Genomic DNA, 68,967 nt, shown 5'->3' with positions numbered 1-68,967 from the left:
CCAGAGCTGCCTCCCAACTAAACTGGACACCGATCCTTGGAGGGGAGACCTGCAGTCGGTACTGGGCGCCTGGGCCTGGCCTTGCAGGGTGCTGCTCCGGGCCACTCTCTTCCCCCAGTGGCCCCAGCCTGAAAACTGCCTCAGGACTGCCCCTGGCCTGGTGGCGCAACAGCCCTGCGTCCGGACGGCCCTTCCCCGGACACCCTCTGAAGTGGCCTCTAAACCTGCCCTCCCGCTGGTCCTCGCCACTCAGTCCTGTGGACCACCCTGGAACTGGAGCCCAGCCAGGCCCCTCTACCGGCCGCTCATTCTGCACTGTAGGTCCCTGGCTTGGGCCCCCCGGCCTCCTGGTTTCAGGGTCCCGACACCCCTGTTCTCTGTGAGCCACTCCTCTGGTGTCAGCGCTGACCTCAGTGGAGGCCCCCAGCCCAGGGGGCCACTGGACCCACAGCAGCACATGTGCTGTGCCCCAGGGCTCCCCACAGAGTGGGTTATCGGTGGGGGTTGGCCATACTTGGCGCATCTACGCCGGGTTCCCACTTTCCAGACCCTCTGCCACCGCCAGCCGCACCAAATCTCACACCCCCACCACGCCGGGCCTGGGCAATTTCACGGCCCCTCAGGTCCTCCCTCTGTGTCGCAGAAGGCTCCCCAATCCATAACCGTCCACCGGCCAGCCTTACGCCTGACCCTCCTCTCGCCCTGTGAGTCCAGTCCTGTGCGCGCTCCCCGGCGCTTCTAGAACACACGGCCTCATGCGGGCAGCTGTCCCGAGGTGAGGGTCTTCATCCCCAGCCCACCCAGCACACTAGGGGGGAGGGGTGGCCGCACCTTAACCCTGAGACAGGCCGAGTGGCCAGGAGGGGCGAGGGAGACGCCGGGCAGCTGGGCAGACGGACAGCAGGGCTGGGGTTCAGGCTGGGGATGGGACCGGAAATGCACACATGGGACAATGCCACACGGCTGGGCTTCAAATATTTATAAAATCTGTTTGATTTTATTTTTCAATTTTAAACAAAGTATTGACCGAACAAACCCCGCCAGGATGCCGAGGGGCTGGGCACTGCAGGGGAGAAAGCAACTCCCCCCACCCCACCCCCATCCTCAGCCACCGGGAGGCCCTCTCCGCTGGGCCCTCGGGCGGGGCCTCTCCACAGCGGTCTCCACCCCTCTCCCCATCCTGGGCCACCGAGCGCTCGCCCCCCCACCCCGGGGCAGGACCCCTCCTCGGTCGCCGCCGGCCTGTCCCCGCCCAGGAGCAGTTCGGCACATGGCCACGACTGGACCCCCACGCCGGTGCCGCCCCCCACCCTGCAGGCAGGGCCACGGGCCGTGGAGGCTGGGCGCGCCCCTCAGGGGGTCAAGGCAGCAGCGGGCTGGTCTTCAGACCTGAGGGCAGCCTGTGTCCCTGCTGGCTGGACCTGGCGGCCTGGCCTGTGTCCGCAGCAGCGAGCGCCCGCACCGCCCTGAAGGGATGGACGGGACACCGGGCACCCCCGAAGCCGGCCGGGGTCTCCGGGCACCGTGCTCAGCCCTGCCCCTCGAGGGGCTCTGTTCAGGCCGGAACGCCACCTCGGGGTATCCTCGGAACCCCTTTCTCCAACGGTCGGTAAAGTCCTGGAGACGGTGACTCTGGAGCACAGACCCCGGCCCCGCGGCAGCCGCCAGGAGTGGCCGGCGCAGGCACGCTGGGCGGCAGGGCACGGCGGCTCCAGGGGGAGCCAAGAACCGCCTGGCCGGGCTGCGGCGCGGGGTGGCCCAGGCGGCGCGGGGAGCCCGGCGCTGCTGGACTCGCTCTCAAGGGCAGGCCGAGGACGGCGGATGGCGGGAAGGAAGCGCTTTCTCCTCCCGGGGGACAGAGCCCCAGGCCCAGAGCCCCGGGAATCCGGCTGCGCAGTCGTGAGCAGGCCAGACGCGGCCTCCCCGCATCCCCAGGCAGGGACGCTGGCAGGAAAGGGCGGCTCGGCAACGGCCCCGGGCTGGGCTCAAACCCCGAGGGACTGGCAGCTGCCTCCTCTGGTGGTGTCTGGGGCTGCGCTGCCTTTGCTGGATGCCTGTGCCGGCCCCGCCAGGGCGGAGGCCTCGGGAGGACGCGCCCGGCAGCCCTGCGGCCCGCATGCTGCTGAGCGGAACCGGCGCGGCTGCCGGGGGCCCAGAGGGCGCAGGACCCTTCTCGCAAGGGTCAGCGGCAGCTCCGGAGCGGAGCCCCAGCGTCCCACGCTTGCTGGCGCGCGGGCGGGAAGCAGCGCGGCTGGCTCTGGGCCCGACACCGCCTCAGGACAGGCGGCGCGTAGGAGGGCGAGACGCCGGAGCCGCCCTGGCCGGAGCAGGGGGCCCGAAGCAGAGACGGGAGTGCGGGGCTGGACGGACCCAAGGCCTGCCCCCTGCGCCCCAACTACACACCTCAGGCCGGAGCCTGCCCCACTCCGGCACGGAGCTCACGAGTAGAAGGGCACCTGCGTCCTCCAGAAGCTTCGGGACCGCGCCCCCTGGCCGGCAGGTGTGCTGGGGGACGCCGCTGCGGAGGGGCTCCCCTTTCAGTGCTTGTGATGGGCACAGGTGACTGGCAGGACCGGGCCACCCAGGCAAGCACGGCAGGTGGCGCCCAGGGACCCCCCACGCGCTCTCTGTGGGACCACAGAGCCCTGACCTACCTGTCCCACCCGCGACCGAGGGTCCAGTAACCAAAGCGCGACCTCAGTCCCCGCCGAGCGTGGCGGCCGGCGGCCTCCCTGGCTCGCCCACAGGCCAGACCCGAGCAGGAGGCCAGGCGGGTCCTCTGGAGGAGGGAGGTGCCACATCGCGGAAGGCGCCGTGGGAGTCCTCCCAAGTCTTCCAGCCCCTTCGCCGCTGCCCCGCTCTGACGCCTGAGACGTTCCTTTCTTGCCAGCTGGCACGTCAGGCCTGCCAGGGAAGCTTCTGGGGGACGCTGGGAAGAGAATGGAGTCTCTTCTCGTCCCACTGCCTCCCTCCTCCTTGTTCTCACGTGAGGCTGCGGGCAGGCCAGAGCCTGACCTCCACCGGGTCTCGATGGCACCAGTGGGCGGCTTCCCAGGCTGGGTCTGCAGGTTTCTTGGCTGCTTCTCGTGAGCTCAGCGTCTCCACGGGCACCTCCCAGCCTTCCCAGGCCCCCAGAGCCCCAGCAAGCTGCCCAGCGCCCGCAGCATCCCCGCCACCAGCTCAGCTCCAGCCCGGCCGCAGGGACTTGTCTGCCTGCCTCAGCTGCTCTGCCGCGGAACCTTCAGACCGTGTGACAGCAAGTGTGGCCTCAGGGGCTCCGTGGCCCCCTGCAGCCAGTGACTGGAATGGAGGGGAGTGCTGACTTAAAAGGAGACACCCCCAACTTGGCCGCAGCCTCCGCATCTGCTACTCCAGCGGTGATCACGTCCTCGCCGCCTCAGCGGTGACACCTGCCTAAGGACAGGCTGAGTTTCAGGGGACGCGGTTCCTGGGCAGTCCTGGAAAAGGCTTCCCCTCGGCAGCACTGAGATGCACATGGGGTTCACATCACCCCCAAACCATCCTGACATCCAGGCCACCAGTCAATGCCAGGAAACCCTTACGGATCCCAAAAAATCCTGGGGAGCAATAAAATTAGGCCAAAGTGGGCGAGTGTCCAGCCCCTTCTCTAATTCTGTTCCGTCCACCCCAGAGGCGAGAGGGCCCGGGCGAGGCCTGCGTTTCCGCACGCAGCAGCACATCAGGAGGCGGGCAGTCCCCTGGAGCCGCGTGGAGGCAAAGCCCGGCGTCTCGGGAGGCCAAGGACTCGCTGAGGGGCAGGTCGCCCCCAGAAGCCAGAGACGCAGCCCAGGGCCCAGGGCACGCGGCCCACCCCGGCTGGGGCTGCTGCTGGGGAGCACACACCTGGGCGGGGGCAGCCTCGGGAAAGGCCAGGCCCAACCGCACCAACTCCTGCTCAGCGCGGCCCCCAGAACTCTGGTGCCGGGGGCAGGCCAGCAGGACAGGGCCAGCCGAACCCGGCCACTGTAACAGGGACCCCGCTCCCGGGGGGTGTCCCGCCTCTCAACAAGGGAGGCTGGAAGCAAGCTCTCTGCGGCTGCTCGGGCCGCCCGCCCTGTCCCTCGCCTGTGGAACGGGGCGCGAGCAGGCGGGAGTCGGGCTCCCTGCGGCGGGTCGGGAGCCATGGGGGGGCCTCCCTGCGGCTTTGCTGCTCGGCTTCACCTCGGCCTCAGTCAACGGCCGCGGTCGTCGAGGGGCCGTCGAGGGGCTCCGCGGCGGCGATGGTGACCCCTGGCGCGCCCGAGTCCCCGCGGCGGGGGTGGACGCCTGTGCCCGGGCACCGCCGTGGACGGCGGGGCGGCCCCGAGAGCGCGGACGCCCGCGGGTGGCGCCCAGGCATCGCGGAGCCAGGCGGGCGCCCCGGCGGCCTCGGGCCGGGCTCTCCCCGCAGGAGGGCGGGCGGGGCGGGAGGCGGCCGGGCCCGGGGCCGGGTCCCGAGGGCGCCGCCCCACGCCGGCTCCCTGGGGCCGGGCAGCGCCGACCTCGACCGCCGCCTTCTGGGCCGGGCCCGGCGCGCGGCCTCCGGGCGCCCGGCCACCCCCCGAGGGGCCCGAGGGCGGCCGGGTCCGCGCGGAGCCCCCGCCCCGAGCACGACCCCGGAAGCCCCGCCCCCGCCCCGTCACGCGCCGGGACGCCCCGCCCCCGCCCCTGGGCCCTGATTGGCCCCGCCCCGTCGTGACGTCCAGCCCAGGAGGAGCGTCGGTAAAGGCCGTTTCCGCGAGGGGCGGGGCTCCGCGCTCTCTTAAAGGAGCCGCGCCCAGCTGTCCGCGCAGGGCTGAGGTGCAGGGGGCCGGGCGGCCCCTCGCGTTAGATGTCGCACCTTCCCGGGCACCCGGTCTCCTCCGAGCGTCCGCCCCGCGGGCCCGCGCTGCCCGCGCCCAGGCGCCTGCCGGCCGGCCCCGAGCACGCCCGCCGCATGCAGACGCCGCCCGCCCGCGCCCGCGCCGCCCCGGGGCCGCCCCGCCGCGCCTCCCTCGGGCCGCGCCGGCTCGCGCGCTGGGGAGCGGGGCTGAGCTGCTCCCCGCGGGCGCGGCGGCCCCACCCCAGGCCCGGGCCGCGGGGCGCTGGGAAGCCGAGCCCCGGAGGTGCCCCGGGAGGTGCCCCGGGAGGTGCGGGGCTGAGCGCGCGTCGGGCCCGGCGTGGTATGAAGCGGACACGTGGCCTCGGGGTCCCCTTCGGGGTCCCCTCGGGCTCCCCGCGGCCGCGGCTCCGCCGGCTCTCGAGGCCCCGGGGTTCCGGGTGCGCGGATCGGGCAGGGCGCGTTCGAGACCTGCCCCCCCGCCTCCCGCGCAGATGCGCCTCGGGACCCCGCAAGCCCGCGGGCGGCCGCCGAGTGGGGGGGCGGGGGGCCCCGCGGCCAGGCCGCCCGTTGTGTGCCGGGGCCGCCCCGTCACGGCTGCATGAGCTAAAAACCATCTTTTTAGGAAAAACGGCAGCAGCAGCGCCTGGTCTCGCGGCTGCCCGGCCGCCCCGACGACGCTGCCGCCCCCCGCCCCCCCCTCCCGGCCGCGCTGCCGGCCTCGGTCCCGCCGCCAGCAGCCCCGGGCCTCGCGGACAGCGGGACGAGGCCCGCCGCCCCTGGTCCCGCGGGCTCGCGGGCTCGATCGGCGATGCTGACCCCCGGGCCCCGCGCACCCCGGGGTAACTCCCTCCGCACCCCGCACCCCGCCCCCCGCAGCGCGGCCCCTGCCCCCGCGACCGCGCCCGCCGGGCTTCTCCTCGCGACCCTTCGGCGGAGGCCGCTCTCCTCGGGGCCTCTCGGCAAACCTGGCCCTCGGGGCAGCGCCTCCTGCCCGCGGTGTCTGCGCCGGGCCCTTCGCGGCCGCCCCTCCCCTGATAAACTGCTCTTTACATATTAAAAAAAAAAAGCAGGCGCAGAGGCAGTGCCGTCAGGGGAGCCCCTGCCCTCTGGGGCCACCCCCTGCGCCGGGACCAGCCCCCTCAGGGCCGGGTCCTCACGGCCACCCATGGGGTGTCCCCCGGCCTGGAGAAGGCGCTCCGCCGCCGGCGTGTGGCACGGAACCCATCCAAGCCAGGCGTTGAGCTTCACCTTCAAACCGGCTGGGCAGCTCCCCTGGGCACACGGGCGGCCCGCCCCGGCCAGTGGCACCTCGTGAGTCCGGGCCACCCTGGCTCCTGACCCGGTCCCCGCGTCTCCTGGAGCCCGAGCCTCTTCCTACCCCAGGCTCCCGGCGTCCCGGGACGAGGCTGCCCAGCCCAGGGCTGACCGCGGGCCCTGCGGGTGGGGGAGCCCCGGCCAACCCAGGGAGGGCGGGACCCTGCCGCCCGCCGCGCGGCAATAAAGCAGTCGGAGGCTCTCACTCCCGTCTCTCCTTTCCTCTCTTTCCCAGGGGCTTCCCAGCTGGACCCATTCACCACCTTCCCGTCTGGCGCCATGCTGGGGGGGGGGCGGGGGGGCGGGGCGGGTGGTCAGGGCGAGGCTGAAGGAGTCTGCGGAGCGGACAGACACGCGCGCCGATGCTCTCCAGAGAAGGGCTCCGCGGGCCCCCGACTCCTGGGCCCCCTGAAGTCCACCCTCCCGCACAGTCACAGGCCCGGGGCCGGGAAGCCAGGGTCTTGCCCACAGTCTCGCCCCGCCCCGCCCTATGGCGCGATGGGGGCCGCCAGGCTCGCAGTCCTGGGCTTCAGACACTTTCGGGTGCCTCCCAGGACCGCCGGGCCCCTCAGGGTGACGTGAAGGCCCGGGCCACACACATCCTTCTCGCAGAATCTTCAGCCACGCCGCAGAGGGCCGGCGCCTCTCCCGGGAACATGCGCGCATCGGCTCCGGGCAGGCCGCCGGCCCGGGACAGCCCACGGACGCGGGCATTCGGGGCGGGCAGGACGCGTTCAGGCAGGGACAGCACCGCGGCAGGGGTCCGCCCCGCTCGGGACAGCTCGGAGCCCGCTCGGAGCCCGACGGCCGGGCCCTCGCCGAGGCCCAAAGGCCACCCAGCAGGCCTGCGCATCCCCTGCCCCTGCCCGCCAGCCTCACGCCTTTGTGCCCAGAGCCCCGCGGCAGCGGTGGGCAGCAGGAGCGCCTCGGGGACGGCGCTCACAACGCCCACTCGGACCCCACGAGTCACGGCACTCGGCGCGGCGGAGGGAGCGGGAAGCGGGAAGCCGAGGCCAGGCTCAAGGCAGCCAGGCCCCCACGGTACTCCCGGCCCCGGTCACCACCACACTCACCCGCGCCCGTCGGTCACTGCGCTCACACCAGGGGGCCCGCTGGGGGAGGGGAGCCTGTGGAGCAGGGAAGGGGGACACCTGCAGCCCCCACCAGGCTAGGGGCGCCAGGCCCAGAGTGGGGTGGGGCCTCGCAGAGCAGGCCACACGCACTTCCTGGGCGGGCCTCTCGGGGCCGGGGTGCCAGGGCCACCACCACAGAGACTCAGCGCAGGGGTGAGCCCGGCTGCTCCCCCGCCTCAGCCTCCCCCGGCTAGCCCAGAGGCGCCTGTCCTTGCACAAACGAGCCACTGCTGGGGGCCGGCCCACTGGGGACTTGAGAGACCAGCCAACTTGAGAGAGATGCTGGGCACGACAGGGCACGAGAAAAACATGGCCCTCCACTGTCCCCTTCACCACCCGGAAGGGGCTGACCCTGGACAGGCCGGACAGCACTCAGCCAACACGCTCTTCTCGCCGCCAGGGAGGCCTCGGCGCCCAAGGCCTGTGCGGGGGGCCAGCACACTCCCTCCCTGCCTCTGCGTGCACCCAAGGTCATGCTGACCCCGAGGCACCACCACCACCTCCTGCACACCCTAGAGGAGGGACAGGAGTGGCGAGGACAGTGGAGAGCCAGAGGGACGGCTCTGCAGGAAGCACTTCCACAGCCGTGCTCCGCTGCGCCCCAGCGCCCGCGGGAAGGGCAGGGCCAGAAGCCGCCCTCCGGAGGAGCTGCAGCCACGCTGCCCCACGGCCCCCCGCCGCCCCCCGGAGCCAACAGGGACACGGGCCAGAGCGCGCTGTCTGCACAGCTCCTCCCTGCTCAGACCTGCGGGCACCCTGTCTTTGAAGGGCCAACTCAGGGAAGAAGAAAACTTAAAACGATGGCACTTAAGAGCCTGACAACAGAAATGTTTACCCGTGCAAACTGCTTCTTGTCTTTTTACAAAATTACCTGTTTAGCAACTTACCAAATATCAAAACAGAGTATCAAAAACCAGGCTTCCTGCCTCAAATCCTTCCCAACGAAGCGGGTGCAGCAAATAAATATATAAATAACACAAGTAACGCGGAAAGGCACAGCCGCGTGTGACCCTGGTGCACAGCTGCACTCGGAGCGGGGGCAGGACCGGCCCAGCCCGCCCGAGCAGCCAGGGCCGAGACCCTGCAGGCGCCTTGGGGGGCCCGTCGGGCTCCAGGGCTGGGCTCCCCGCCCTCCGGTGGACGTGAGGCGGGTGGCCGAGCGGCCTCGGGGTCACTACATCTCCTTGTTTCATGGACTTGGGCACCCCAGGGCCTAGAAACAAGTCTATAAAGTGCTCCGTGGAAACCCCGCTCCTCCCCCGCCCTGTCCCTGCCGACACGGGAAGAAGGGAGCTGGGGAAAGCGCTGCTCAAAGCAGGAAGAATGAGCATCTCGGGCAGCTCCTGTTTCACATTTGGTTTGACGGCTGTGACGTTCCAAACCAGAGGCCACATCCCAAGGGTCTGGGATTCAGGGAAAACCAGCCAAGGCTGGCTTGGAAAAAGAGAAGCTGGGCCCAGGGGGAGAGGGCAGCGCCCCAGAAACCGGCTGGCGCATCCACAGCCACTCCAGCAGCCCTGCAGATGCCGCTTCCTGGCGCGCAGCCCCGGTCCCAGCCCGATCCCGGGGAGCCGCCCCCGTCCCACACAAGCACACGGAGGTCGCAGCACAGCCCCGGACCACAGGCGCGCCGGCTATATCCTCACGGCTCGCACGAGGCGGCTAGCAGGCCACCCGCTGGCCACAGAGCCCTGGCTGCCGACACACCAGGCGCTCAGGAGCCGACAGGCCCGCTCATTAGCTCAAGGGCCACAAGCTAATTCCTCCTATTACAGAAACTCTAAACAGGAATCCGGAAGCTGCCTGTCCCCAAGCTCCCTGAGGTTGGAATCACCACAAGCCGCGGTCCTGGAAGGCTGGCCAGACCCAAGCGCCAGCCCACACCTGCAGGCCAGCCCACGGAGTGGGGGCCAGCCCGCGGCCGAGGACGCCGGGGTCACGAGCAGCCATCCCGCTCCCAGACCACCACTCCGGGCAGGTCAGGGACAGCCTGCGCCCTCATGTCCACCCCTGCTAGGACCGACCACCAGGACATCAGGCCCCAAAAAAGTGAGATCAATCAACCAACTGCCCGCCGGCCAGCAGGTCCCCGCGCCCAGCACCAGCCCTGGCGTGGGCAGGCGTGGAAGACGGTGCCATAGGCACATCCCTCTCAGAAGTGGCAGTGATACTGCGGAAGGTCCTGGGCCGCAGCGGGCACTTGCTGGCTAAGGCGGGCGGGCCTCCAGGTCAGTGTCCAGAAGGCCCCAGCAGAGGGCAGAGACGCACAGACCTGTCGGCCGGTGCAGGCACAGCTGGGTGTAGAGTGGGCTGGAGCTCTGCACACACCAACGTGGCGCAAACACAGGCAGTCCCCGGGCCGGGAGCCAGCCTTGCACGAAGGGGCGCCCGAGACCATCACACCAGGGAGCTCGGCGCCAGGCAGGAACAGCAGACAGACCGGCAAGTTCGGGAGCCGCGCTTCCGTGTTGTGTCCTCCCCAGGACGCCCGTCCACGTCGTCGTCAGAGGATTTAATCGAACAACAGAACTCGACGTAAATGCCAGCAGGAGCCGAGTTCTGGGGTGGGCTGGGCGTCCTGCCCGCTGGGGTGAGGCCCCGGCTCGGCGCCCACGGCACACCCCAGACCTGCTTCTACCACAGGCAGCCGTGCAAATCCCAACAGAGGCGGGGGAGGGAGAACGACAGGCAGCGACAGGCGGTGACGGTCGGGAGCCAGGCGCCTCTGCCCCCAGGCACGGGTCCCGCGCAGCACGCGCACGACGTCCTCCCAGGGCAGACACGTGCTCCCGGCTACTCGAACAGCAGAAACCGCTTCACGGAGTCCGGCAGCGGCAGCGTGGGGATGAGGCGGAGCCGGCACTTGCCCAGGGCCCTTCTCACGGCCACGCGGCACAGACTCAGCAAGGTCCGGGGGGCACCTGGAGCAGCGGGAGAGAGGAGAGATGCGAGAGGGGTCCACTCCTTGGACTCCGCGGGGAGGCTGTGAGCTAAGCAGGAGCGGCTGGCGGGGGAGACCCGGCTACTGCCCATCCGCAGGAGGGGACGTGCGTCACCCGGGGCTCCTCGCCCAGGGCCGAGTCCCGGGCAGAGAACTCGGCCGCACTGAAGGCCCGGCGGGGAGCCATGGGCGCTGACCTGCTGTCAGCAGCTGCCCCGGGCAGCCCAGCGCCCGGCGGGCTGAGCAGTGCGCGAGGAGGCCGGCCTGGCGGGGCTCTGCTGGTGCCTCCGGGAGCGCGGCCCCGGGGCCGTCACTGCGCTCTTGGGAAACTCAGTAAGAGAAACACAAAGAACCAGAAAGTTCTGTGAGAGGCAAGGGCTTGGAGAGGAGGTGTGGACTCAGGCTCTGAGGCCCGGCAGGAGGGGTCCTGCGCCTGCAGAGGGTCCTGGAATCACAACAACCTGGCCTTGGGGTGTGAACTCGTGAGGAAAATCTTCCTTCAGGAGCCCCAAACACGGACTTGAGTCTCACGAAAGTCAGGGAGCGCACACCCACAGAACAGAACTGGGCGGGACAGAAGAGAGGAAGGCGAGGGCCCGGGTGAGGAGGCCGAAAAACAGCAAGAGGGTAAAGAAAATGCACTGCAGGAACCTGGCGAACACGCGCGCTTACAGATCTCCTGCGTCAACTCTCAGCGTGGAGGAATTTAAAGGGTGACCTGCAAGAGCATTCTGGGAAATTCTTATTCCTAATGACGACGACCGAACCCTTGGCGGAAGAGGTTTTGTTTTTCAACTGCTACAACGCGGATCACTCAGTTGCCCCAAACAGGCAGCAAGTCCGAGAGGGACCGTCCACTTACTTCTGGCCTCTTTGAAGACCTGCAGCGCCTCAGGGTCCACCTTCCTTCTGCCTCTCGACTCGGGGCCCAAGGACTCCCACTTCACCAGGTTCAGGTTGGCTCCAAACTCTACCAGCAGGCTCACGAAGGCCACTTCGCAGCCGTGACGCAGGACGGCATCCAGGACGCAGGCCGGGGAGCCCCTGTAGAAGCCCTGCGTGTTGACAGGGCCGTTGCAGTTGAAGTCGGGGTTCGCCCCAGCCTGCAGGAGCAGCTTGAAACACTGGAGGTTGTGGTAGGCCGCGCTGATGTACAAGGGGCAGACCACCAAGGAGGTGAGCCGCCGGGAGAAGGGGGGCCGGACGTCCGGGGTGAGGTGGTGGTTGACATCGACGTCAGCCCCGTACCTGCCGAGGAGACACGGGGAGAGTCAAAGCCTGCAAAGACGCACTCCGGCCCACACAGCAGCCTGCGCTCGGGGCGCGCGGGGAGCCCTGAGACAACAGCGGCCACAGGCCTCGGGGGCTCCAGCGAGGTGAGACAGCAGCTGAGACCGCCCTCCACGCACACAAACCTGGAAGAGAATTCTCTCAGGCCTTGGACAGCCCGCCCTCCCCAGAGCTATTTCAGATATTTCAGGGCAAAAGAAAAGGCAGGAAAACCTGCAAACTCACCTTGTGAATTATCAAAACAGTAACTGCAAACCCGATCTGGCGACGGCCACACCAAGAAGAAACGCTACCAACTACTTTCACGCGTGAGTACCCACTTAATGACCCGGGCCACAAAGTCAGGGAAGAGAACCCAAAAGCACTTATGAAAACAACATGCCACGACTCGCGGGGGTGATTCCAAGAACACCAGTGCCAGCGCCGGGACTCTTAGCGCCATCCATCACGCCCGCAGAACCGAGGGGAGCATCGCGATTATTCCTCGGGCGCAAGAAGGCAGGGGGCGAAACTCAGCGCTCACCTGCTTAAGCTACCAGAACAGGAAGGGGTGTGAGGTCCTCGACGTAGGGAAACGATTCCCTCCACCCCCAAAGCCAGCGTCGTACCTACCGGGAAGACAGCCGCAGCTTCCTGCCAACAGCAGGCCAAGACCCATGCCCCGATTTTCAGGCCCACAATGTTTAAAGGCTTTGCAAGTAAAAGCATTAGCACAACTGGCCAGAAGAAGTCACAGGCTGACTAGGACTGGAGGGGCGAGGCAGACGGTCCCCTGGAGGATGCCATCCATCCAGAAAGTCCTACCTGATGAACGAAACTGTAATAAGCAGTGAGAGAACCTCTTACAGCAGCAAAACCCACCGTCTTCACAGGAGCATACAGAAGGAAACAGACTCAAAGATAAAATCGAAAAGAGCGCTGTGGTAGCGCAGTTTAGGTAAGACATCTCGGGCCTCCCTGGTGGCGCAGCGGGTTGAGCGCTGTGAAGCTGTCCGCAGCCTCTGCAGCGCGGGTTCGATTTTCTGGGAGCTCCCCACATGGCGCACAGACCTCTCCTGTCTCGCCCGCTGCTCCCCTCAGCAGTGTATTTCATCAGTCTGCCTGTTCTGCTCCCCGCTCTGGCTCTGGTGAACCCTCCCGTGCCTCTGACCTGTACCCCAGTTCTTGTATGAATAAATAAATCTTTGCGCGGTCGGGCAAGAGCGCAGCAGGGAGCAAGGGACCCGAGGCCGAGGAGGAGAGGGCTGCGCCAGAGGCCCCCCCAGACCTCCCCAGGCCCCCCATCCAGCCAGGAAGCCGGGACAGGCAGGGGCTGGCCAGGCTAGCAGCTGCCCGTGGGGGGGGGGGGCACGGCCCCTCGCAGCACCCGGGCAGGGGAACCACCCCACCGCCCAGCACCCAGGCCCCGCTCCCAGTCACCCACCCGCAGATGCAGGGGCGCCGCCTTCTCCGGGATGACGAGGGACACGCTGAGGCCCACCAAGCAGAAAGCAGCGTTTCAGCTCCCACCCGCGCCGAGCGGGCTTTCCAGCCGTGACTTCCCTCCTCGCTCCCGGGACTGTGTCCCCAGACGTTTGTGATTCTGGGCGAGAGGACAATCAGCATTGGCCGAGAGTGGGAAGAGGCCCCACAGCCCTCCTGAAGTACGCTGGACGGCAGCCAGTTCCCTGTAATCCCGAGCAGTGTCCACCGTCCCCGCTGCTCGTCAGGCCACGGTCAGGAGCCACCCGACAGCGCCGCAAATCACGCTGGCTTTGCACCAACAGAAACACCCCTCCTTGCTTTTTAAAAAGCGAGGTGCTACCAGGAATTCCGGGGTGACAGCAGAGGCGACTCACAGAGGGACAGCGAGCCGCACAGACGAGCGCAGGAGGAGGGCGGGCCGGGACGTGATGCTCTGTTCGGCGACGGAGCCCCAGCAGCCCCTTCCCAGATCAGGCCGCAGAGCACCGGGCTGGAGCACAGACAACCCGTCCACAGCCCAGGTGCCCGCGCGCTCCAGCTGCCCGCGAGGCAAGGGCCATGTCCCGCGGCGGCGCTGCTCCGTGGAGCCTGCAGCCGTGACCTGAGCTGCCGGACACGCCCGGGGGCTTTCTGGAAAGGGATGGAATTTCATCCGTGGTCCAACTCGCAAGCATGTCCGACCCAGCGGCTCCCGTTCTCCGGGTCTCAAGACGCGGGGAGGAGGTGGCCAGAGGATCAGCTGCAGCCCTTAGCCAGCAGGGGAGGCGCACGGCCGCCTCGGCACCCGCGGTCTGCTCCACGGCAGTTTCACCACCGCTTCACACACAAAACCTCCTGCCGGAACAAACGCCTTCCCCGCGCTCACGCGAAAGCAGCTCTGTGCCGGGTGAAGGGAAGGTCTGGCCCTCGCGGCTCACTCCGCCCCCACCGACACACTCGCCCGCAGCCTGGCGCACCGGAGCTCCGGAGCTCGGCCTAGGCCTCCCCAACGCTGCGAACAGGCTCCCGGAAGTGCACTCGACCAGAAGGCGGCGCCTCCAGAGTGAAGGGAAGCACCCCTGCGAGGAAGGGGCCTCGGGAAACTAAAAGGCGACGTGGAGCCACAGAAACCGTGATAACGGCGTCCGGCGGCGCAAGCGGGAGCAGACGGCGCCACACGCGGCAGAGCACAGCCCGCGGGCGGGCCACGGAGAGGACAGCTGAGACCCAGGGGCGCAACAGAGGCCGGCGACAGCCAGCATGGCGCGTGTTTCCAAGAGAAGACAGGCTCCAGAGCAGCCGTGGAAGCAGCACACGAGGAAGACTCAGCCCTAAAATAAAGCCCAGGCCACAAGGGCCGGGGCCACAGCCCGGCTCGAGCTCGGTTAGCACAGGCCGGGGAAGCCGAGTCCAGGCCGTGAGGGGCGCAAGAGGCCCCGAGCGTGGGGGGCAGCTAGAGGCCAAGAAGAGAGGGGGCCCTGGGGCCACAGTACGTGGGCCTCCCCCTTCTCCCGTGCAAATACAGCGCCCCGTCGGGTGCTCCGGTTCAGGCACCGCCACAGGGCAGCTCGACAGCAGAGGGTGGCCTGGGGGAAAATCAGAGTCCCCGGGAAAGAACACAGGGTCCGGGTTACCCATGCACGACGACTGGACGTTCTGAGCATTTTATCACAACGTTCCCCTCCACGGCGCTCAGGACAACGGGGAGCTCAAGCGTCATGACGCCGGCTCACACAGGCTCGGCAGCTGCGGCCAGCGCCAGCCGCTGAGGCCCAGCCACAGCCTTGACCGCTAAAGAACAACACAAGCCCTCCGAACCCTGGGGAAAATCCCGTGAAATGAAAGACGCGGGAAAGAATCAAGACGCAGACGGCAGGCGAGCAGGGGCCGCAGCGGCGCCGCGGGACTGACCTGATGAGCGCCTGCAGGATGTCGGCGCGGCCCACGCGCGCAGCGTGGTACACGGGCGTGCTGCGGTGGTGCCGGCTCCCGTTGGGGTCAGCGCCGGCCGCCAGCAGGATCTGCGCGCTCTCCAGGTGTCCGTTCACCACGGCCACGTACAGCGCGGTCTGCCCCTTCACATCCACCAGGTCCACCTCGGCCCCCTTCCGGATCAGGAAGTCCACGCAGTGGCCGTGGCCCGCAGTGGCCGCGATGCGCAGCGGCGTGCAGGGGAGCCAGCCGCAGCACCAGACCGACTTCTCGTTGATGCGGCTGCGGGCGAGGGCGGGAGAGGGCGGGTGAGGGCGCGGGCGAGTGGCCAGGGGCTGCGTCCCACTCCCTGCACGTGGGCGACCATCTCCCCACACGACGGGCTCTGCCTCGCCGACCTCCGTGTGGGGCTGTCTCGGCGTGTCCGCCCAGCACAGGTGCGGGCTGCAGCACCCGCACAGGCCATGGCCCATGATGAGCAGCGTCCACCGCGCAAGGCCGGCTGGCCCGGAGGGGCTCTGGCACCCAGACCTGGCGAGCCCCGAGCCGGGCCAGAGTGCGCTGCTGGCGGAGGGTCTGCCGGGAGGAAGAGGGGGCAGCGGACAGCACAGCCGGTGCAGATGTGACAGCCCCGCGACACCGCGGTCCTCCGCCGCTGACCCGGAGGACGGCCTGGGGAGTCAGGGACCCCTCGGGGCGGACTCCCAGCCGACAGCTCTCCAGAGTGACCACCTGAGCCAGAGCACCTGCCGTGGCGAGCAGGACACTGAACCACCAAGGCGGGTTCACCTCAACTCCCCATGCAGCTTTGAACAAAACTTGGGGGACCCAGAGCCCTGAACAGTGACCCCCAAAACACAGGAGATCTGGGCTCCCTCTTTCAGCCAAAGAGCCGAGAAAGGACTTGTCGCCAAAATAACACAGGAACAGGAAGCCAGGATGGCAAGACAGGGCGCTCCCTGGCCCCAGCAGCGAAAAAGCGGCCCAGGAGCACCCCGAGCACACACAGCCGGCGGCCGCACGCTGGGGTCCGCTTGCGCGGGCGAGGGAGGATCTCCTTGGGCTGGAGTCCGCCATGAAATATTCACCCCTAAGGCCTGAGGTCTTTGTAAGACAAGCTGTTCTGCGCGGCTGGAGCTCCGTGAAAATGCTGACGTCTCCTCTCGGGAGCACGCCGGGAGCACGCCGTCATGTCGGGAGGAGCAGAAGGCACGGCCCGCCCGCTGCCAGGCCGCGGCGGGGAGGGGGAGGAGGCAGCGTGGAGTAGGTTCCACTCGCAGACGAGCCTCCCGTCTAGCCGAGACTCAAGCTGAGCCCGGCAGACGGAGAACACCCAGGGAGCAAGGACTGGCCGCCCCGCCGCGTCCCCAGGGGAGAGGAGCAGGGAGACCGGGGACCTTCGTGAGGAAGGAAGGGCGGAGCCAGCAGCAGGGGCCCGAGGGACCGAGGGCAGAGGCTGAGCTCCCAGCATGGCCCAGTCAGCTGGCCCGAGGCTGCGCCCAGCCTCTGAGCGCCCACGAAGCGGAGAGGTGTGGACACCGGGGGCCCGGGGGTGGCACGTGGGCCGTCTGGGCCCACAGATGAAACAGCCAAGACAGGTGGCCTTATTGTGCCTTCTGTGCTGCTCCGGGGCGAGAGCAAGGCCGGGGCCGCCGCTGGAGGGTGCAGTGCTAGCGCCAGGAGCAGCGAAGAGGAAGCCGGCGCCCCAAAGGAGCCGGAAAAGAGCGACGGCACTCGGCGCGCGCCCCCCAGGCTGTCTCCTAGTGGCTGTCTGAGTTTCTCCCCGCTCCTCCCTCCCCGCCCCTGACCCTGGAGGCACCCTCCGCGCATCTGGGTCTTCACCTGCAAACCGAAGAGGGCCACGCGCCTCAGAAGCGCCAAACCCAGGGGCGCCCCCGCCCCAGCCGGGCAGGGCAGCCACGCTCACCTCCGGTAGCTCTCCTCTTGCAACAGGCTCCTGAGCGTCTGCAGGTCCCCCACGTAGGCCGCGTCGTGCAGCCGCGTGTCCTCGCAGCGCTCCAGTGGGTGGTCGCAGAACTGCTCCCTCAGCCACTCCTTCAGGTTGGAACCTGAGCCGGAGAGGGGCTCCCTGAGCTCGGGCAGCGGGGCCCTCTGCATGGCCCCCTCTGCAGCTCCTCCTCCCAAACTCCAGCATCGTCACCCCACACTCCAGCACCTCCAGAAATGCAGAACATCCCCCTGGGCCAAGCTAGCTCATTCCTAACACCAGTAACATTTTTTGAATGCTGGGGGCTGGGAAGGGTCAATGAGGCGCACAGCAAAGTGAAAGTAAAAACACATCGAAAGTCCATCATAAGATCACTCCACTTTATTCCCCAAATGCACACTGTCTCCCCTGGGGAAGTCCCCGCCACCACCAAAGGCGCTGGAAATGGGCAAAACTCAATGCCCACCAAAGCCTGCCAGGCCGGGGCGGCGCCCACAGGGACCCATTGGCCTGAGCGCAACAGACACAGACACCAGCGTCTGCGAGGGGCGGGGCGGACGGCCAGCACCCCAGCAGAGGTGCACAGGCCGCTCCGCTCTGCCCTGCTGTGCTGAGAACAAAGCCAGAAGGGGAGAAGGGCCAGCTGGCGCCTGGCTGCGGCCTTGCCAGTGGCCGGAACTGAAAATAAGCCTGTGCTGTTCCTCCGCACGGGCCACGGCTCGGTCACCGCAGCCCACACGATGTGAACAGTCCGTTCTTACGCCTAGAGACCTGTCTGCCAGCAGCCGAGCGCCTCCATGCACACTGTAGCCCCCCAACAGCTCACCGCTTTGGAGACAACACTGCAGAGACGGGTGCAGAGGCAAAGGATGAACTCGGCACCCCCGGACCGCCCCGCCCCACCCACCCCACCGGCGCCCAGGCTGACCTGCCAAGCACTGCCCGCCGTGTCTGGGCCCGTTGTGATAACGGAAGTCGCTTTTTGGATTCAAGTCAAATCCCTTTTGGGCACCTACTGTCTCCAAGTCTTGGCCACAGTACAAGGGGGTAGTGAGCAAGTTCCCTTGCCCCCCCAGGATTTGCTCTTTGAGTCCATTCGCAGAGGGGAGACTCCATGGCCGCGGGCAGGTGGGCAGGGCAGCAAAGGTTCCCCAACACCCAGCGCCCCGGAATGTCCCCTCCCGGGCCCAGAGCGGCGGGCAGCCAGACCCGGGGCACCCTCCTGGCGTCCACCCGATGCGCCACTGCCATCACCCCCAGCTCACCCCGCAGGGCTAAGGTCAGAGCAGGAGGGGCGCGCTTCAGCGGGGCGGGGCAACGGCTGACCGGCAAGTGGGAGCCCCGCGCCTCTTCCCCACCCACTCCAGCCGCGCGCAAAGCGGCCTCCGCGGCCCAAAGACAAGCTCGAGTCCGCGGCCGGGGCCTCTGCGCGCGCCAGGGCCGAAGGCAGCGAGGGGCCCGCTCGCCGCAGCCGGGCCTGGCTCCCGCCCTCTCCCCACGGCCTCGTCCCAGACCCGCACCCGCGGCCGGCGGGCCCGGGGCAGAGCGCACGCCGCCGGGAGCCCGCGGGCCGACCCTCGCCGGCCGGCGTCCCCACGCCGCAGGGCCAGGCCGGGTCGGGGCGCGCGGGAGGGGGCGCCGCGCCCGCAGCGCGACAAGCTGGGTCGGGGGGCCAGGCCCTCCTGGCCGCGGCCGCGGAGCAGCGAGCCCGGCGAGACGCCCCCGCGCAGGCGCCGCCGCGCGCTCCCGGCGGCCGCGGCCGCACGTCACAGGAGCGCCCGCCGGGCCCCGCGCGGACGCGCCTGCGCAGCCGCCTCCCGGGCCCGCGGCGGCCGCCCACCGCGAGAGGCCGCGAGGCGCGCCGGCCCGACCCGGCCCGCCCGGCGGCCGCGCGCACGTTACCTGCGGGCCCCGGCCCGGCGCGGCCCTCGGGGCCGCCGCCCTCCGCCATGGGCGCCCCGGCCCGGCCCGGCCCGGCCCGAGCGCCGGCCGGAAGGAGCGACGCCGCGACCGCTTCCGGCGGCCGGGCTGCGCGGCGCGACTTCCGGGCCCGCCCCACGCGCGGCGGCTCCAGACGCGACGGCGGACGCGCGCCACGGCCGGACCGCGCTCTCGGGGGCGCGCCCGCCGGCCCGCGGCCCCGCCTCGGAGGCCGCGGAGCAGTCTGGGAAAGCTCGCTCACCTGGAGACGGCGCGGACGTGCCTGCGCGAGGCGCTCTGATTGGCCGGGCCCGCCACGCCCGGGGGCGTGGCCTCCCGCGGAGAAACGGGCGGTCCACCTCGAAGGGGCGTGGCCTCCCGCCGGGAGTCGTGGGCGGGGCCGGGCCTAGGCGGCTGGAGCGGGTTCGAGCCCGACCTCTGCACCGTGGGATGGGGGCGTCCCGGGTCCGACCCGGGCAGCAGTGGCTCAAGCCCCGGGGTGTCCCTGCTGCGGCGTGCGGGCGAGCGGCCCCGGGCGAGCGTGAGCGCGAAGGTGCGGCTTCCCCCTCGGTTCCTCCAAGCAGGTGGCTGCAGGGGCCCCACGGGGCTGGGCGTGCCCTGCCTCCCCAAAGTCCCCTCCACGACGGCAGGGACCCGTGCCAGCCTGTGCCCACAACAGCGTCGTGGAGCAGCGGTCAGTGAGAGCACGCGCTTGCTGAGACCGGCCAGGCCCTGCGTGCCGCACTTTGGTTCCCCAGCCTGGGCGCCCCACACGCCCCAGTGGGGCCCGGCAGGTGCCAGTGGAGGAGGCACGGGGATGGAGGCATCTGGGCCCAGCTGGCACCCTGCAGCCCAGGGGGCCCGGGGAGGCACCTCCCATGCCACTGACCAGACCTGATAATGTTAGGGGGAAGTGATGTCCTGAGTTAATCCCATACAGGCTTTGTGGACTCCACCCCCACTCCAGACTAAAACCATCAGGACATTGGGGAAGACAAATCCCATCACCACCAAGGGGAGGGTGGCTGGGACCTGAGGGTGGAGTTGGGCAGCCAGGTTGGATATAAAAAACCAAACACGTGGGCCTAGGGCTCTCTCTGGCTCGCGATCGCTCGCCTCCCGGCTTCACCGCTCCTGGCTGGCGGCCAGCTCTCAGAGCGCCATTTTGGGGTTCCAGATCGGCGGATCGGGTAGGACTCATTTAAAACTTTGTCTCCCGCTTTTCTCCCAGAGCTGTATATTTCCTCATTTCCCCTTCCCTTGTAAATAAACCTTTTATTAACCTTTCACGTGTGCCTGCAGTAGAGCATTGATAAGTCCTTTTAAGCGCGCGGGTGAGGACCCACAGTCAGGCACCCCGTTTTGTATCGGGGTTGCTCTACAACAGTTTGGCGCCCAGCGTGGTTTCCAAGTTACACCCGCGGTTGACCAGCCCAAAGTAACATTCCTTGCGTTGGTCACCATAAGCGCACTAGTTCTGCAGGACTAGCAGTATAATATTTGTCTCTAGTCCTGAAAAGTCTGTTTTTTTTTTCCCTGTGCGTACAGCCCTTGTGGGTGTGTTTTGACTCAAATATGGCCTCAACCATGAGCCTATACAGTTTCATCCCTAGCCTGAGTTCTTTCAGTTTCCTTCCGGCCTTGAATTTGAGCAGCCTTCTTCCATTAAATATCACCACCAGTTTCATTAATATAAATAATTTGATGAAGCCTGGTGTATGGCACGTGATTTTACTATTGTATACATACATGGGTGGTTTACAAGCCATCCCTTTACAGACTGTGCTTCTGGGTGGTTTTTTGGTAATATGTGTAAGCGCAGTTTGCTACATTCTTGTTTCTGTGAGAGGTAGAAGTTCTACTTCACATACTGAGAATGTGCAACAACAAATTCAGGCTTTTAACGTGGCCATACAACAACTAAATCAGGTTTTTGATTTAACTATTAAGAGTATAAGGGATGAAAATCGTAACGTTTTTGAGTCAGCTTATCAAAGCATGCTGTCTCAAGTGCAACAACAAAATCGGACTTTTGAGTCAGCTTTTAAAGGTATGCAGGACCAGATGCAGGCCGCCCTCCATAAATTAGATATGGCGGAGGCGAAGGCTAGGCTAATGGTGCAGAGAAAGGATAGACCTTCCCCTTTCCATGAGGACAGCCAGCGAGCAGAGTTAGAAGAGGAGGAGCATCATATTTTAAATACTTTAAATACACGAGGACAAAATCCTCTTCCACGTGACAAAGCCCCTCCCGTACAGACCCCTGAGGCTGCACAGCCTCCACTGCCCTCTGGGAAGGACACTAAAATGGCGTCCCCTCCCCACACTAGACTCGGCACCCATTTTGGCAGGAAGGATCAACCTGAGGCAGGGCAGTTTCCCCTTCGCCAGATGCCAATGGGTGTCTTAAATGAACATGGGAGACCTGCTGGGTACTTTTGGTCGCACCATCCGTTCAGTACTGCGGACCTCCTAAATTGGAGGAGCTCTGTTCCCTCGTACCGGCAGGCTCCTCAGAGGATGGCGAACTTGTTTGCCTCTATCTTTGTCTCCCACCGCCCTAACTGGGCAGATATACAGTCCATGCTGCATACTTTATTAACGCTGGATGAGCAGAGGATGGTATTCAGGAAAGCCAGGGAGGAGGCTGACCGTCTCCACCAACAGGATAGGCAGTCCCCAGAGCCGGAGGTTGTTGTCCCAGAGAGAGATCCTGGATGGGACCCTAACAATGGAGGAACGGCGATGTTGGATCTCTATAAAAAATGCTTATTGGTAGGACTGAAGCAGGGGATCCCCAAACAAAAAAACTTTAACAAAATATTGGAACTCGAGCAAGGAGCTAATGAGGATCCGTCAGAGTTCCTTGAGAGGATTATTCAAACTTACACTAACCACACGGACATAAACCCAGATGCCCCAGAAAATGCTCGTCTGATCACTACGGCTTTCATTACCCATAGTGCCCCAGACATAAAGAAAAAGTTAGCTAAGGTGGACGGCGTCACTGAGATGAGTCCGTCCCAGGTAGTGGACCTGGCATTCAGGGTTTATAATAATAGAGAGCACAGGAGACCGAAACCTGCGACTGTTTTTTTACAAAGAGAACACAGAACAGGGTTTCAGGGAAACAATAATGGACAGAGACGTGAACCCCTAGGAAGAAATCAGTGTGCTTTCTGTAGGGAAGAGGGACATTGGAAGTACAGTTGTCCCAGGTTACAGGGAAGCGGCAGACGCAATAATTATAGAAGGCAGGATAGAAGACAGAGAACCCCAAGACATGATGATTCACGTAGGGGTTACAGGAGGGAATATAGAAGGAGCACACAGAACCAGGAACCAAGGAGAGAGGAAAGAAGACAAATGTTAGCACAGAGTGGAGGCTCAGATGATGACAGGGAATACAGACAGAGAAGGAATCGAGAGCCCAGTACAGAGGACAGGAGACAAATGACAGCACAGGGTAGAGCCTCAGGTGAAGATAGGAGGGAATACAGACAGAGTAGAAGGAATCTAGAGTCGAGTGCAGAGGAAAGGAGACAAATGATAGTTCATGGAGAAAGTTCAGATGCAGAATAGGGGTGCCCGGGGGCTCCACTAGATCTAGAGAAGCCCATTAGAATAACCCCCTCAGAGCCCCGGGTAACCCTCGCTGTGGGGGATCGTCTGATTGATTTCTTGGTGGACACTGGAGCAACATACTCAGTTTTGAATTCGAAATTAACTAAAATGAGCAAAAAGACTGCAGCAGTCATTGGGGTTACAGGGAAGTCACAACAGACACCCTTCCTGCAACCTTTGGAGTGCCGGCTAGGCACCACACAGCTCCAGCACAGCTTCCTATACATGGAAGAGTGTCCAATCCCTCTCCTTGGTCGTGACCTTTTAAGTAAGCTCAACGCACGAATTATATTCTCACCAAAACATCAGAGGCTTCACCTACAGGTGCCTCCAGAGCATGCTCTGCGGTTCCAGATGTTGCTTACTCAAGATGTTCCACCGAAAGGTGAAATTTTACCTCCAGAAATTGTTGAAAGAGTAAGTAAGTGGGTTTGGGCTGATGGAACCCCAGGACGTGCGAAAAATGCTGAGCCTGTAAAGATAGAAGTGATAGAGGGGAGTAGAACCCCGAGGAGGAAGCAATACCCCTTAAAGGAGGAAGCCTTGAGGGGAATTGAGCCAGTATTGAAAAGGTTCCTTCAATCTGGACTCATTCGGCCCTGTCGCTCACCGTATAACACTCCGATTCTGCCAGTGAAGAAACCCCATACAGGCGAGTACCGTTTTGTCCAAGACTTAAGGGCCATTAATGACATTGTTCGGGATTTACATCCCACTGTGCCTAATCCCTACACCTTATTAACTGCCATACCTGGTGATTTTGGGTGGTTTTCGGTATTAGACCTGAAGGATGCCTTTTTCTGTATCCCAATAGATGTCCAGGATCAACCGCTTTTTGCCTTCGAGTGGCAAGACCCTAAGTCCAAGAGCACTCTCCAGTATTGCTGGACTGTGCTTCCACAGGGGTTTAAGAACTCCCCAACTATTTTTGGGGAAATACTGGCCAGGGATCTCAGGAAGGTTCAATTAAACCAGGGCGTCTTGTTGCAATACGTAGATGATTTATTGATTGCAAGTCCAGACTACAAATCTTGTCTGGAAAATACCATAGTGGTACTGAACCACCTGGCAGAATGTGGCTATAAGGTGTCACCCCAAAAGGCACAGATCTGTAAACAAACGGTGACGTATTTGGGGTTTGAAATTAGGAAAGGCAGACGGAGCTTGATGACAGAAAGGAAACAAGTAATTTCAGCCCTTAAAGTCCCCAGCAACCGGCGACAGTTGCGTGGATTTTTGGGTATGGCTGGGTTTTGCAGGATTTGGATTCCTAACTTTGGATTAATAGCAAAACCCTTGTACGATGCTCTCAAAGGCCTGGACTCTGAACCTTTGTCTTGGACCTCAGAATGTCAAAAGGCCTTTGAAGAAATAAAAGTAAAGTTGATTTCAGCACCAGCATTAGGGCTTCCAGATCTTAGGAAGCCATTCAAACTTTATGTACATGAGAGACAGGGCGTTGGCCTTGGAGTACTAATCCAATTGTTGGGACCAGAAATGCAGCCCGTTGCATATCTGTCCAAACAATTGGACCACACCACTAAGGGATGGCCTCCATGTTTGCGTGCTGTGGCTGCCACTTGTGACCTCCTACATGAGGCAGAGAAGTTTACATTGGGTCAGCCCATCACTGTGTGTGTGCCACATCAGGTCTTGACATTGCTGGAGCAGAAGGGTGGACTTTGGTTGACTGCCGGGCGAATGGGAAAATATCAAGCAGCTCTGTTAGACAATCCTAATGTGAAGCTGCAGGTTTCTAACTCCCTGAATCCCGCCACACTGCTTCCAAGCAATGCAGATGGACCTGAGGATGACACTTTAATCCACAATTGTTTAGAAACCATAGACACAGTGTATGCCAGCCGACCAGATCTAACTGACCAGCCTCTGCCAGACCCAGAGTGGGAGCTATTTACAGATGGCAGCAGCTTCATGGACCAAGGCCGTCGATGTGCTGGATATGCAGTGGTGACGCTCCAGAACACCGTGGAGGCCAAGGCTCTTCCGGCAGGTACATCAGCGCAAAAAGCTGAATTAATAGCCCTGACCCGTGCATTGGAACTCTCGAAAGGTAAAAGAGTCAATATATTTACCGACTCCAAGTACTCTTTTATGATTCTCCACATGCATGGGGCCATTTGGAAGGAGCGGGGATTTCTTACTGCCAGTAACAAGGATGTCAAACATCCATTAGAAATCCTGGCCCTGTTAAAGGCAGTAGCTTTACCATCAGCTGTTGCCGTGATGCATTGTCCTGGCCACCAAAAGGGTGGGTCTGACATGGCAAAGGGCAACAGGGCAGCCGATCGGGTGGCTAAGGCCGCTGCCCGTTCTGCCCATTCTGCCCTCCAGGGTGCACTCATCCCTCTTGTGGACCTGACTCAGTATGCTCCTGAATACACCGAGCGGGATGAGGAGAGAGCTCGTGCATGGGGATTTACTGAGTTTGATCCCAGCTCTACTTGGAGAGTAAACTCTCATGGGATGATACTCCTCCCGGAGGCCCTGGTATATCCGGTGCTAAAACATCTTCACGAGGGATCTCACTATGGGAGAGATGCCTTATTAGAAACAGTGCGCCCATATTTGAAGGGCCCATATTTACACAAAATAGCACAACGGATCAGCAGAGGTTGTGAATTATGTGCCAGGAATAACCCCAAGACTAACTCCCACCCTAAAGCCATTGGGGTTCAATATCGGGGCAAGTGTCCTTTTGAGGACTGGCAGGTGGACTTCACACAAATGCCTAGAACAACAGGCAATTTCAAATATCTCTTGGTTTTTGTCGACACGTTCTCGGGATGGGTGGAAGCATTTCCCACAAAGACGGAAAAAGCTTCCGAGGTTGCCAAACAGCTACTGAAAGAGATAATTCCTCGCTTTGGGTTGCCGGACTCTATCCAGAGTGATAATGGGCCGGCATTTGTCTCTGACGTCACCCATGCAGTAAGCAGTGCGTTACAGATAAACTGGAAATTGCATGCTGCTTGGAGACCGCAGTCTTCCGGGCAAACAGAAAAGATGAACCACACCTTGAAGAAAACCTTGGCAAAACTGTGCCAAGAAACACAACTTCGTTGGGACCAGGTACTATCCCTTGCCCTCCTCCGCATAAGAGTGGCACCTAGAAGTGGGCTACAATGAAGCCCCTTTGAGATTGTGTTTGGAAGACCTTTTCAGGCCTCAGTTCTGAAAGCCAGTCCGGAAATAACACAAGATTGCCGGATCACGCAATATGTGAAACACATCCAGGAGGTTCTGGCAGTGATTCATAACTTTGCAACCTCAAGGATCTCTATGCCTCCTGATCAACCATTGCATCCCTTCAAACCTGGAGATCAGGTCTTACTGAAGACTTGGCAGAGCGGGGATGCTCAAAACCAGCTGTCAGAAAAATGGACTGGTCCCTATGATGTCTTGTTGAGCACACATACTTCTCTGAAACTTGCAGGCATAAAACCCTGGGTACATCATTCCAGAGTTAAGAAAGCCCCAGGAGGAACTGACCCAGAGACGAAGTCCCACTGGTCTTGTGAACCCATTGAGGACTTGAGGTATTTGTTTAAGAAACAGACAAAAACTTGAATGTTACTGACTTCTTTTCCAGTTATTGTTACAGGATACCCAAGGACTCATTTTTTTTTCCTGAAGAAACCCTGAGAAAACTAACATGCTCTAACCAATCTTCTTCTTTTCAAAGTTTAGGAGACGTGAAATAACATCTAGGATCATGCATATGGTGCCACTATTTTTTTTTTACACAGAAAGGTTTTCAATCTTGATTTTGATTTTGTTATTTTTTTAACTTTCTGCTTTTTTTTTACCTTTGAGATTTTTTTCTCTGCTTTCTTTTTGTTACTTTGGCCAATGAGTGAAACTGCAGTTGCATGAGATATCCCACGCGTGATAAATGGTAACTAATGAGCTCTTTGTGTCTATATGTTGTATGTCTGTATGTCCTTTCCTTGTGTCCTTGTCTTGACCTCAAGTGATTGACTAATTGGTATACATGGTGCCCATAGACGTTGAAAAAAAAAAAAGAGAGAGTCTCCAGTTATGAGAAAAAAACTAAAGGTTATGGTTTGATTGTCAACATTGTGCTACTGAACTAAGCCGGTGCCTTCATAGAGATTGAACATTGTTGTTTCTGTTATTTTTCTGATATTTATGGCAAAGCTTCCCAGAAATCTAAATTCAAGTACAAATTTGGTAGCCTGTCATTTGGCTGATGCAAGGAAATTTTGTGGAACCTCAGTAGAGCTCCTGAGACACTCCACAAAGTTTCTCCCTTTCCTCCTGGGAAAGGCATTAGATGAATTTTTTTCTATTTGGATTTTACCTAATGAAGTAAAACTGGAAGGGAAGCATTGTCACTTGGGAAAATGGTAAAACTTTGGTATGTACAAAATGTTAACAGCAGTATCTGGTATGTATGTAAATTGTCAATGGTGATTGTCACCTTGTAATATTATATAATTCAATTGTTTCACATCTACAGAAATTGTTTCTGAAAATATAGGGAGAAAAGGTCTCAACAGATTCCTATTGATGGAACTGTTGAGAGTAAAACTTTTCTACTAAGGACTGAATAGACTTGGACATACGCCTCATATTTACTAAGTTTTCCTTGACATAATAATACTGATGATTTTTTTTGCATTTTGCTCTAAATCCACAAAGTTTTCTTGTTTTGGTGACCAGGATCTGCAGCAAGGTTGTAATTTTTTTTTTCCAACAAAGCTAACTTGTATTTGCATTTTCTCTCCCCTTGATACCAACACAGCATAAAAATAGTGGTAGTAATCTTTTACTACTTATCTCAGAGTCTGTTTTTGTATAACTTCCATAGGGATTTTGTTTAAACTGAAAAAAATTGGACATAAGTTTCATTGTGTGGCTTTGTGTGGAGTTCTTCCACAAAGTTGAAACAGAGCTGAACCAAGAAGAGGAGAACCTGTTTGCCTTGTTTGTAGGGTTCCAGAGACCTCCAAAGAAGGTGAGGAAGCTTGCCTCCATTGGCAGGACTGGACAACCCGGCCAACGAAAATGCCCTGGTACCCTCGAGAAGAGGAAAGCTCAGGTGGAGTCTGATGAGACTAACTTTGTACCTGAAGCCTACATCGACCGGATGCCAATGGTTCGCTCTGATCCTATATGGAGTATTTCAACAAAGCCAGCTAAAATTGCTGCTTAGTTATTCTGCCCTGTGATTTTATGCAAAAATAGGAAAAATGGTTTAAAAGTAGACTTAATTGCAAACTTTTGCTATGCTGTTAAAGTTTGGGATCAAGGTTGAGAGAATTCATTTTTGCATAAGTTGAACCATTTTAACATTTTTTTCCTGTGATCTTGACATATCTGCTGTCTTGTTCTGGCTAATGCCTCCAGATGTTTTCTTTCGGCTGGGACTGATGAACTGTTTTTCCAGGAATGGAGGACTTTTGCTTTCCACAATGGACAATACCTGGAGGGATTCGTTTTCTTTCAGACTGGAACCCTGGAAAACTTTCATCTGAGACTGTATCCCAGCATCCATATGTTTGATCTTCATCACCATGGAAATGGTGGCAAAAAGTGAAAGGGGAGAATTGTTAGGGGGAAGTGATGTCCTGAGTTAATCCCATACAGGCTTTGTGGACTCCACCCCCACTCCAGACTAAAACCATCAGGACATTGGGGAAGACAAATCCCATCACCACCAAGGGGAGGGTGGCTGGGACCTGAGGGTGGAGTTGGGCAGCCAGGTTGGATATAAAAAACCAAACACGTGGGCCTAGGGCTCTCTCTGGCTCGCGATCGCTCGCCTCCCGGCTTCACCGCTCCTGGCTGGCGGCCAGCTCTCAGAGCGCCATTTTGGGGTTCCAGATCGGCGGATCGGGTAGGACTCATTTAAAACTTTGTCTCCCGCTTTTCTCCCAGAGCTGTATATTTCCTCATTTCCCCTTCCCTTGTAAATAAACCTTTTATTAACCTTTCACGTGTGCCTGCAGTAGAGCATTGATAAGTCCTTTTAAGCGCGCGGGTGAGGACCCACAGTCAGGCACCCCGTTTTGTATCGGGGTTGCTCTACAACAATAACAGCAGGGCCGAGGCGGCCAGAGGGAGGGGCCGCCCGGCCCAGACACCCCCACCCGAGCAGGGCAGGGCACTGAGCTGTGCACGCTCAGGGCTGGAGAGATAAACCGGGCCACAGCCCTGGCTGTGGGACCCTGATAGCCCTCAGCAGGGAAGGGCTTCCGGCTGGTGCTCCTGGTGCCCTCGGTGACGTTAGCCACAGAAACACTAACCCTCGGTGTTAGGAGCCCGGCCCCCGGGTGGAGAAAGGGCCCGGGGGATGCATGTGAGTTGGGAAGATGAAGAGCTCCGAGGGTGGTTACCCAGAGATGCACCCAGCTGGACGCTTGGGAAGGGCTGACCTTCATGGTTACTAGTGTAGCTCAGCCGCTGAAGAAAATGGGAGGAGGGAGCCTGGCCTGCCGGGTCCAGAGGCGGTAGCCTGTGGGCCAGGCAGAGCCCCCCCACCTTCGTGCCCAGCCCCAGGGCTGGGGGGCGTAGCTCTCTCCTCCCTCCCGCATTGCCCTTATCACTCATGTCCTGCACCTCCCCAGCTGGCCCCTGGGGTGGGGGAGGGGGACTCAGGTGCGAAGGCCTGGCCCCAGGCCCCAGGGAGCAGTGACACTCAGCAGAGGTCACACTTCCTAGAGAATAACACTCCATGTCACAGCCACCCCAGTTCGCCCATTGAGAAGGTTCTAGAATACAGGACTTCCAGTTTTAAGACCCCAGTACTGGGATCTCACCGCAGCGCCCTCCCACACCACACAAGGAGAGGTCAGTGTTTCCGGCCTGCGGAGCCCCCCTCAGTCCAGCAGCCCCAGTCCATGGTGATCCTGGGGTCCGCTCTCGGTCCCCGGCTGGGCATTCCTCCTACTACAGCTCCCACAACCCCCTTCTGGAACCCAGCACACACCAGGCCCCTTCCCTCCCTGCCCGCACGGCCCAGGGGGCCCCTCCAGCTCACCAGAGACGTCCCCAATCCACTCCCCACCAGGGACACCTGCCTCCCAGCTCCCCCCAACCACCACCCACACCAGGTCACACTGATCTCTTCCTGCTTCACTTCCCACTGCAGGGAGCATCCTATCTCTGCCGCCAGACGTGGGGTTCCCCTAGGGCTCCCCCTTTCAGCAGAGTCCACAGGGCATTCCTCCAGCCTCTGCCTGGTCCAGGGTGCAGGGGGAGAAAGCTGGCGCTGCCCACAGGCCCTGGTCCAGTGTGGAGGGGCAAAGAGTGGCCCCAGAAGATGTGCTGTGAATGGAACCCACTTGGAAAAGGGTTTTGCAGATGGAATTGGGGCTCTCAGCCCCCTGGGTGTGGGCGGCTAAATCCAACACAGGGGTCTTTATGAGAAGGGGGGCAGGGGCTTGAGATGCAGACACACAGGGACGCAGGTGCTGCTGGAGGCTGGAGAGGCTGAAAGGACCCGCCTCTGGAGCCCCAGGGGGAGCTTGCTGTGGTCTCTGCCTCGGGCTCTGTCCTCTGACCCTGCGGGATTCTTTCCTGTGGTGCCAAGTCTTCTGTCAGGAACAAACGCGGCCAGAGTCTGCCGCTGCGTGGGGGGTCGGAAGGCGGCTGCTGCAGGGTTGGGGGGCAACCGCTCACCACAGATAGAGCCGAGGCCCCTCCTGGCCCAGGGGCTCCCGATAGAGCCTGACCTCCCCCGTGTCAGCGGGGGCCAGCCCAGGTCTGGAGAGGGGCCGGCTGGCGGGTGCCATGTGGGACGAAGAGGAAAGGGCCCGGGGAGGGGCAGAGGCCGCAGGCCCTGCGGGAGGGGCAGCCACTGCAGCCAGCCCAGGAAGCCCAGGCCACAGGCTCCACAGGCTCCACAGGCTCCACCGGCGCCTGGAATGAGGGAGGGTCCCCGCGAGAAGGGCCAAGGGAGGATGGGAAGGGGGTGAAAGACGACCACCCAGCCCGACGCCCTCCCCCCCAGGGCTCACAAGCACATCGCTTGGGTAACGGGTGTGTTTCCCCAAAATTAAGTTTTCTGATGTTGGAAAACAAGAGGAACGGACTATCTTCTCAGAGTGAGCCGCAGAAGCGCCAACAGGAGGGGGCGCACGCCGGCCCATGGCCCCAGCGGGTGGCACCGGGCGCACGGGCCAGGGCTCGGGCTGGCCAGGGGGGCTGTCCACGGCCTGGAGTAGCGGAGCCGCGTCGCGGTCAGCGGGCGTCGCTGCGGAGGGCGCGCAAAGCCCTCGCGTCTTTCCCTGGAGGCCCCGCGTGAGGGCGGCCCGGCCCAGCCCAGCCCAGCCCAGCCCAGCCCAGCCCAGCGCACACGTGAGGGTTTAACTGCATCCTGCACGTTTGTTTTTCCAGAGAGAACTTTTTCTCGGGGAAATGCCCATGAAAGCGCCTCTGGCAGCCACGGGGCTGGCGCTTCCTGCAGGTCTGTTGGGTTCCAGCCCCAGCTCTGAGCTCCGTGTGTGCAAGGGCCGGGCGGGGCGGCAGCCGCTCCCCTGAGCTGCGGGGCCGGGGCTCCTTAGGGAAGAGCTAAAGGATCGCTTCTAGAAAGAGGGGCCTTCGATGGAAGGTCCGAGATGCAGGAAGGGGAGACGAGAGGCGCGTCCACACGTGAGATGGTTTTCGCCTGGGGGCGGTCTCGCAGCAAGACAGCATCTAGCGCCTGAGCCGCGGGGGGATAAACCGGAACACGCGCGGGGCCAGGTGGCGGGAGAGACACGCTCAGCCTCGGACTCCGAGGCCCACGGGACCCGCGGGAGGGCGCCCCGGCCACCCGCGCGTGAGGCCCGCTCCCAGCTGCACAGGTCTGGGGAAATCGAAAGAGAAAAATGGGATAAAGCCTTTCGATTTCCAAAACAAGGCAAGAAATAATCAAGCGCGTAAGGATAAGAAACAAGAAGTGGGAAATAAGGGACCATTTGATAAGCTGGCGTAACGCACCGGACGGCGCCAACTCCCGGGCAAACAAGGCCTGGCCCCCCCACACACACACCCGCTCACAAGAGACGGACAGGCGCGGGGACTCGGGATATCAAAGCCCGTGTTCCCGGGAATCCTGGCCTCTCCCCTTCACCAGGATGATCGGTTTTGAGGAGAAGGAAAGTCGTTTTGTTACAGGGCAGGGGAGGGGCACCCCAGAACCCCCAAAACCTGCCCATTCTAAATGGGTTCCGCCGTCTGCTGCATCCAGACAAGACATGCTCTCGTGTGTCAGACCTTCGGCGGGAAGGCACGCGAGTGCAACCCGTGTGCATCGAAGACCGCATCGGTGGCGCCGAGGCCGTGGGGCCGCCCAGCCCCCCTCCTCCTTTGCGAGCGTTTCTCCTGAACAACCGTGACGTGAGCGGCGAGGAGCAGCGGGGCGACGGGTCAGCCCGCGTGTGGGCGAGCGAGGGGACCCCGCGCCAGCTCTCGGCACTCCCGGGGCGCCTGCCCGGCTCGGCCAAGGGCTGCACTGGTGTGGGGACACCCCAGAGACGCGGCGGGGGCGTCCCCACCACACAGACAAGCAGAGCTCGTCTCGGGCTCAGGTCGAAGGAAAATGCCACGAAATCGCTGAGTTTTCCGCGTTTACACCGTTGCTTAGCACGCCGGGGCCTGATCCTCGGCGTTCAGCCGCACCTGGGACAGGCGGCTCCAGTCCAGGGGTCTTTGGGGGGCGGCGGGGCAGCCGAGAGTGGACCGGAGGCGACCACGTCACCCGGGGGCACAGGCCGGGGCCAGAGGGCAGGCCGGCTGCTCCCGAGGCCACTCTGCGCCTGTAAGTCACAGGCAGGCGCTCACTGCAGCTCCCCGGGTGGCTGGCTGGCAGGGCGGCCCCAGTGGGGCGTGCAGCTCCGCGGGGCGGGCGGCAGGCCCAGTGCGGCAGTGGCCGCTGGAGCCCGTGGCCGAGGGGCTGAGGGCGCCGCAGAGCCGGGGCCCAAGCCCGCTTCAGGCTCTGACTCCGCAGCCCTCCCCGCCCCCTGCCCCCCGCCAGCTCACCGCTCAGCCCTGTTGACGGGATTTCACTTGAAAGTTCTATTTTTAAATGCGGCCCGTGTTTGTCTTGAAACTGCCCCAAAGACGCTTCCTTCTGCGCCGTGATCCCCGCGAGGGGAAAACCCGGCGGAGAATCGGGGGGGGGGGGGGGGGTCGGCTGAGCTCAGGGGGTGGCGGGAGGGGGCAGAGGGAGGTCAGCGCCGAGGGAGGCCCGGCCACACAGGCGGGCCCAGCCACGGGGCGCTCAGCCCGCACAGCCCCAGGCCCTGCCCCAAAGCTGCAGTTTCCCCCGGGCACGGCGAGGCAGGTCTATTAATATGTGTATTAAAATATTTACTTTCACCTCAAGTTCATTTTTTTCCCTCTGATTATAAAATAAAATAAAATAAAACACTGTTTCCGCCCCGGGAAGTGCGAGAGGCCCTGGCCCTGACAGGTCGGCCCGGGGTGCCAGGTGGGGGAGGGCGGTGCGGCCCACGGCTGCCGTCCAGGACCCACTGGCCCACCCCTGGCCGCACCCTCACCGCCCCCCTCAGGAGAGCCCAGAAGCGGCGCGCGCTTCTTAGCTCCGTGGGCAACAGGGAACGCAGGGGCGCCCGGGACGGGGCCAACAGCCACTCCTTGCTGCTCCCTCACCCGGGAGATGCGGGCCTCGGTGGCTGAGACCACGGGGCCGCCTGCCCGGAAAGTGGAGGCACCTCCCAGCCAGCCTCACGCCAGGAGGCCCTGCCTCCGGCCCCTGAAGCCCCACAGGCAGCGGCAGGAGCTGCAGGTCCAGCCTGGGGAGCCAGCCCTGGAAGCGCTCGGGCAGCCGCGGCCAGCGCCAGGCACACGCCGGCAGCGGATAACTGGGTTGAAATGACAGTTTCCGAAACCCTGCAGGGTCTCAAAAGAGCTGCTCAGAGGTGAAGTAGGGAACTGTCAGGCGCGCTTTCCCCACCCCTGCCCCCACCCCCAGGAGCCTCCTGCCGGCTGCGGTGACGGCATCCCGCTTCCAGAAAGCTCTCCGAGCAGGAGACAGCGCCGCCCCGGGCCGAGGGCACATGGAGGGCCGGGCCCACAGGGCAGCCCCGGTGGGACCGAAGCCCCGGGGCCAGGGCAGGAGCCAGCGGCTCAGCCGAAGGTCGCTCACCTGGTCGGGGGACGAGCCTCCCTGTGCGAGGGGGTGGGCGGGCCGCTGGGTCGGGTGGGGTGCATGGCAAGGTCTGGAGTAGCGGGGGCGGGTGTCCAGTGCCGCCCTCAACGGCAGGCCCAACACCTGGAGGCCGCCAGCCCCAGGGACAGCTCGGCCACCTCCCGGGGGGGCCGCCCCCACTCCGCCCACCAGAGCCTGCAGGTGGGGCCAGCGGCCACGTCCCTGCTCCAGTCCCTCCGCTTTTGGCAGAACAATCCTGCTCTTGAGCCTGGGGGCCTGCAAACGCCCTCTGGGAGCACGGAGCAGGACGCCCGCCTCCTCGGCCGCCCCACACTGTCATCTTCTTACCTTTTGCCAACTGAAAACGCGCCCGGGTGACACGAGCCAGAGCGCTCGGCTCGCCCGTCACGGCCGCCGGCTGGGGCTCAGCGGCCCCACGCGCTCTGGGCTGCCGAGCAGCGGGCGCCGGGAGCTGGGCCGGGAGCTGGGCCGCTCGCCCCAAGTCAAAGCCAGTGCCCGGTCCCCGGCAGCCGAGGCCGCCCCTCCGCTAGGCTCACCCAGGCCACGCTCCCCGGTCCGGGGTGACTCGTGGATCCCGCGGCCCAGGCCGGACCGGTGCAGAGCCGCACCCGCGGGCTCCCCACCCCGCCTCCCTCCCCGTCCAGCCCCGTCGCGAGGGCGAACAGCTGCGTCTCCCGCGGCCGTCCCGTGTGCTCAGCGGCTGTGTCTTCCGCGCCATCTGCGGCCTCCGGACATCATCACCTTTTCTCAGGAAGTAATTCCCCAGCCTGAAACGCGCCTGGCGCTTCCCTGCTCTCTGCTAAGGGCTCAGCCGCCAACAGGGCCGCCCATAAGGATCTAAGCGCTGCGGAGGGCTCTGCGTTTATTTCCTTCCCGTGTTCTTGCACCGTAAAAACCCCCTCATCTTTTGGGAATCTCTTTCTCGACGTGATAGGACTTTATTTTTGCCACATGGATAACCACGGGTTCCGTTGATTTGGAGTGAAAAGCTTCCGCTTGGAAATCGCACGTTTGTCAGACTTGAACTCACGGGCCTGTCTCGGGCTGGGGTCTGTCCCGGGGGCCAGGCTGCCCCTTGGGCGGGGGTCCCTGCAGGTCAGGCTCCCTGGCGGGGCCGCCGACAGCTCAGAGCCACTCGCCACCAGTCCGCAGGCCCGAGTCTCTGCCTGGCCCTTCGCCTGAGGCCTGCGTGGGGCAACCCGAGAGCCCCCCTCAACTCCGGCTTTGTTCTCCAGGACAACACTGGCTCAGCACGGACGCCAGCGCTTCTGGCCTCGACTCTGAGGCGCTTTGACCCGCTGCTCTCCACCGGTGGGAAGGCAGGTGTGAGGACAGGGTGGGTCGCCTCTGCCTGAAGAACTGGGTGGGCGGGCCGCACCGAGGCTGCGCATTCACACGCCGCCGTCGCCCAGCTCCCGTGAGCCGGCGGTACAGCCTCCCGGCGGCCACGGCGGCCCCACCCTGGGCAACTGAGGTGCAGGGCTACAGAGGGGCATCGGGCACACGGCCCCCGGCCCCCAGCTCTTCCGGGCCACGTGGCCTGCTCCCCATTTCTCCTGTCTCTGCCATGGGGCTTAAGGGAAAGGAATGTGTGCCGTCACCAGACGGGCCCCACAGGGACCATGCTCCCTGCAGAGCGGGGCTTGGCCGGGGTGGAGAGGCCAGGGCTGTGCCTCCCCAGCCTCCTTCCAGCCCCACCCTTCTCTGTTCCTCCTCCCAGTAGGGGTGAGAGCAGGCTCGGGCCCCACCATGGGGGGGGAGGACCCAGGGCCCACTGTCTTCCCCGATACAAAAGTGCGGGCGAGGGCGCCCCAGAGGCCCCAGGGGCGGGCTGCAGGACAGGTGCCTGGGCACAGGGCCCTCGGCGCTGCTGCGGAGGCTCACGCCGGCTTCCATCCACGGTTGACCGAAGACCTGGGTAGTGTGGAGACGGCAATGAGGGGCCCTCAGGGGCCGGTCCTGGCTTCATCTGCCCAGGGCCTTCCTTGTCCCGTTTGGTGACAGCCTGGGACATGTCAGAGAGTCTCCCAGGTACCGCTTAGGACTCTCTGCCCAGGAAAAAAGCCGCACGAATCGGAACCTTTTCCTGGGCTGGGAGCCAAGGCCCCAGAACAACGGGGGGCCCAGGGCCCTGGAGAGCAGGTGCCAGGGGCCCAGGGGCTCGGCAGGCCTGGGGACAGAGGGAGCGAGCCTGGAGGCTGCCCTCTCCTCCCAGCTGCCCTCTCCGAAGACCCCAGACGTGTGACCTGGGAACAGGCCAGCCCAGCGAGGGGTGCACATCCCTGCGGGGAGAGGGAGCCGGGGCACGTCAGCCTCAGGGCCCTGAGGGGGTGTGGGCTGGTGAGGGAGGGGCCGGGCCAGGGCAGAGCTGAAGACGGGGTGCGTTCAGTGCCGCGGCCCCCCACGCCCACTGCCAGGGGCACACCCACTCGGGAGGGAAGTAGGGACCTGCCGCAGGGCGTGGGAGGAGAGCAGGGGCCCCCAGAAGCCCCACCGGCCCCGGGACGGCACGGCGGCCCCGGCCGGGAAGTGAGTTACCGGGACAACTTGAACCCAGTGACCAGGAACGGCGCCTCTCGGGGCGGGCGCACGCCGGGGAGCGGCTGGCTGAAGGGAGGCCAGGGGCGAGCGCCGACTTCTTAAGACAAACTTTTAAACCAAAGTAGAGGAAAACATTTAATAATCCCATTTGTGTATTTTCTCAAAGTAATAAATAACATCAGGATTAACGAGTCACTGGTAACACGCGGTAATCACCCGACTGAGCTTGAATGTGGTGAGCGCTTACCCGTCTCATAAAACCTCGATTTACGGGGGGTCACAACGTGGATGCAGACACATATGCCTCCAACTTTTTCCACAAAGAAACAAAATGCACAATTTGAAAATGAAAGAATCCAACCGCAATGTTTCAGGTGTGAGCTCAAGTGCACCACCCGTCCGCTTATAGAAAAAATAGGTGATTCTTTTTAATGATTTATGCATATAAAAGAAAAATAAATTTTATGAGACAACTGGACAGACTGCTCCACGCAAAATCTCACCGGCACACAATGGACGCGATTTCACGAACACAGGAAGTCTGGTCTATGGACGAGCGCACAAAAGGCCGACGCCTTACTCGGAGCCAGCAGGCCATTCGAGACTCGGGGTGGTGGCGCTGGACGGGCCGGCAAAGGGGACGGGGTGCCCCCAGCACGGTGGGCAGAGAGCGGACCCCCTCCCCCCGCGGGCCCCTGAACAGTCTCCCCTTAACCCCGCTCACCTTAGAAGTCAGAACGACCCTAGCAAAGATTTGATTTTGGAAATCTCACTCAAAGTAACCTCAACGTGCCGTTTGTGCTGATGCTCAAAGTGCCGGCGACCCAGGCGCAGCCCAGGCCCGGGGCCCCAGCAGCGAGCCCCCCACGCTCAAGGCACGAGCATTCGCGGGGTGACGTGTCAGTGAGCAACCGAAACAAACCGCGTTTAACACAAAACTTAACTTTTTCCTCCAAAATAAAAAAGCAACATCAAAAGGATCCGCATCGGCGCCACCCCCCCCCCCCGCAGGGCCCCCCGCGAGGGTCGGGGCGCAGCTCTGCAGGGCCCGGCTGGCCAGAGCAGGCCAAGGCCCCAGGGCGGCTGGCCGGGCCCCCCTCCAGGTCTGCGGAGTGACCCCGCCTCCTGCACGGGGCCCCTCAGCGGCAGGGCCGCCTCCACGGGGGGCGCAGGGACCCCAGCGGGCTCTGGGCGCTCAGGAGGGAGGGCCGCGGGCACGGGGAGAAAGCCTCACACAGGTGTGGGGAGAGCCGTTTATAGCCCGGGAGCCGTTCACAGCCTGCTGGGGGGTGCGGGGGCAGAGGGGGTGGGCGGCCCCGTCTCCAGGCGCCCCTCACCGCCGGGCGCTCAGGCCCACGCCGCACACCATCCTGCGGATCTTGTCCTCGTTGCGCAGGACGCTGGCCTTGACCGCGCAGATCTTGTCCTGCTGCTCGCGGATGAGCTGCTCCAGCTCGGCCAGCTCCGCCCTCAGCGGCTCCACCGCGCCGTCCGTGATGCTGCGGGAAGCACCGGGTCAGCAGCCGGGGGTGTCCAGGGCCAACGCCTCCACCAGAGCCCGCCCGCACCCCGAGTCAGGGGGTTGAGCACCGCGCTACGAAGCTGTCCGCAGCTCCCGCAGCAAGAGTTCCATCCCCGGCCCCGGCCTGCCAGGGAGCGACCCACAGGGCGCAGCAGACCCCTCCTGTCTCCCCGCTGCTCCCCTCAGCAGTGGGTTTCGGTCAGTCTGCCTGTTCTGCTCCCCGCTCTGTCTCTGGGGAGTCCTCTCACCCCCACACTTCTGGCCTGCACCCCAGTTCATGTGTGCATAAATAAATATTTTTTTTTTTAAAGGCCCCTGTGGAACTCCCTCTACTTTTAAAGTTTAAACCTGGGCCTGAGTGTCACAGCTGCAAGAAATGCACCTGGTCCCAAGGGGTCCGTGCCCTTGAGGGGGGGAGGAAGGAGAGAGGGGCTGGGAGAAGTGGGGGCTCCCCCAACCTGCACGCCTTCTGCAGGATGACCCTGCCCCCTCCCCCTGACCTGTGCCCCCACCCCCAACCTCTGCCCCCGACCTCTGCCCCCACTGCAGGGCCGGCCGCCCACCTCTGCTCCTGCCGCAGGGCCTGCTCCCCCACCTCTGCCCCCACTGCAGGGCCGGCCGCCCACCTCTGCTCCTGCCACAGAGCCTGCTCCCCCACCTCTGCCCCCACTGCAGGGCCGGCCGCCCACCTCTGCTCCTGCCGCAGGGCCTGCTCCCCCACCTCTGCCCCCACTGCAGGGCCGGCCGCCCACCTCTGCTCCTGCCGCAGGGCCTGCTCCCCCACCTCTGCCCCCACTGCAGGGCCGGCCGCCCACCTCTGCTCCTGCCGCAGGGCCTGCTCCCCCACCTCTGCCCCCACTGCAGGGCCCGGCCCCCACCTCTGCTCCTGCCGCAGGGCCTGCTCCCCCACCTCTGCCCCCACTGCAGGGCCGGCCGCCCACCTCTGCTCCTGCCGCAGGGCCTGCTCCCCCACCTCTGCCCCCACTGCAGGGCCGGCCGCCCACCTCTGCTCCTGCCGCAGGGCCTCCGCATGCTGCCTGTTCTCGCCGTGCCACAGCTGCAGCTCGTTCTGCATGGCGTCCACATCCTCCTGGATGTAGTCCATGATCTTGCCCAGGGGCAGCGCACTCTTGCACAGGGTCTGGATGGATGTGCGCAGCTTCTCGATCTCCTTGGCAACGATGTCCTTCTCCTTCTTCCACGCCGACTCGAAGACGGGAAGCTTCTCCTGCAGCAGGTGGAGACGTGAGGAGAGACGTGAGGAGAGACGCAGCCTCATGCGTCAGGAGGGACGGGCTGGGAACCCAGCCTAGGGTCCGCCGGCTTGGCCCCCCGGTCCCCCGCGAGGCCAGGGCTGGCACCTGGAGGCACACCTCTACACAGCAAGGTCTTACTTCCCAACTGGCCGGACCCAGCCAACTCCCCGTCTCGGGAGCGGGGGACAGCGAGGCTCCGCCCCCGTGGACTGGTGAAGGGGACCGACCCCTCAGCGGGCAGGGTGCTGGGGCACAGCAGGCCCACCGAGGGAGGGGCTCCGGCGGAGGGCGGGCACGGGGTCCAGGCCAGGGTCGGGCAGGTGGGTCTGGAGGTGGCAGGGGGAGCCCTGGTGTGGGTGGCGGGGAGCAGGACAGACCCACAGACCTGGTACGGGACAGAAGGCCAGAAAGAGGCCCCCGCAGATACACCAACAAGAGGCCAGAGAAAGGACTCCCGGGGCCCACGCGCAGCTCCCACAGGAACCAGCTCAGGATGGCGGGGACCTCAATACAGAGCATAACACTTTAGAAAAACCTGGAGGAAAGCTTGGGGCCGGGCCAGCGAGGAGCTGTACTTGAAACCCAAGCGCCGTCCGCTAAGGGGAAGCAGAGGGGAGCCCGCCTGGGCTCACACAGCCTGTGCGGCCCAAGTCCCCAGGGGCTCCCGGGGGGCAGGAGGGAGGAAGCCGCGGCTGTGACAAGGCTCCGGAGACAAAGCACCATGGGCAGGAGTGTGGGGGAGCGGGCGGGCGAGGGGCCCGGGGGCATGGCGCGTCCTGCACCCCGATGGGTTCCCGGGCACCCGCCTGGCAAGCTGTGAGCAGGGGAAAGCCAGTCGAGACCTCAAGGGCATCTGTCACCCTCCCTGCCGTGGCGCTGCGGCTGCCTCCAGGGGACGCTGAGGCCCTACTCCGAGCGCGCCCCGGGGTGCCCGCAGCCCGGCAAGCTTCCCGGGAAGTGTGGCCAGCTCCCACCCGCTCGGCCGGGAAGTCCTTCCAAGCCCACCAGGGTGCCCAGCGAGGGGCCCTGCCAGGAGAGGACGCGTGCAAGGGCCTGGCCCAGCTCCCCTGCCCAGGCCGCCTGCCCGCCCCACCCCACGCGAGGTCCTCCCGGCACGCCCCACCCTCTCACCTGAACAACCCCATCCCCTTATCGTAAACCTCCGGCCCGGTGTTGTATCAGGTGCCCGTGGAAGACTCGGCCACATGAGCCCACCTGGGCACCCGCTGCCCACCCTCGCCATGTGCCCAGGCACACGGGCACCCGCCTGCCCTGCCTGGCCATGGCCTCGGCTCTTCTGGAGGGAGCCGCCCGGCAGTGTCCAGCGTTTGGCTGCTCTCACAGGCACGCGCACCTTAGAGGACGTGAGGTTCCCAGGGAACCGTCGCTCGAGGGACTCGACCACCTGCTCTTGTGCAGACGCGAGCACGGCGCTGGCCGTATCTCCAGAGTCACGAGGCCTTACTGAGGTCAAACAAAGGCTGCTTACCTAACAGCCTCATTTCTTTACACGTCCACACGCTGCTGCAGAAGGAAGCGTGACTTCTGAACAGCACCTCAGTCCCGGGCCCCCAGCACTGTGAGAGCCGGGGGCGGGGTCAGGGGCGGGAGGCGCCCACCTGAGCAGGGCTGCCTGCAGGACGCAGCCACCGCCGGGCTGGCGCTGGGAGGGCTGGCGGCTGAGAGGCGCCTTCCCCCACGCCCAGCCGCATTGGCACCCCAACCACGGAGGAAAGCAGAGGCTGGCGGGACAAAGGCCGGTCTGGGGGTCCTGTCCACCCAGAAGTGCCTGCCCCAAACAACTTCACAAGCCTGCACCGACACCCACGCCGGGCCAGGTGGCCCTGGGTGGTGCCAACCCAGCCCTGGAAAGCAGGCGCTTGTGCCGGGTTTCTCAGCCTCAATCAAGCCTGGGCTCGCACGGCCTCACGGCCGCAGCAAGCACCCTGCACAGAGGGAGGCAGCCCCGCGCCTTCGGGGAGCTGGACTGTCAGCCAGTGTCACACTGCCGCTGGCCTGCGACCGTGGGGGACAGGCTTCTGGAGAGGAGCCACCGGGCGCCCCGCGCACCAGCCCCCGCGAAGGGCGGGCCTCTGGGTGCCCCGAGGGAAGCAGAGCGAGGGCGCTGAGCACCAGACCCAGGGTCCCTGCAGCCAGAGCCAAAGGCCGGTGTGCGGAACACAGACGGCGACCTCAGGCGCCTCCTGCACACGGGGGTGGACACGCTTGGGAGTCGCTCACACAGAGACCTGACAGCATGGACATGGACGGGCTGTGGGGGCAGGACTCAAGTGCTGGGCTGGAGGGCCCTCCGCTCCCTCGGGCGGCCCTGCAACGCCCCACGGGCGTTTCTGAAAGGCTCTGCCGCTCGCGTCCTCTCCCAGGTGAACGTGAGACCCCCCGCACCCCTCCAAACACCGCTGGGCACCTACAGGAATCGGGGCACGTTCATGGATTACCCGGAGGGACAGGCCCTCTCCGCGCCCCGTCCGTCTCAGCCGCGCCCTCTCCCCAGCCCAGCGAGGCCGGCTCCCAGCACAGCTGCGGTGGCTGTCCCAGGCCCCGCGCTGTTGTTTCCAGTCTTGGACAGGAACTCTACACACATTGTTTCCAACTGGTTCTGCTGACTCAGAGGGAAATGCCAACTTTTATATATTTATTTTGTCACCAGTCATCTTATAAATATTTTGTAGAATTTTTTCCTGGAATAGATTCTATTTCACTATTAATTATATAATAAACACATGTTCTAGAAAAAAGATTAGCAATTCCTGACCGTGAACTTTTGTTTTGCTATTTCTTTACCATTATTTACATCTCTAAGGTCCAGAGTAGCTACAGATCCTTAGGATTCTGTAATTCTTTTATTTTTTTAAAGATTATCTATTTATGCATGCAAGAACTGGGGTGCAGGCCAGAGATGTGGGGGGTGACAGAATTCACCAGAGACAGAGCGGGGAGCAGAAAAAGGCAGATCCACTGAATCCACTGATGAGGGGAGCAGCGGGCGAGTCAGGAGAGGCTGCGACTAGCTTCACAGGTTGCGTCCCGAACCCCCGCACCCCCAGGGAGGCCCCTGGAATTCTTTTCAAGACACTCAGATTCCGGCCAGAATGGACGAACAGGACCAAAGCAGGGCGCCTCGGGGGCAGGGGCAAGCGGCCGCGGCCAAGGCAGAGGCGCGTGGCCCGAGAGCCCCAGAGCAGCCGGGGCAGCCTGCGGCACTGGCTCGCTGTCGGGGATGGTCTCCTGACCAGCACAGGCCACGCGCTGCCCCTGGGCAGGGAGGCAGGGGACCCTGCGGGCAGCCAACTCGCTGGAACCGGGGAGTACGCAGACCAACCCCAGGGACAGCAGGGACACTGGGGAGACCCAGGCGTCCAGCACAGCACCGGGGAGAAAAAACGCACGTGGGCCCCAGCAGGTAAGAGGCTGGTGTGACTTGGCCAAGCCCAGGGTGGTCACGAGAGGCAGTCTCCACGGGGTGTGGGGGGGCGAGCAAACACCCAGCTTCCCACGAGCACTGACCGAGGCAGGGGGCAGGAGGTGCGGGGCAGACGGCCCTAGAGGGCATCTGGGCCACTCAGACCCCCTCAGCCCGAGCGCACTGCAGCAAGAGGCCCACCTGGTGCCTCTGAACGAGCCCAGCCCATGGCTGGCCACAGGCCCTCAGCACCCTGGGGCTCACCCACGAGCCTCCCAGCCTGGGGCTGGCCCCGGGTGCTCACGAAGGCTGCGGCTGTGGGGAGAGCGCTCTGGGCGGCAGCCAGTGAGCACGCGCAGGTGGGAGGACACACCTGGCCCTCACCGACACCCCAAAAGGAGGGTGTCAAAGGAGGCAGCACAGGGTCGAGGCGCTCGCCCGCTCAGAAACGCTGGTGCCCAGCGCAGGACGTGGGGGTGGGGTTCAGGGAAGCCCAGACGCCCCAGAGCCCCAGCACAGGGGCAGGTTTCCCACCCAAGGTCAGTCGAGACCAGAGGAGGAGAGATCGGAGGAGACCGTCGCCTCCAGCCCTGGCCGTAGACACGGAGGCCGGGGCTGCCCGGGGAAGGGGTCCGCGCAGCTGTTCAAGGAAGCTCCAAGAGCCACAGAAAACACAGAGAAGCAACTCGGCAAATCAGGAAAATAATATCCACAAAGCCCCAGAAGGTGAGCAAAGACGCAGATCACGGGGAGGAGGTCCAGGCGCCCGGAGGCCCGGAGGCCAGGGAGGGAGCCAGCGACCACGCGGTGGAGACAGGCCCGTGACCGTGCGCGGCCTGAGGAGAAGGGGCCACAGAACGGAGAGAGGAAAGAGCGCCTGGGGTGTCCCTGAGTTACGGGTCCCAGGGGGAGGAGTGGGCGGAGGGCCAGGAAGCCTAGTCCAGAAAAGCTACGAGGAACCTCCCAGTGCGGGGAGAGGCCTGCAGGTCGCGCTCACCACCAGACGCAGCGCGAAGAAGAGGCCTCCCCAGGACACGCGAGCCGCCGGCCCACAGACAAAGGAGACTCTCCAAACCGCAGGAGGAGGGCGAGGTGCCGCCCCTGGGCCCGCAGGACGCGGCTCCCTCCGGAGAAACCCGGGGCGGGGGTCGTTCAAGGAAAAAACCGCCAACCAGGAATTCCCTGTCTGGCAAAGCTGTGTGCCAGAAATGAGGGCAGATGACGAACATTCAGCCCGGGGGCGTCTGTGCCACCGGAAGGCGCACGCGTCCCACACACGCAGGGTACACGCAGGGTACACGCGGGCCGGGGCCAGGTCGGGGAGGGGGCTGCTCAGTCGGCCCACGGGGCCCACAGGGGGTGACACCCGTGGGAGAAGACGCAGCCCTGAGGCCGGAAAACTGCTCCCTCCTCGGGGTGTTCTCACGAACCTGTGATTCTTTGCCTTAGAATCACCCAGGTCCTGCGGGGAGAGCGGCTCCCTCCCCGGCCTCCTCCACAACCACCACGTCCTAGGACACTGGGATGACCAGCCTGGCCGGGCCCGGCCTGGCCTCGGAGCGGGCAGGGGCGTCGCGGCGAAACGGCGCCACCTAGCGGCGGCCAGAGAGACCAGGGCGAGAAAGCCCTGCCTTTTGGGGACCCCGCTTACACGCCCCCAGAGCCGCCTGTCCTGGCGAAGATGGTCTGGAGCCGGTCCTGGCGAACGCGCGTGCACCCCGCAGCCCATGCGCCTGTGCCCCCACCCGTGCGGCTCCCTCGGGTAGGAAGTCAAAGGCCTTGACGGCCGTGGAGACCCAGGGGAGGCGGGGGGGCCCCGTGGGCAGCCCCGGCAGGAGAGCCCAGCACGCGGGACGGGTCTTGCCTGCTGCTGGCCTGGCGACGCCGCTTAAAAGGGTTACAAAGAAGCATTTTTAAAGCATGAGAAACACGCCATAAAACTGCTTTTCTGGTTGTTTTCAAAAACTTCTTCATAAATCTGAAGGAAAAAATGCTGGCGCGAGCCAATATCTTACTATTAACAGTTTATATTTCCTCTCGAGGAGCGCCCGGCACGCCAGGGTAATGAGGAAAGTGCTCGCAGCGACCGGACGCGCATTTAGTCTACGGCTTCGCGCTCAAGTCTGTCAGCACAGAAGGAATGGCTTCTCTCCCCGCGGCACTTCAAAGCCAGGCCGGAGAGACGCCGGGTCACGAGCATCTGCTTCCTCCGCGCCCACGGGACCGTCCCGCCTGGAGAGAAGCAGCACCCAGGGGAGGGCACCGGCTCTCTGGGGCCGCGGGACGGCTGCCCGGGCGCGAGCACGGGGCCGGCCGGACATGGCGGTGGCCTCGGGGCGGGCACCCGCCTTGCTGCTCCCTGGCGCCGAGCCAGAGCCTGACACAGAAGCAGGCGTGCCTCGCAGACGCTGAGACGGTCCCGGCCACCGACCCCACCGTCCAGAGTCCTCAGGGCAGAGCAGCCACGGCAGGCGGGCCACCCTCCCGACCAGGAGCGATTTAAAAACCCTCATGTTTGAAAGCAAAAAAGCAGAGTCCCGAAGAGCCCATTTGTTAAAAAACAGCAAAGTAGCTCCCCATGAAACTCAAGGACTTTAATATTTAATATTAACTTAATATTCTAGGAACTTAAAATTAAAAAATGAAGCATGCTCAGGGGAGCGTGGAGTCTGAAATGCAATTATGCTGAGAAGGACAAAGGCTGAAAATAAAAGGGCTAAGGAAGAGGCTGGCAAAGTAAAGGCTGAGGGCCTCCCCGGTGGCGCAGCGGGTTGAGCACGGCACTGTGGAGCTGTCCGCAGCCTCCGCAGCGCGGGTTCCATCCCCGGCCGGCCAGGGAGCTGCCCACGGGGCACAGCGGACCTCTCCTGCCTCCCCGCTGCGCCCCTCAGCGGTGTATCTCAGTCCATCTGCCTGTTCTGTTCCCCACTCTGTCTCTGGGGAGTTCTCTCACCGCCCCCCCCCCCCCGCACCTCTGGCCTGAACCCCAGTTCTTGTAGCATAAATAAATAAAAATACATCTTTAAAAAAAAGTAAATTCTAAACAAAATTCAGAAGAGAAGGAAGCGTAGAAGCCAACGGCATGCAAACGAGTCAACGCCCCTCACGAGGGGGCGAGTCTCGGCAGCTTTCTCGGGTTCTCATCAAGGACCCAAGACCAGCTCCAGCAGGACGGGCGGAGCAGACCCAGGGCTGGCCTCGAGCAGGGTGGGCTGCGTGGCCCCGGCCAGGCTCCCCGAGGGCTCCCTGCGGCCTTCCCCAGCGGGGGCCACCTCACAGGCCGGGGTGGGGGGTCGGCGCCCTGCCCCCACTGTTTTCCATCATAAAAGCACACTTGAAACACCTCCGAAAATGAGCATGAAATGATGTTACCGACACACAGGGCGGAAGAGGCAGTTGGTGGCCGTCCCTGCGCTGGCCTGCAGCCCCCCAGGCCTCGCTCCACCCGGCAGCCCCACCCCGCAGGCAGGCACCACCTTCCTCCGGGCGCTGGGGCCGGCCGTACTGCGCAGCGGAGCCTCCGCCAACTCGGCAGGGGTGCCTGGAGCACAGGGGGCCCCGCCAGCCCCGGGACCAAGGCAGGGCACAGCCTCCTTCCCCTCCCTCCTGCCAGCGGGACCGGCACACAGGCGGGTGCTGAGACGCCACCGCGGCCCACGCGTGCAGGCACAGCCGCGCCAGCCCGGCTCCCAGGCCACGGCGCCGGCCCCTCCTCCAAGCCACTGTCGGTTTCGGCCTCCCTCCCTCACGCTGGCCCTAGCCGCCGCTGACGCCAACACCCGCGAGGAAACAGCAGCACAGAGCACAGCACCTGCGGGAAGCGACCGTGAGACAGACTCAGGGCCTGGGCCGGCCCGGCTGGCCGCGGGGCTCCGCACATAGACAGGCCCCGTGGAGGGGGCTGCGAAGACCCTGGAGTCACCTCAGGCGGGCGACCTCGAGGTAAGCATGGGTGGAGGCTGTGGGGCTGCAGGCCCGGCACTGGTGCCCAGCCCGGCCGCCCCCACCATGTGGACGAGGTGCAACAGAGACCCAGGGGCCCGAACCCGCAGGAAACGGCAGCGACCACCTACGCGCCGTCCGGCGGCCAGAGGAACAAAGCCGGACTCCAGGGCCGCGAGCACCCAGGCAGGGAGGGCCTCCGCGGCGGCCGAGGGTAGCAGCCAGATACCCTGCGAGCTCAGAGGGCGCCGAGACATCCACCCCTCCTGGCTGATCTCGGCCCTTTTATTTTAAAAAACGTTAACTCGGTCCTTCCCGGTGGTGCAGCGGTTGAGTGCTGGGTTGCGAAGCTGCCCGTGGCCTCTGCAGCGCCGGTTCGATCCCCGGCTGCTCCCCGGCCACCGGAGGAGGGTCCCACATGGCGCGCAGACCTCTCCTGCCGCCCGCTGCTCCCCTCAGCAGTGTCCTTCGGTCCTTCTGCCTGCTCTGCTCCCCGCTCTGGCTCTGGTGAATCCTCTCACCCTCCCGCGCTTCTGACTGTACCCAGTGCTTGTAGAAATAAATCAATAAATAAATAAATAAATAAATCTTTAAAAAAAAAAAAGTGGGGCTAACATTAAAAAAAAAAAAAAAAACGTAATTCGATGCTCTTGCTGCTCTGACAAGACCAGTGATTTGAGCCTGGCGTGTAATCAACAAGCCAAGGAAAGGGGCGGCTGAGACGCGCGCCAGGGGTGCACCCTGCCTTCCTTTCATCCTTCACACTCTTTATTGTGGTAAAGAAAACACTTAACGGGGACCTCCCTGGTGGCCCCTGGTGGCGCAGGGGGTTAAGCACCACACTATGAAGCTGTCCAGCAGGAGTTCAATCCCCAGGGAGCAACCCACATGGCGAGCAGACCTCTCCTGTCTCCCCGCTGCTCCCCTCAGCAGTGGATTTCAGTCAGTCTGCCTGTCCTGCTCCCCGCTCTGTCTCTGGTGAATCCTCTCACCCCCCCGCAGCTCTGGCCTGCACCCCAGCTCTTGCATGCATGCATAAATAAATCTTTGGGGGAAAAAAAACCTGAAAACACAACACAACATCTGCCCGCCCGGCAGTTTTTAACCCTTAGAAACGTTGCTCATCTGTCACTGACTCGCAATACCGCGCTCTTGGGCGCCTCGGGCCCCCTCCGCGTAGACTTCACTTCACCCCCCTCCCAAGTCTATGCCCTCCTGGGCAGGGCTGAGGCCCCGCCTCCCCCCAGGCCCCCAAGCACTCACACTGAATGTCTGGACCCTCACACCACATTCTCTCCTTTTATCTGCTGAAGTCAAAAGGACCCTCCCCTGCCAGGTGCTCGGAGGCGGCTCTGGGGACTCAGGCTCCAGCGCTCTGCAGAAACCCGCCCCCGAGGCTCCAGCCTGGCGGGAACAGTGGCCGGGTCTGGGCGGCAGGAGCGTGGGGACACCAGGACCACGCTCAGGCACGGGCGAAGCACGACACCCCAAAGCTCCACAGCAGCCACAGACAAGGAACCCGGGAGGCCCCCCAAAGAGCAGGCAGGGACGGGGTGCTGGGTGTTAACAGGGCTCCTCTGACTCAGTCTCCCCACCCCGGTCTCCTTGGTGGCTACTCCAGGCCACCTCTTCGTGACAAACCAGGTCACTGTAAGCAGAATCGTCTAGAAGAGACCCTCTGATCTACCGGGGCGGGGCAGGGGCCGGAGCATGAGGGCCTGCACCGAGCTCTTCGGAACTGTTGGCCACCAACAAAGCTCATAAACCAAGAGACGTCTTGTTAAAAGCCAAAAACGAAGGCTCGTATTTTTAGAAGCGTCCAGGGAAACCCAGTGTGCGTGAGGGCGGGTGCACGCGGGCCCGGCTGCGGCGGCGGGGCAGGCCCATGGCACACGCGTGCCCAGGCCACACGGCACATGCCCTCTGGACATCTCACTGTCCACAAGGGCTGGGGGTCAGCCTGCCCACTCTGCCAGCAGGGCCGGGAGGGGCGAGGGCCGAGGGGCCCTGAGCCCTCAAGGGACACGCCGCCCCTCCCCGGACAGGCTGTGGGCCAGGGAGGCGCGTGCCCCGGGATTCCCGAGTCTCCACCCTCCCGGTCAAAGGGGCCGGGTGTCTACACCCTCCGGCGGACACCGGGGTCATCGCCTCTAAGGACGCAGCTAAGGCTTTTCAAGAAACGGCGCTGGTACCTTCCCGCCGGGAGTGGGTGGCTGCTGCGACTTCTCGTAATCTTTCTTGGTCTCCAGGATTTTTTTGACAAGTCCTCCTGTTGAAAACAGTGGGTTTGTGTTAAAGTGATTCTCTGCCCTACGATCAAGCATCCTAAATGGGCGCGTGGCGGGGGTGCAGGCGCTGCTGCTTGCTCTTTCTGTGCTGAGAGCAGCCTCGCGGCCGCTGATTGGAGGAAAGACAGCCTAGGACAGACCCGCGGGCACCTGCCCCAGGTGTTTCAAGGAAATCGTCTCCTTGAGCACCTTAGAAAAGAAGCAGGTTTCTCTCCCGCGTCCAAGTTTCAGAAGCGCACGGCGACACTCAGAGCGATGGCCGCCGACGAGACACACAGAGAACTTCCAGCTCTTCCGAGGAGCAGCGCGTCTTACTTTGGGACAAGAGTCTTCAACGAAAAATGGGAGTTACCCGTGGGGGAAGAAAAAGCCTTTTCTGAAAATGTTGCTGCGCCCAGCTGAGTCAGCCAGAGCGCGAGCCCCAGGGGAGGGTCAGCCACTGACTGCGCGGTGTCGGCGTGAAGCTGGCCCAGCAGGATGGAGACACGCAGGCACGCTCACACGCACACACGCTCACAAGCACACTCACGCGGCATTCACCTCGGCTTTTTAACAACAGGCGCATAAGGCAGGGAGGGAGGCCAGGGTGGGGAGGGTGGCCCCGCACCCAGAAGACACCGCGCCTGGGACCGGGGAGCCGTGTCCACACCTCACATGAATGAAGCTCAGCAGATGCTTAAGGCTGAAAGTGAACGCACGGGCGGACAGGCGTGCCCAGCACGCGGAGCCCGGGGAGGAATCACTCCCGCCCGATACGCGGCAGAGTGTGGAGAGCAGCGGGGTGGGCCTCAGCAGACACACAGACCTGCCCCAAGGAGCCGCTCTGGGGCGCTCTGGGACCCGCTATGGGCGGAACAGACACACCAGGCCAGGCTCCTGCCTCCAGCCGCAGACGAGCCGAGGAGAGGCCCGGCCCTGGATCCGACAGGAAGCGCCGGGTGAGCCCAGGGCATGTTTCTTTTGTGAGAAACACCTAGAAACAGCGGCCGACCCAGGAGCAGTGGCGGCCGGGCCTTGCGAAATGGCAGGTTCTGGGCACAAAGGAGCAGAGTGAGCCCGACTCGGTCGCAGAGAGGAAGGGGCCTGAGTGTCAAAGACCCCAGGAGACCCCTCGGCTGAGGTCCCGGGGAGCTGCCATGAGGAGGGCGGGGCCGTGCAACAGGAGTGCAGCGGGGTGCCCCAAGGGACAGAGCTTTGTGGAGGACCAGAGATCGGATTTAAAGAAAAGGAACAGCACTGCAACGTGTCAGAAACAGCCCACCACAGAGTCACAGGCACCAAACAGCTGCAGAAAGACCCGGAGCCCTCCTCAGCGCAGTGGCGCCAGGGAACAAACTCCGATGAAAGCCAGCAGGACGAGGGGCGCCTCCCCGCCCCGCCCACAGGACGCCCCACTGACCCCCGGGGTGGTGTGCAGAGGCAGCCCACCTACTGCTGCTCTGCCCCCAAGTCTGACCCCGTGTCCTGCTCAACCCACAGGAGCAGAACACGTGCAAGAACAGCTCCGCACGGGGGTGACAGGCGGCGCCCAGAGGTGAGAAACGCCGCAGGACGAGCCTTGCTCCACGGAGACCGGGGGCTGGGGGGGGGCCCTCGTCAGGGCCTGGCCTGGCGTTTGACTCAAACACACCAGGAAACGCTGGGGAAACGGGGGTCTGATGCTAAGGAGCAGCTGTTTCCCTACAGACAACGGTGGCCTGCGCTGCGCTTCTCCAGAGGAGCCCGTCCCGACCCGAGAGCCAGGGCGAGGCCACGCCGCTCTGAGGACACCGGGCCGCATGCGGGACCCGGCGCAGAGACAGAGTTGTGGCTCTGAGGGGCTGGGGATCCCCGAGGCAAGGGCGTGGATAAGAAAAGGGGCTCCTGCCCCTCGGTCCTGGCCAGCCTCGCCCCAAAGATGGGCAGCAAGGATACAGGAGGGGGCCGTGCCATGTCCAGGCCCTGCCCCCGGCCCGGCTGGGAGGGCTCCTCTGTACCTGGCCTGTAAACACGCACACACACACGTGCACACAAACAGACACGCACACACACACACACACACGCCGGCATGCACACATGCGCGCACGCGCACACCGGGACTCACCGTGCTTCTCATCTTCCTCCAGTTCCACCGCCGGGACCTGAGAGCGAGGGGAGCGGGAGAAAGGAAGACAGGTCTGCTGAGCCTCGGCCGGGCCCCTGGGCCTCCCACCAGAGGGGCGGCGGAAACAAAGTGGGCGGAAAACTGAAAAATGAGAGAATCTGCGCGCGCGAGCCAGGCGCGGGCCGGGGGGAGGGGGCGCGCGGGGCGGCCAGGGGTCTGCGGGACCCGCCCAGCCAGCTGAGCACCTCGAGCTCCGGCGCCTCGGCGAGCGGCGGGGCCGCCTCCACCACGAACTGGCCGTCGTCCTCGTCATCGGAGGCCCGCGAGTCCACAATCACGTTGGAGACAGTCTTGCTGCTCCCCGCCCTGGACAGAGGGACGCGTCTGGGCAGAAGGGCCAATGCACGCCGCCTGCCCCTGCACCCAGGGCCATCCACAGTCACCCGAGCAGGCCCGCCCGGCCAGCCCAGGGACAGCGCAGCGCAGGCACAGTGGACAGGAGGCCGAGGGCCCCCGGCCCGCCTGCTCCAGCCTCCCTCCTGCCCCACCCTCTTGCTGTGTCCACCTCAACAGCCCTCAAAGCAGCCCCTGCCCTGGTCAGCCCCCAGGGAGACCGGCCCTTCACCTGCTGCCCTCCCAGAGGGCCAGTTCTCCCAGGTCGTGACCCCCAGGGCTGCAGTGACCAGGTGGCGCCGCAGGGCCTCAGCCTCACATGGGATCACAGCGCCTCCTGGGGCCCCGGCCTCTACCCTGTCCTCCACCCCAACCGAGGCCTCACCCCACACCTCTCCACTAGGTCCCGTCATCACTCAGGGCCAGTCCCCCCCCACCAGCCCCATCACCAGGCCCTCACGACTGTCCTCAGTCCACCGGCCTCATCCTGCCCTTCACCCCAAGTGCACTGGTAGCCCCGATGCCCAGTCCCCTTGGGCCATGCTCTCACACCCTCTGGCCCACATCCCACCTCCTGACACCTTCCATGTGCCCTTCCCCCCTCGGAAGCCCTTCACCCCCGCCAGCAGGGCGGGCAACGCCTCCGTGCTCACGTGGGCCCCCACGACGCTGAATCTCCAGGCTTCGGGCTGCCCCCCCTTGCCCCGTCACTGCTGGGACGCCTGCCCCCTGCCCGCTGCACCCTGGCTCCGGCCACTGCGCCGGGCCCTTGAGGGCTGAGGGCTGAGCATCGATCCTCCCGATCACCTGCCCACACCCCAGTCACCTGGTCCCAGCCGCGGCAGCCGGCCCCGCAGCCCACCCGGCCAGACCCCGGGGCCCACGGCCACACCACCGCCGTAAGCCCGGCCGCGCGCCCACTTCTCCAGGCCTCCCTGCGGGGGCTGCCAGGGACAGCCCCACCCGCACCCCCGTGCCGACCGCCCCGCAGCCCCCCACCCCCGCCCGCCCGAGGAGCCGCCTCACCTGTCCACCGCCAGCGCCTCCACGCTCTCCTGTCGCTTGACCCGGGGCGGGGCCGGTCTCGCACTCCCGGGCCGAGGGAGTCTTCTGGGCCCAAACGGTGGAAAAGTGAAACAGGTGCGTGAGCCACGGGTCCAGCAGAGCAGGCAGCACAGGCTCCCGCCACGCCGCCTCCCAGCCCGCCCGCACCCCGGGCAGTGGCGCAGGCCGAGGCCACCTGGCACCCAGCAAGCTCCAAAGCGGCCACGCTCCGGCGTGCGCTGACTGACTGGGGGTGCCCAGCAGAGCGACCGGCCACAGTCCAGACTCCATGCGTCCCTGCCCCGCGGCACCTCCCACCTCGCCAGCGCACTCCAGGCAGCCTCCCCCAGGGGACAGCCTGCAGGGAGTGGGGTCCAAGGGGGAGAGCCCACGGGGGGCAGGGGAAAGCCCATGGGGGGGACCAGGGGACAGCCCACGGTGGGGGCCCCACAAGGGAGAGCCCATGGGGGCTTCGCTTTCCCTGGACAGGTGCTTCCCCAGAGCGGAGCTGGAGCCAGGAGGCAGGCGCGGGGGCTGGGGTGAGCACGGACCTGATGCTGGGGGACAGCTCGTTCGGGGGCTCAGACCTCTCTGATGCCTCAGACTTCTCCTGGGCGGGGGGGCCGGCTTCTCCTTCTGGAGGTGACCATGCAGCCGTGGCCCGCAAAGGAAGGAGCACAAACGCTGGTCAGCGCAGGGAACACCCCAGGGGAACACGCGACCTCCCTGCCACGCCCCTGGGGACAGCCCGGGCAGGAGGGAGGCGCGTGCGGGCCGGGCGGGCTCCGCCGTCACTCATGCCCCCGCCGCCTGTTCCCACGTCTCCGCGCCGGGAACCCCCGCCCGGCCTCTGCGCGCCCGTGCCGGGACCTGGATAACTGCTCTCTTCAATTTGAGAAAAAGGTTGGATCAGCCCCAAAGAGTGGGACACGTGAACTTGCTCCACGATGTGAAATGAAAGGGCTTCTCACGCTTCAGGAAACAGCGAGGAGAAATTCCAACTTAGACACTGGAAACCCGCGTGAGACGGGGGATCCGGAGAGCCGCGTTCACGGAGCCCGCGGTCGAGGGAGACGCTGGCGTGAAGGCCCTTCTTAAGGTGAGTCGCTTTCACTAACACAAGGTGTCTGTGTCTGCACGCCCGCCCGGTCTGCACGCCCGCCAGAGTCTGCACGCCCGCCCGAGTCTGCACGCCCGCCTGAGTCTGCACGCCCGCCCAGTCTGCACGCCCACCCGAGTCTGCACGCCGGCCCGGTCTGCACACCCGCCCGAGTCTGCACACCCGCCCGAGTCTGCACGCCCGCCCGAGTCTGCACGCCCGCTCGGTCTGCACGCCCGCCCAGTCTGCATGCCCACCCGAGTCTGCACGCCGGCCCGGTCTGCACACCCGCCCGAGTCTGCTCGCCCGCCCGAGTCTGCACGCCCGCCCAGTCTGCACGCCGGCCCGGTCTGCACGCCCACCCGAGTCTGCACGCCCACCCGGTCTGCACGCCCGCCATTCCCCAGCACAGCAAGGGGCCCGTCCTCACCTGCGTCGCTGGGTGAGTCTCCTGAAAGGAAAAGCACATGAGAAAGTTAGTTTTGTTGTTTTTTGTTTTTGTTAAAGATTTATTTATTTTTATACAAGAGCTGAGGCACAGGCCAGAGGTGTGGGGGTGAGAGGATTCCACAGGGACAGAGCGGGGAGCAGAACAGGCAGATGGACAGAAATCCACTGCTGAGGGGAGCAGCGGGGAGACAGGAGGGGTCTGCTGTGCCATGTGGGTAGCTCCCTGGCTGGCCAGGATTGAACTGCCGCTGCACAGGCTGCAGACAGCTCCACAGCGCAGCGTTCGACCCGCTGCGCCACCAGGGAGGCCCAAGAAAGTTAGTTTTTGCCAGTCAAACTCTGGACGCCGGAGGAGCAGAGTGGGCTGCCAGGGGAGTGGCCTCTCCTCCCGGGCCTCCGCCAGCTCCCTCCTGCCCAGTTGTTCTCAAAGACAAAAAAGACAAAGAACAGTCGGGACGGGTGAAGTGTCACCCCAGGGAGACAGGGAGCAGGGCCCAGAGCGCCTGTGTTGCGGGTGATGGCAGCACGGCTCCCAGGGGCCGGAGGTGGGTGGCCGGGAGCGGTTCCGAGCTACCACCAGGCCTCGGGACCCCGCACACTCGGGGCTCCCCTTGTGGCCAATAAGGAGCAGGCCTCCTGCTGCCCAGGCGCGTCCTCCCGGGACCCTGCTGCTTCTGGAAACAAACGTGACTGGGGCACAGCAGCGGAGCAGAAGCACAGTGGGTGGGTCGGAAACCGCGGGGCCTTCATTCCCACACTGCAGACGCTCACGTGCACAGAAGGGCAGAGGCCCGGACGGTGCCCAGGACAAGGACAAATGTGCCCCCACAGACTCCAGCCCTACACATGGGGCCCCCACGCACCCGCCTGTGTGGAACCCGTCACCAGCGGAGGGTGCCTGCAGACACAGGTCCTCCCAGACACGCCAGTCGGGGACACCACTGCCCCCAACGTCCTCCCTCCCACGCCTCCCCCTGCACCAGCCCAGCCACCTCTGTGGCACCCGTGCCCCGGCGGCCACCCATAAGCACTTGGCCGGCCGAGCCGACAGACAGCCGCCCTCACTTGGCTGCCCCCAGCCAGCCCGCAGCAGGGGCCGACCCTGGGCCTGCCTGGGCCCCAGGACACAGAGGCTGGATGTGTGTTTCACCAGCATTTCCTCTGCACGACAAGAAAAATCACGCCGAGAGAAAACCTGCCTTAGATCCACTAAGGCCCCAGTGGGCACTGAGACCGAGGGCCTCCGCGGGGACAGCAGGTGGGCACTGCGTGGCTCAGAAGACCCGCCTGGATGTGACATCAGCCCTCCCAGCCAGGCCAGGCTGCCATCGGGCACTATCGTGGGCACGGGGGGGCCTGAGCCGTGTGCCGGCAGCACTCCAGCCCCGGGGAGCGAGGGGGCGTCACCGGCCACACCGGCTGAGGGCCCGCCCGGAGGTCCCGGCGCCGCGGCGGGGCAGGCGCCGCTTACCTTTCTGTGTCACTGTGGCCTCTGGCTTGAGGCGCTCTCGCCACAGACCACTCGCGCTCTCCTCTGGGACACTAGCGGAGCTAGCAGCCGCGGCCTGTGCTCCTGACGTGAGACAGTTTGAAGCAAGTCAGCAGGGCTGGCCATTGGAGGGCGGCGCCCCCTGGCCACAAGGTCAGCGCCCGTCATCGGAGGCTCCCCAGGCTGCCCGCCCCTGGAGGGCACGCGGGGCCGCCCGAGGACAGCACCAGGACGCCCGCCGTGGCTCGGGGGTGGGGAGCGCAGACTGTGAGCAGCGGGGGGCTCCACCGTGGAGGACCCAGCCCAGAGAGAAGCGGGGGCCAAAAATAAAGTTTTGGGAAAAGGTCCCCTTTCTTGAAACGCAATCTTAGAGTTTCTTAAAAGCCTTCAAACGAACACGTCCATCCCCCTCGGTCCGTCACCAACCATCAGACCTCGGCTTACTCGCGTCACAGAGCTAGATCAGGCAGATGACGTGCAATTCCCTAAGGGAAACGTTCGCCCCCTGTGAGGGCAGCGCTGCCTTCAACGGCTTCACCCGAGCAGCTGGTGGTCCGGGCTTTACAGAGGACGCCCACAGGCCCCGGGAGACAGTGGGTTCGAAGGCAAATCTGGACGTGGGCATCGGCGCAAGCCGGCACCTCCTGCGCCCGGCAGACCCTCACCCGGCAGACCAGCGCCCAGCAGACCCACACGGAGAACACCCCGGGGCGCCACTCGCCGGCACAGCTCGAGGCCACAGCCCAGGCCCATCCTAGTCTGTCCGTGAGCACGCGCCCACTGAGCCGAGCACGCACAGCACGCTCGAGAGTCTGCACCCTGAGAGTCTCCACAAACCTGCCACCGAGGGCGGGTCAGCCGCTGCCAAGGTCAACGCCCGCTGTCAAGAGCAGACGATGCACAATCAGAGGCTCCACGCTGCGTCCACGCTGCCAGCCGTGGTGAGCCTGTAGGGATGGCGGCCGCAGGCGGCCCACCCCCCAGCCCCTGCCCTGGGTGGGTTCCTCCCTCCCTGTGCCCAGCCTGCCCCTTGGTGGTGGGGGGGCTGGCAAGACTAGGAGCAGACGCGGAAGCACCGTGCCAGGCTGGCTGAGGGCCACCCTCGGGCAGTGACCGTCCCTGGAACCCAGCGGCCACAGCACAGCCCACGGCCACGCGAGCACCTCCCCGCCCGGCCCATGCACCACAGGCTGCGGCCAGAGCCGAGTTTCCACACAGGCAACGAAAGCGAGGGGGGACGGGGCACAGCACAAGCGAGGGGCTCACCCAGCCCGTCGGCTCAGGCATTTGATCCAACAGAAGGGGGTAAACAAAACACCCCCCAGGAAACAGCAGACAAGTCCAGACCCAGAAGGCAAAAAGTTCCAGAGACCAGCAGCTGATCCCAGACAGTCAAGGCCCGGGAATAAAAGGGGGGGACTCATTCTGGATTCAAAAAGCGAAAGAGTGAAAAAGGGCAACACACGTGTTCACCGTGCAGGGACCCGGCCCTGGCAGAATGAAGGCTCTCGGATGCGATGGCCCCGTCTGGGTCTAGCCGCCGTGGGAGCCAGGATTCGGGCGGCACGGCCAGGCCGGGAACACACAGGGGCACCCCTTTTGCTCTGTGTTCTGTATTCAACACGCACTGAGTGTCTCGTAAGAGCACGGCTGCAGGCATGACAGGGTGCCGGGCTCGGAGGCCGGCGGGGAGGCAGACAGAGAGCCGGGACAGCGTGTGCAGGCCTCGGACGGGGAGGCCACAAACTGCGGGACTCGAGTCCTTCGGGAGTCCCGCACGGGGGAAGACGCGGGTAAACCCCCGGCTGAGTCCTGCCTGCCCCAGGGGCACAGCAAAGGCCAGTGTGGTTCTGGGGAGCCTGAGGCAGACCGGGGTGGGGCGCTGCGTGAACGGGGGGAGGTGCCTTCCCAGGGCACCCACCTGCACGTCACACTCAACCAAGAAGCTGAACCGTGACAAACCCCAAATTCCAAGCCAAGTGACCACCTGCGCAAGAAGACACGTGTGCCTGGTGTGACGTGGCGGCAGGGACTCTGGGGGCGGCGGGGAGGCAGGGCCCCAGGGGGCAGGGTCCCGGGGGGTGGCAGGGATCTGGGGTGCAGGGGCCACAGGACCCCAGGGGGCGGGGCCGTGGGACCTCAGGACCGTGTGCATGACCGCTCGTGGCCAGCAGGTGGCGCCAGCTGCACCTGCACTAGCCCGCAGCCAGGCCCCGCGCCCCGTGAACCAGCTGCTGGTCAGTCCTCAAGCAGGCGGGACGGACGCGGGTCACACTGACGCTGGCGGCTGGTGCCCCAGTGACCAGTGAGGGCGGTGGCTCTGAGGACACCCCTTGCTCAGGCTGGCGGAGGCAGGAGAGGGGGCCCGCCTATGGACGGGGTGCAGGGCTGCGAGGATGCCCCGCCCGCTGGTTTGCCTCCGCTGCCCACCTCCCCCCTAACCTGACCGACAGGCTTAGATGGACAGGCCCCTTCACATTGCCCATCTGGGGCCACCCGGGGCAGGAAGCCCACGCACAGGCCCTCCTGACTCGCGGGGGATGTGCAGGTCACCCCCGGCCAGGCTCCGATCTGAGGCAGCCCCGCAGACATGAGGCGAGGTTGGCCGAGAAAGGGACTATTTTTCCCCAGAGCAAGACTGAGGCCGTCTTGCTCCTCGGAGCCCCCAAGGAGTCCACCGTCCCTGAGCACAGCCAGGGCCTGTGTGGCAGGGCGAGCCTGCAAGAGGCCTGTGTGCACCGCCCGGCGGCCAGCTCCTGCCCAGCGCGTTCTCAAGACAACGCAGCGGACGGGTGGGGGCGGGAATCACCCTCTAGCCAGCCGCGGATCCGAGACGCCGGCCGGGAGAGGAAGACAGCGCTTGGCCCAGGCCCGAGGGAAGGCCCGGCAGGTGAGCCGAGCGCTGGGCGGGCATCCCGGCCGTAAGTCGGCCAACTACCCCAGCAGGTGGCGCCCTCGGCCCGCTCGCGGCCGGCCAGCCCCTGAGGGCGACGGAGTCAGAGCAACGTCCAGTCCACGGCCACCGACCGGGCGCCGCGCAGGCTCACGCCAGCGCACAGGGGGATTTAACCAACGCGCGCATTTTCTTACCAATTTCTGAAGGTGTCGCTTCCTGATCTGGTTCATTACTTAGTCCAGAGACTACGGAGTCTAAAATTTTAGCTGAAATATTTTCCTCCTTTCTTCCTGACGTGAAATAGTTAACAACAGATTAAAACTCGCCAAGGTTTGGGCATCTGGTCCCTGGGACTTAGGGGGCTTATGACACCCTCGTCATCAAGGGGTCCCACTCGCTCCCTCACCGCCCTCGTCTCCTCCCACTGGGCTGTGCTGGTTTTCACCTTCCACGTCTGCAGCCCCCACCCTGGACTCTGGGCCCACGCCCAGCCGGCCCCGCACCTCTCTTCCCGGCCATGTCCCAGGTGCAGACCAAGGCCAGGAGCCGCCCCTGCCACCAGCCGGCTTCCCCAAGCCCCCTTGGGGGGCCATCTGCTTCCAGCCCCTCCTTCCCCACCAGCACCCCCGCACTGTCCTGGCCCGCCCTGAGCTGGCAGTGAACCCCGGCCATGGCCCCTCACCCAGAGGCACCGCGGCCGCCCAGCCACATCGCTCTGCAGTTCCTAGCGGGGCAGCTTCGAAACACACGTCACCCCATCTTGCTCCCGAAGGGACACTGCACCCCCCTCCCTGAGAAGGCAGCGGCGTCCCAGCAGCACCAGCTGCCCACTCACTGGCCTCCTCCCAGCACCCTCTCCGCGCCCAGCCAGCTGTCCTGGGCTCCCAGCCCTCCCACAGCTCCAGGCTTCTTCCTTTGAGAGCCTCCAGGCCGACTGAGGTGACCGCGGCAGCCCTGACCGCGTCTCCCCCTCGGGCTGCACCTCTGGAGGGCAGGCAGCCATGCACCTGCAGTGGACGGTCAGCCCGCGGCGGGCTCAGGGCCCATGCCTGGGGCGGCCCTGGCTCTGGTGTGGCCCGTGCCCACTGCCCGGCTCCCACTAGCCACAGGCCGGGCCAGGGCCACGAGCCGGCCGGCCCCTGCGGCCACCTTGCCCGGGCGCTCACAGGGGAGGGGGCTGGCAGAGGGAGCCTCGACCCCGCCCTGCGGGCCCCGCGGCCTTACCCAGCGGCTTCACGGGACGCTCCTTCTTAACCTTGCTGTAGGAGGAGTTACGTTCTTTCTCGGGGGAAAGACTATTCTCGCTGGCTCTAGAGCCCCTTCTTCCTGACGTGAAATCACACAAGGAAAAGACGCGTCAAGCTGGAAGCAGGTGCGGCAGGCCCAGCAGAGGGCGTTCAGGGCCCTGCTAATGCAGTGAGCAGCCCCACGCATCTGCCTGAGGACGCGAGAGACGCTGCTCCCGCACGCGGACACACCTGGGCCCGCGGGGCTGGTGCCAGGCCCTGAGCCTGGCAGACACAGTCACACGCCGTCACCGAGGGCTGGTGGCGCCTCCCGGGGCCTGCACATCTGCCCACAGCACATGTTCCGGCAGGAAGGAGGCCAGTCGGGAGGGTCAGTGGCGCGGGAGGCGGTGAGCCGGCCAGGGGCGCAGCGGGGCGAGGCCAGAACACAGCCTCCCGAGCCTCTCGAGGCTCAGAAGCGAACACCCCAGTGCGCAGAAAACACAATATTTCAGCCTAAAAAACCCAAAAAATCAAGGGAGGAGTAAAGGGCTCGAGGCAGCACAGGCTATAGACGTCGGCCGGTCCCCAAACCACATGGGGGCCGAAGAGGCCCCCGTGCGCCCGTGCCCCAGCAGAGCCGGGCCTCCTGGCCGGCCTGAGCCACAGAGGCGAACGCGATGGCTGAGCGGGGTGCCGGGCTGGCCTCCCCCACCCCCAGCCCTCGCCAAGCACACAGGGGCGCCTCAGAGCCCGCGCTGCAGCCCCGGGGAGCCTCTTCACGGGTCACGCCTGCCCTGGACCAGCCTACAGACTCCAGCCCACACGTCCTTGCTCAACCTGCCTCTCGGCCAATAACCCTGAGCTCCTCGGCTCTCAGGCTGGCCCCCAAATCTACACAACCCCAGCCCTGTTCTTAGACGGGGAGGAGGCCGGGGTTACCTGGCCAGTCAGTCTGCGAGAAAGCTGATCTCTCAAACCTCGGGCTCCTCTGCTCTGAGTGGCAGTGGAGACCCCATGGCCGGTGCCAGGGCCCTCGGGACAGCGCGGAGGCCACCCACACGGCCCGGAAGGCGGGACCGGCCTCCCTGCACCGCGCAAGCCCAAGGCCGAGTCCGATCCCGTCCCAAGAAGGTCACCTGCTGTGGGAGGCCAAGTCTTTAACCAAGAAGTGATTTGTAAGCACAACTGCGAGCTAAACAAGCACACAGAACGGCTCAGGTGTTTTACCAGCCGGGCGACTGCAAGCAGATAAACAAAACCCAGACCCAGAATGTGGGGGCGGGCGGCTCAGGGAGCAGCCGGGGCTCGCCCCGAAGATGCGGCAGCTGGGAGTCATTCTGGAGAAATAGCTCTGGATCCCCGACACCGTGAATTTGGAGGAATAACTAAAAAGGTGAGACATGAATATGTCAGACAAAACGCCAATCTTTAGTTCTCCCATCTCTGTGCAAACCGCATGTCAGCAGAGACGGCTGGACGGCGAGGCCCGGCAGCTGGTGCCTGCCGGGGCGCTGGACACCAGGGGCCACCCGCGAGCCGGGGCAGACACCCGCACGCAGGACACGAGCCGCCCACCACAGCTGGGCGTGACGCTTCTGCCTCTCATTCACCAAAACCAGCACGCCTCCGAGGCAGACAGCAGGGAGGGCGGCGGTCACTGCCTTGGGAACCTGCCCGGGAGTCCAGACAGCCCGGGGAGTCTCCCCGACTCTTGTGATGGAGCAGAACGCCCCCCGGCCTGGACACCCCACTGCCACCCGCGTGCGACCGTGACCTTTACAGCACAGGGGAAGGATGACATTCCAGAAATGGCCACTGCTTGTTCTCCTGCTTCACTGGACAGCCTCATCAGGCCGTCCCTGCACCGGGCCTCCTGCTCGGCCTCCTGACGCCCCATCGGGACAAGGCCCCTGCTCAGTAGCTGGGCCAAGCGTGAGCCCCCACTTCAGCCCTGAGCCCCCGGCAAGGCCCCAGGAGAACCTGTCAACTGTGCAGGGCCCGCCTCCCCCACGGCCGCCCTGCGCCCCCCACCCACTCAAAGCCAAGAGGCCACAAACAGAGGACTAGGAACCATTCGCAGGAATCACCAACTGATGGCATCTTCTAAACCCGGATCTACAGAGGCCCATGCGTGGCCTCCCGGGTCCCGAGTGCCGGCCCGAGTGCCAGGGCCCCGGTGCCGAGGCGTCCAGTCTCTGCCCCCCGCCCAGGACGGCTGCTCTCCAGCGCATTCCCTCTCCCAGGCGTCGTGGCGAGGCAGAGAAGCCCCGGCCCTGCTGCGAGCTGCAAGTACCTTCCACTGAGTGCTTGGACCGCCGCTTGGACAGCTTGGTCGCCACTGACCGGGACGTCCTAGCAGAGATCTCCATCTTGAAGAAAAGAGTAGGGAAGATTAGTGGACACAGCATAAGCTATGCCAAAAGCACATTTGGCGCTCCGCTTGGGAAGGACCCAGAACCACAGCTGGAGCAAAACCCTGGCAGTATGGCCGGGCCCAGAGCATGGGGTGTGGACCAGGCCGGGCACACTGGCGCCCGTGGGCAGCCCCTGTGGACGCACACACACACTGCGGTGGGAGACGCAGCGGGAAACCGGCCCCCACCCACCTGCCCTGTATCCTCAGCCACCGCAGCCCTCGACTGTCCCAGCACCCTGACCTGCCCCAGCCGCCTGACCCGCCCTGACCCGCCCTCTGAGAAGCCACCAGAGCGGGAAGGCCATACAGGGAGCTTGGTGTGGACACAATCCGGCCTCCCGCTGGCCACACCTTCCCGACTACCCGGTGACTTGACACACTGGACCCCGCTCTGTGCCGCCCAGCACTCCCGGGGCTCCCAGCCCCTCGGCCCCTCACCCACACTTGGCGTATGAAGGCGAGGACACAGGTGGGCGGGAGCCACGCAAGCCTCGCAGCGAGCAGGGCCAGGTGTGTGGCCCGTCCCGTCTGACCCACACATCCCGGCCTCACGCTCACGCCGCCCACACATTTACCTCGGCCTCGGCTTTGGAATCCTTAACAGCTCCCTCTGAGGGCTTTTTGGGCATCTCCCCAGAGCTTGCTGACTACAAAAACACACAAGAGAACATTCTCTTATGGGACCTCCAGAATGACGGCATCTGCAACAGGTAACAGGTGCCGAGCTGTTTCCCTGGACCTGACCGCAACCAGACAGCGTCCCAGGGGCCCCCATGGCCCACAGGCTCGCGTGACTGCCCGGACCCCAAAGGTCCCTCCTGCCAAGAGAGCTCCCCAGGCATGTACCTGCACCTCAGAAAAGCCGGCCCCCAATGAGGGGCAGAAGCGCCCCTCCCCCGAGAACACGGGCTGTCACCTATGGGTGGCTTCTGACGCGGCAGGACAAACAGGGTTCCAGGACTCCTGCGGGTACAGCCCTCGGACCCACTGGCTCGGCCCACGGGAGACGCAGGGGCCAGGTCTGTCCCCACCCATGCAGATCTGGACTCTTGCCACCCCTCGGAATTCTCCTTTTCACAGTCAAGGCCAGGCATCTCCAGGACGCCTTCCCAGGACGCCTGCCAGGGACCGATGCCCCAGGGCGGCAGCGGCTGCGGGGCCAGACCCACGGGAGGCCCCGGGGACCCACCCCACCAGAAAAGCGTGTGGAGGCGAGAGGCCGCTCCTGCCAGCCCTACGGCTGCCTGGGAGCTTCGTGAGGATCACCGTGAAGGTCTTGGCTGCGCTGCGCGTGCCGCCCTTACCACACGCCGGGGCGTCCCAGAGCCGCCACGGCGAGGCCGCAGCCGCCCCGCTCGCCAGCCTGCAGGCGCACACGCGCGTGCACAGACCCCCCCCAGGGTAGGGCGGGGGGCTCCAGACACTGCAGGAGCCTGGGAGTCCCCGACGCCCACAGAGCCGTGGCGCCGGCCTCCGGGCTCGCCGACCACGGTGACGACACGGCCGTGTCCGAGCGCGCCCAGGATCCCGCGGGCGGGGGGCGAGCTCCCATCACCTTTTTCTCCGCCTTCTCGTGCTCTCTGCTCTTCTCCCTGTCGGGGTCCCGGGGCTGCTCCCCGTTCCTGGCCCGCCGCCGGTCCCGGTCCCTGTCTCTCCAGCGGCCCTTCTCCTTGCCGCCCTCGCCCCGCCGCTCGCGCTCCGCGTCCTTGTCGCGGTCCCTGGCGCCTCGCTCCCTCTCAGCCCGGGCCCGGCTCCTGCTCTTGTCGCGGTCGCCCTCCGGGGGCTTCTCCCTGTCGGTGGCTCCGTGGCGGCCCCGCCCGTCCTCCCGCGCCTGCTCCCCTGCGACGTCCTCCGTCGGCTCCTCCTTCTGCTCCGGGTCCCGGCTGGCACTGCGCTCGTGGGGCCCGGGCCTCCTCCTGTCCTGGAGGGAAAGGCCAGCTGTGGTCCCGCCCGCGGGCACTGCCCGAGCCCAGACGCTGCCCGAGCCCAGACACTGCCCGAGCCCAGACACCGCCCGAGCCCCGCCGCCGCCCGCCCGGCTCAGCACGCGCGAGGCACCTCCTTGTCCTTGCGCGCCCGCAGCTCCTCCTCCCTCGCGTGCTTGTTGTCCGCTTCTTTGGACTTGGGGGCCAGCGAGGACCTTCCCTTCAGGTCCCCCTTCTCTCCCGCCAAGACCCTCCTCACCGCGTCGTCACTCGAGAGCTGGGCGGCGCGAGAAGGAGAACAAGGGCCCCGCGTGAGCGCAGGGCGCGGAGGACAAAGCCTCGGAGGAGAGGCTCCCGCCACAAAGGCCAGCCCCTGCCCTCCGGTCTCGGCGTGCCTCGGGGGACCCCCACGCCTCAGCCCCCGGCACACGCCGCTCGGCCCCACACCCCAGGCATGAGGGCCTCTGGGGCGCGCCCAGTATCTGGGGAGCCAAGCGAAACCCTGGCTGCTGTGGGGACATGACCAGGGCACCGGGGCTGGCCCGGGAGGCAGGGAGGGTGACCAGTGCCATTGTCGTCGATGGAGGACGGGAGGCGGCAGCGGCTCCGCAGGAGAAACTACGGGACGAGGCAGGGGAGGGCGACCACACAGGAGGCTCAGGGAGAAGAACCAGGGGAAGATGTGAGCTCAGCTCGAGGGAGCTGGGGGGCCCTGCGGGTGGGTGCAGGTGGCCCAGGAGGCTGACGAAGGCCTCGGTAGGGAAGACCGCAGTCGGATCTGCGGCTCAGCAAGGCGCGCGGGTGGGGAGGGAGACCAGCTTCATGGTTTCTAAGCCAGAGAGCTGGACCAGGCCAGGCGAGGCTCCCAAGGCCTCCCGGCCCCCTCCCTGCCCGCCCCACTGCCGCACAGTGCTGCCAGGACCCACCGTCCCCCAGCCCTCCCCGCAGCCGGCTCACGGAGGGTCCTCTTCCTCTCCCCCAGGGGGCTCCTCAGTCCCACAAAGAGGGCAGGCCCCAGGGACTGTGGGACACCCCTACAGCATGCTGAGACAAGGAAGACCACAAGGTCGTGGCTGTACAGAGTCTGCGAAGCTATGCCTGGGGGGAGGACTCGATGAGACAAAGAAACAGAATGACCTGACGGCGCAGAACCTGGGTGGGGAACGTGTGCCCGGACAAGGCCAAACGCGCAGAGAATCCTCATTGTCCAGGAACTAACCTGGGGGGGGGGGGCTCCTTGTATCAATAAACACGAGCTGCACCGGGCACTCGGGACACCTGAGCAGGAATGAGGGGCCTTGCGTCCCCGGGCCCCACATCTCTTAAACTCTGTTTTGTGTCTGTCATAATTTTGTGTCTGTTTATAATTTCCTCGGTTCGATCAGATTCCTCTCTCAACCCTGCTCACCGGAGCTGGACTCCGGCAGGGGACCACCTCCTCCAACGTCCTGGGAAGATGGCAGGATCTAACCCGAGAGGCCAAATTTTTAGGCCTCCGCAAGAAGCCCGGGACGGCCAAGTCCAGGCCAGCAGGAGGAAACGGGTTTCCCTGAGGGCAGCGTAGCTCTGCAAACACGAGGGGGGCGGGAAGGCAGGGGCGGGCGGCTAGGACAGACCGCAGAGCTGGAGAGGCAGGCAGAGGACAGTCAGCGTACAAGCCCCGAGGAAGAAGACGAGCAGCTCCTCCCACCCGGTCCAGGAGGCCCAAAAAGAGGCGCAAGGCTTCGGGAGCCGTTCGCAGCCTCCAGCCCCTGTCCCGGCGGCCACAGCGCGCCTTGGCACGGTCCTGATCGGACTCACTGGCCTGAGTGACCCCGGAGCTCTGCTGCCCAGAACTGGCGGGATCAGGCTCTGCAGCAGCCCGAGCACCGGCCCCTCCCCGTGTCCCCCGCGCTACCTTGCTCAGGCAGCATTTCCCGATCAGCTGCAGCAGCTCGTTGGTCCTCTCCGGCTCGTGCCCGGCCACGATGCGGGCGGGCTTGGCCGATGGGGGCTCCCCTGAGACCAGCGCCACCACGTCGATGGCCTTCTGAAGGAAGCTGATCTTGGCATCTTTCTCCTGAAAGATTCACATTGAAATACTCAAAAAGTGCTGCTTTACCTTCGTCACGTCAACAGGCACAGTCCCTCATCGCCTACAAGGCGGTTTTTTCTGCTTGTTTGTTTGTTTTTTGGCGGGACCCTCGCCGGCGGCCAGGGAACAAGCAGGTGCTGCAGAGGCTGCGGGCAGCCCCGCAGCCCAGTGCTCAACCGCCGCGCCGCCAGGGGAGGCCCCACAAGGCGGTTTTTATATAACGCTACGTCCACTTCAGAGACGCGCTAGGACGCAGCCTCTGGACTTCACTGATGGGCAAACACTGACCTTTGAAACATTCACCCTGTTTCTCGGCGGAGACAATTAGCTTGAAATAAGAAAGGGCGTGACCTGTGCCCCAGCCCCGCACGCACCATGCAGCACCCCAACCCGCCCCCAGCCAGCGACCAGCAGACATGTGGCAGGCGCAGAGCAGGCTCATCATCACCTGCTCACGAGGGCGAGGGGCCCTCGCACCTACCTTCACGTTCTCCGACTTCATCTCGGCGTCTGTGTAGAGCCCCTTCATGAAGCCCGTCACCCGGATCACCTGGAGACACAAGCCAGGCAGCGGTCAGCACCCGACAGCCCCGGCACCCCACACTCAGGGGCTGTCAGAACCCGCCCACCCAGGAGCAACCACTCGCCACTGGACAAAGACTCAGCCCCCCGCACGAGGCCTGTGCCAGGCGGCCCCACCCAGCTCACTCAGCACCCACTGGCTGCGGGGACGGGTGAACAGCGCGGCGGAGGGATGGGGGCGGGGCCGGCACAGGACACAGGCCTGAGTGCACCTGCACCCAAGAGCTGGAGCTCGCACGACCTGGGGGACATGGCCCTAGGAAGCACCTGCCAAGAGGAAGAAACAGACCCTGGAAGGCCCAGGGCCAAGGGGCCCATCCCAGGGGTCAGAAGTTGGGGATGGAGGGAGCTGAGCCAGACAGGCAGGTGGGCCGGGTGGCCGCTCGGGCACAGACCTGACCCGAGGGCCAGGAGGAGGCCCTGAGGTGCGAGGGCGGGAACGGCCTCTTACAAGTTTGCTCAGGCCCAGCAGGCAGGGGATTCGGGAACGAAAAGGGATTTCCCAGCTGGGGTTCCCAGAAAGGCGCGGTCCTCCACCATTGCTCACTGCTGAGGACAGGGGGGCAGCCCGGCTAGATCACGTCAGCTCCCCCACTCTGGCAACCTGACCTCCAATTACTCCTCGCACCAGCTTTTAGGGTGGTGATGATCTCTGTCCCCCCAGCCCCCCTCAGCCAGGGGTCTGTCAGACCAGCCTTTCCAACGCAGCTGGTCACTGGGGAGCGACGGGCATTTGAAAATAAAAGAAACAGAAGAGAAAGGCCCCGCTGTCCGCATAGGGAAGACAGGGCCCACGTGCGCCCGGCCTGCTGTCAGGCAGATACGCTGGGGGCGTGTCTGTGAAACAACGGCCGGCGCTGACCCCGAGCTGCTGGCAGGCCCGCTCTCACCCCCACCCAGCCCGGGAGCTGGCTCTGGTTTCCAGGTCAGGCGGGCTCCTGGGCAGCCTGCATTTACTGGCACTTCCTCACTTCATCTTTTTTGAGATTTTCCCAGTTCCTGGCAGTTACAACTGGGCACAATCATTTTAGGCAACAAGAAAAGTCAGTGTCACGGAACCAGGGCTCCGACTCCCAGAAGGGGCAGAGCTGGCGAGGAGCCGCCGCCAAAGCAGGATGTGGCTCTCGCAGGATGCACGGCGGTGCCGCCTCCCCAGGCTCCGCACCTGCTGCCTGCAAGCGCTTTCCCCAGCATCAGTTGTCCCAACATCTTTACCAAGCAGGGGACCGCCCCTGTTTTCATCTTCGCCCAGGTAGAGAGAGGAGCTGAGCTTTAGATTGGGAAGTGCGTGGAGGGAAAGCGGACCAGCGGTTCCCGACTGGAGAGCGAGCTCCTTCCACCAGTCCCAGCCGCCTGACCCACCCAGGCACCTCCTGGTCGATGCTCCTGTCCCCACTGCGGCCGGGAGGTGGGCAGCAGCCGCCAGGAGCCCCGCGCCCCCCAAGAACCACCGGCTGAGGGTGTCCTCAGCCCCCCCAGCGCTCCACATCAGTGGGGGACGAGACACACAGAAGACGACAGGCGAGGCCGCGCTGGCAGGCGCAGCCGCGGGGCGGGCTCGTGACCGGGCAACCTCGCTTGTCCCTCCTGGGATGGAGGTGGCCACCAGCCTGCGTTGGGCAAAGGACAGAGGCACACGGCCAGGGCCCACCAGCTCTGCCCACCCCCGCCCCACCCCTGACGGCCTCAGGGCGGTGGATGTGCCGCCTGGGCCTCCGAGCTGGTCAAGACGGCACCAGGCCGCGGGGTCCCGGCACTGTAACCCAGGGGGCCGCGAGCAGAGCGCAGGAGCCGCACAGCCTGACCTGCTGAAAGCCGCGAGCGCGGAGGTCTGAGGCCCCCCGGGCCCCGGGCGCCCCTGGAGTCTGCGCGTCCAGCCGGCGCCCGCTCCCCGCGGGCAGGCCGCGCCCCGAGTCCACCCCGGGCGCGCCGCGCCCCGTTACCAGGCACCGACCGACGGCCACACCGGTGCTGGCCCGCGCGGCCGCTCACCCGGGAGACGCCGCCAACAAGCCGGCGCTGGCCGGGCACCCGGACGCGGGGGTGGGGGCCCCGCCGGCGACCCTCCCGCCGCCGCCCGCCCGCCCGCACCCCGCGGAGGCGCCGCTAGGCCGGGGCCCGGCAGGCGGGACCCGATCCCCGGGACCGGCGGGCCCGGCCCGGCCCGGCCCGGCCCGGCCCGGCCCGGCCCACCTCCATGACGATGTCGTGCAGGTAGCGGAACGGGGGCTTGTTCAGCAGCTTCTCCGTCAGCGGCGGCCTCCGGATCACCCTCCCCAGCGCCTCCTGCGTGCGCCTCACCACCGCCGCGTTCATGGCGCCGCCGCCCCCGCGCCCGCCGCCCGCCGCGCCCTCGCCGCGGTCCCCGGCCGCCGCCGGCCCCGCCGCCGCCCGCTCCGGCCTGGCCGCGCCGCCCGGCTCCCCTCCCACAGTGCACCGGCGCGCCACGGCGCGTGCGCGGCCCGCCTCGTCGCCAGGGCGGCGCGGCGGCCCTAGCAACGGACGCGCCGCGGCGCCCCGCCCTGACGCAGCCCCGCCCCGACGCAGCCCCGCCTCGGCGCAGCTCCGCCCAGGCGCAGCCCCCCCACGGCGCAGCTCCGCCCAGGCGCAGCCCCCCCACGGCGCAGCCCCGCCCAGGCGCAGCCCCCCCACGAGGCAGCCCCGCCCAGGCGCAGCCCCGCCCAGGGGCAGCCCCACCACGACGCAGCCCCGCCCAGGCGCAGCCCCCCCACGACGCAGCCCCGCCCCGGCGCAGCCCCGCCCAGGCGCAGCCCCGCCCCGGCGCA

General features: G+C 64.7%; 2 protein-coding genes across 3 annotated transcripts; both read right to left on the bottom strand.

Moving 5' to 3' along the window:
- Positions 1 to 10,062: 10,062 nt before the first annotated feature.
- Positions 10,063 to 18,777, bottom strand: ASB1 (ankyrin repeat and SOCS box containing 1; the record flags this gene model as incomplete). 2 transcript variants are annotated; one of them, XM_084236126.1, is made up of 5 exons in its annotated part: positions 10,063 to 10,190; positions 11,073 to 11,458; positions 14,855 to 15,157; positions 16,803 to 16,944; positions 18,726 to 18,777. In XM_084236126.1, the coding sequence occupies 5 exons, from the start codon at positions 18,772 to 18,774 to the stop codon at positions 10,063 to 10,065; spliced, it is 1,008 nt and encodes a 335-aa protein (XP_084092252.1). The 2 variants fall into 2 exon arrangements, with proteins under 2 accessions (XP_084092252.1, XP_084092251.1); XM_084236125.1 differs by lacking the exon at positions 14,855 to 15,157 and having other exon boundaries at positions 18,726 to 18,774.
- An 18,625-nt stretch (positions 18,778 to 37,402) lies between these two features.
- Positions 37,403 to 68,497, bottom strand: TRAF3IP1 (TRAF3 interacting protein 1; the record flags this gene model as incomplete). Its single annotated transcript, XM_084228193.1, has 14 exons — positions 37,403 to 37,568; positions 38,596 to 38,819; positions 48,406 to 48,482; positions 50,585 to 50,621; positions 50,830 to 50,950; positions 52,004 to 52,379; positions 59,180 to 59,281; positions 61,478 to 61,553; positions 62,176 to 62,247; positions 63,156 to 63,521; positions 63,659 to 63,802; positions 65,423 to 65,584; positions 66,081 to 66,149; positions 68,375 to 68,497. 14 exons carry the CDS (start codon positions 68,495 to 68,497, stop codon positions 37,403 to 37,405), a joined length of 2,115 nt encoding a protein of 704 aa, XP_084084319.1.
- Positions 68,498 to 68,967: the final 470 nt, after the last annotated feature.

The sequence above is a fragment of the Talpa europaea genome (genome assembly GCF_964194135.1).
Source record: "Talpa europaea genome assembly, chromosome: 1".
In the NCBI taxonomy this organism is placed as follows: domain Eukaryota; kingdom Metazoa; phylum Chordata; class Mammalia; order Eulipotyphla; family Talpidae; genus Talpa; species Talpa europaea.
The sequence above is the reverse complement of the archived record's forward strand: the minus strand, read 5'-3'. Positions and strand labels throughout refer to the sequence as shown.